Source organism: Amphiura filiformis, unplaced genomic scaffold, assembly GCF_039555335.1.
Source record: "Amphiura filiformis unplaced genomic scaffold, Afil_fr2py scaffold_77, whole genome shotgun sequence".
Classification (NCBI taxonomy): Eukaryota; Metazoa; Echinodermata; class Ophiuroidea; order Amphilepidida; family Amphiuridae; genus Amphiura; species Amphiura filiformis.
The window spans coordinates 244,361-316,449 of NW_027305541.1; the positions used below are offsets into that span (position 1 = coordinate 244,361).

The 72,089-nt window shown below is 36.2% G+C and overlaps 3 protein-coding genes and 1 long non-coding RNA gene across 4 annotated transcripts; all 4 read left to right on the top strand.

Moving 5' to 3' along the window:
• Positions 1 to 9,970: 9,970 nt before the first annotated feature.
• On the top strand, positions 9,971 to 28,544 carry LOC140144754 (polyunsaturated fatty acid lipoxygenase ALOX15B-like). Its single transcript, XM_072166559.1, has 15 exons — positions 9,971 to 10,326; positions 11,317 to 11,343; positions 13,750 to 14,093; positions 14,511 to 14,639; positions 15,085 to 15,132; positions 16,528 to 16,662; positions 18,117 to 18,271; positions 19,008 to 19,161; positions 19,567 to 19,677; positions 20,111 to 20,325; positions 21,070 to 21,347; positions 22,643 to 22,746; positions 23,465 to 23,692; positions 25,640 to 25,827; positions 27,926 to 28,544. The coding sequence occupies exons 1-15, from the start codon at positions 10,308 to 10,310 to the stop codon at positions 28,056 to 28,058; spliced, it is 2,268 nt and encodes a 755-aa protein (XP_072022660.1). The 5' UTR covers positions 9,971 to 10,307; the 3' UTR covers positions 28,059 to 28,544.
• A 1,742-nt stretch (positions 28,545 to 30,286) lies between these two features.
• LOC140144748 (thrombospondin-1-like) lies at positions 30,287 to 38,054 on the top strand. Its single transcript, XM_072166555.1, has 4 exons — positions 30,287 to 30,466; positions 36,316 to 36,585; positions 36,721 to 36,843; positions 38,029 to 38,054. The coding sequence occupies exons 1-4, from the start codon at positions 30,424 to 30,426 to the stop codon at positions 38,052 to 38,054; spliced, it is 462 nt and encodes a 153-aa protein (XP_072022656.1). The 5' UTR covers positions 30,287 to 30,423.
• Positions 38,055 to 40,261: 2,207 nt separating this feature from the next.
• On the top strand, positions 40,262 to 42,256 carry LOC140144744 (lactadherin-like). Its single transcript, XM_072166550.1, has 3 exons — positions 40,262 to 40,423; positions 41,231 to 41,376; positions 42,049 to 42,256. The coding sequence occupies exons 1-3, from the start codon at positions 40,276 to 40,278 to the stop codon at positions 42,199 to 42,201; spliced, it is 447 nt and encodes a 148-aa protein (XP_072022651.1). The 5' UTR covers positions 40,262 to 40,275; the 3' UTR covers positions 42,202 to 42,256.
• Positions 42,257 to 49,154: 6,898 nt separating this feature from the next.
• LOC140144739 (uncharacterized) lies at positions 49,155 to 53,185 on the top strand. Its single transcript, XR_011857926.1, has 4 exons — positions 49,155 to 49,262; positions 49,741 to 49,813; positions 51,274 to 51,442; positions 52,320 to 53,185. It is a non-coding gene; the product is annotated as an uncharacterized lncRNA (long non-coding RNA).
• The last annotated feature ends 18,904 nt before the right edge of the window (positions 53,186 to 72,089 follow it).

The following is a 72,089-nucleotide window of genomic DNA, read 5'->3' on the forward strand; positions in this document are numbered from 1 at the left end:
CTCCATAGTCCACTTGCCCATTGTCATGAATGTGCATACTTTGGATATTGCATTTAAGCTTAAAACTCCGATTTAAATAATTTGTGCACAATTGATAGATTTTCACAACTGATCATCTTTTCAGTCACCGTACTCCCTCTGTATGTTAGCTTCCCAAGTGCCTTTAAATCGTAATAAACTGGCAGATTCTAAAATTAGAATTGTTCAGTATTGGAGTGCCATTACAGTTATGTCATTATGATATGTTGCATTCAATAATATAAGCCTACGTATACTTTACTTTTACTGTCACAAATATAATTATATAAACTTTTTCATAACCATTTTATACTAGTATTTTGATGTAATAAATATCAGTATAAATTCGAGTTCAACTGAATGCGTTCATCATGATTAATAACGTATTTTTATTTATCAAAAATCGACTATGGCATAGTCTACCTACAGGTCAGTGAACTGAGGGTAAAACCGAGTATTATAATAGCATTAACACATATGCAACTGAAGAGGACTAATAATCAATTTTGTTACGCAATACTGGTGTCAATCCAAGCTAGAAGCTAGTGTTCTGGTAGCAGGTAGGCAAGCCACACCTACTGACAGCCATTGATGATATTCAGTCGATCGGATTGGCTGAATATCATTAGTAGCTGTCAGTAGGCGTGGTTAATCAGTTTGACATTTCCCCCGACTTTCCGGGAAGGATTTGTCGAATGTAGAAGGACCCACGCCTGACGGCGTGGACTATCGTACTAAATGGAGCGTGGTCCTCCTCGAAGGACTATCTTGATAGACTGGTTTTTTTTTATAATACCCGAACTGTTCGATATTGCAATTGACTTGAATTGGGGGCGGGGACATTGGTCTGGTAGTACAGAGGAGATAGTGATACTTGGGATCCGGAGATGTGCTGTAAACTTATTGTATGGTTTTGTGTGTCATAATTATGCCCATTACGTTAGAAGGTTTATATGTCAAATTTGGTTCAAAATAATTGCATGAGTTTTTTTTCTTCTATGCAACGATATATTCATCTTTTTTTGTCGCTTGCTGTATGCTAGAGTTATGTACGTTTAAATTGGTATCGAGACTCTTGGGACACCCTGTGCCTCTCTACCTACATAGAGCTTCATAGGCGTAGATCCCGGGGGGGGGGGGGATTTATCCCCCCCAATATTTTGCCAGGGGGGGGGGGTCCATACAATCATCCCCCCCAATGTTGACGCCTGATAATGGGTTTCTGATCAAATTAACCTCATATTTGCCCATTTTAGCCCCAAAAGCATTTAATCTACTTTATTCTGTCGCCAGAGGGTGCTGGATTGACTATACTTCAAGATTTTTTTCAAACTTCATCCCCCCAATGTCAAAAAGAAATCTACGCCACTGTAGAGCTTTATATTTTTATGAAATAAAAAGTCGGTTTCGAATTTGATGAGATTATAAAAAATAATGTCTTGTTAGGATTTTCTGTAATAATATTGTTGAATACGGTATGTTGGGTTATGTGCATTTATAATATTATTGGTTTAGTAAACCTATATTAATTTCAAACAATTATGGTGAAATCGTATCTCTTAGGATTATATAATAATTTTATTGTATTCTTTTTAATAGAATGAGAAGTATGATAAAAAATGCAGAATTAAAACTGAAGGGTCCGTATGCGTAGTATAGAACAAGTTAGACAAGTTAAACCTGGTCAAACCATGGAGGTTAGAATTAGGGAGGGATTCTTTTACTCTTTTCTTTTCCTCCGTTACTTCTAGCAAAGTCAAAATGTTTAAACTGCCGCCATCTAATAATGTATTTGCCCTTAACAGGATCTACAATAATATAGAATAAGGTATGTAAATACCAAAAATGTTTTTTTCTCCATAACACTAATCTACATAGCTAGACCAGGAATAAAGTTGGACCTGGTCTAACTTGTTTTGTTCATATGGATCAAGGTATATTATGGTTGATTTATAATTAACAAAATGAACTTTTTTATTTTAATTTTTATCTGTAGAATGATAGTTTGTTTGAACTGATTGGTTGAGGTGGGAAATAAAAAAAGAAAAACGTAGAAATAATGTGTTCTTGCTGTATTAATTCACAAATTGTGCGTTTCTCCACCCTAAAATGTCTCTACTAAATTCCAATAAAAATGTATTTTGCTTGTTAAAAGATTGTCACGTCCTAACATTTTTTGCTATAGTCGACAAATAAATTTAATATTTCTTATTGATAAGGTCAATATTCAATTTATATGTCATTCATAGATAAAGTTATCTGAGGTAGGTAACACTCATTGAATAAGTCTTCTTAGGTAGAAAGCACATGATTGAATACACTGTAGTAGGTAGGCTAGATAGCATTCACCGATGAAGTCATGCTAAGATAGCAGCACAGTCAGCACTGAAGAAGTCATCTTATGTTGCTAGAATTCTTTGATTTAGTTATCTTAGAGCAGTCATTGATAAAGTCATCATAAGTAGATAGCACTCATTGATGAAGTCATATTAAGTAGATATCACTCATTAAGAAGTAGATAGCACCTATTGATGAAGTATCAACTTCACATTAAAATCAGTTTAGGTAGATAGGACCATTGATAAAACCACCTTAAGTAGATATCATACTTATAATCTATTTGCCTGATATGAAGGCACGTGCTTATTCATTATTTTAACATAATAATTGTAAGTTCGCGTTTTCCTAACCTTGCAGGTTGAAGAATTTATATATATTTGATCGTGTTTTCCATCATTTTAGTGAAAATTTTGTATTAAGAATTTTAGCGGAAAAAACCCAAACATTTTGTTATAATAAAATAGGTTTCAACTGTGCATTATTTGTTGCTCGAGAAACTGTACAAAATAATGCACTTGATGCATCTATGCACTCTTCCCTGCGGGGCTCGTACATTAGATGTATCAACATCTCAATACACGTGTATTATTTTGTACAATTTCACAGGTAACATGCAGTCATTAATCAATACATTTTTGAAAATTTGTAGGCTAACTAAATGAATTATCACAAACGACAAAGATAGATTGCGACTAGAGAGTTTAAATTGCTATTGGGGTTAAGTTAAAGTTGTGAATGTGGGAATCAACATGATCAATAGAGTAGTTATCATCTCATCTCAGGCATCTCAAAGCCAAATACTTTACACTTATATTGGTATATTAAATTAAGGAGATGGTTTGTTAATTTTACTCTCTCGTGCGTACAAAAATTTCGTTTTTGTATAAATTGGTTTCACTTTTGGATTATGGGCCAAGGTCATGAATAGCATTTAGAATAAGTACCAGTTGCAGGAAACAAAGTGTGTTAATTGAATCAAAAGGAAGCATTTGTGGTATAAAACCAGGATTTCAAACCCACATTGCATTCCTGGTTGGTTACCGTATTGTAGTGGATGATTTCCTCTCTGACCTGTTTAAGGTTGGTCTGAACCCTGGAATTATGGAAACTTTCGGGCCTTATAACTTCTAAATTGTTGGTCTAAAGTATATAAAAGTATACCTATTTAGAACGGCAGAGACTTGATAAGTTCATCTGTGAGGTCAAATTTGGGCCAAAATGCCATTTTTTTAAAATCTAAAAATAACGTTTTTGGCCCACTTCTTTTCGTGCATCGTAACCAAAAAATTCTTGGGCCAAAATTTTTTTAAATTAATTTTTAAAAACTAGATCAAAATATCTAGGACCCCTTTTTTTTTTTTTTTAAATTTCGACCAACTTTGAGAAATTTGCACCAAAAATCATAAAAAAACCCGATTTTGGCCCAAATTTCAAACATTTTTGGTGAAATTGGTCAATTCAAAAATATGTATACTTTTATATACTTTAGACCAACAATTTAGAAGTTATGAGGCCCGAAAGTTTCCATAATTCCAGGGTTCAGACCAACCTTAAAGCCATCATGTACGATTTCTATTAAATTTTAAATTTGTTATCATTTAATTATCAAAACGATGATGAATCATATTGGTAAATAAGTGTCAACAATGTTTTCTGTCCATTTTAAGGACTGGGGTATGAGCGACCTTGAAGTACCGGTATCTGGAGAGGGGAAGCAATGAGTTACCCCAAATCACAGCGGCAGGTAGTGACTGGGCCGCCGAGTGCTAATATATATTTATTTTGGAAGGTTCGTGTTTGTTTTAAATTTTGGGGCGTTTTTCCAAAATTTGATATTTTTGGTGATATTTCAAAAAAGCGACATGCCAAAGACAACTCTTTGGGCACATAGTTTGTTATTGTTATTGCAGTTCTTTTCCACATACCTACGTTAGCATTCGATTGGGTGATTTACTAATATTATATATTTTATGACTGCAATTTGGCGTTTTCAATGCGTTTTACACGTATCATGAAATTAACGCAAATATCTAGTCACGCTGCTTTTAGAATTTTTACCTGATCGTCGGCTTTTGCAGGCAACAGAATGCAGATCGGCTCACGATAGATGTCGTATTCCTCTATGTGGTTCACTTATTGATAAAATGAGTTTGTATTCCTTGTAACAACACACACATTGCCGTCTGGTAACCGGGTCTGGTACTGATTTTGGGACAGCCATAGACTTCAGCGCCGTATCAAATCTCATAAAAACCACACGACTGACGACTATGTGTTTATGCTTCCCGCACGAAAGCTTGTGTCTACATCTATTACTATACTTCTTTGGAAACGTTGACCTTTGACCATTCTTTGTATAACGCCCTGATATGACCTTGATATGTTCGCTTGATTGGGTACGTTATAGCATGGATCCATTTCATTGAGTTGTTAGGACTTGGTCAGTAGATAATACTATACAGGGATACAATAGTTTAACATGGTGTGTGAGCATGGTGAAAGACTCATTATTGATTGGGCGCGGACTTATTAAAGGCACAGGTCCTCTGCATGTATAGCAGAAAATTATAATAGAATGTGTGAATAGAATGTTTGGAATTTTGCAACTAAAATACTAACTGCATTCTGCATTATGTATTTATTTATTTATTTAGGCCTATGCCTATTTATTTATTTACTGACTTATTTATTTATTTTATTTATTTGGTATATTAGTTAGTAGGCTTAGTTTAATAGTAATATTCCATGATAGGCCTACGTCGGTTTATTATTGATTGTCGATAACTTGACAACTTGATTAATTGATCGATTGATAGTCATTTCACATTATATTCCTAGTTTATAGGCCAATTTGAATAGCATCGTACATTAGATAAATAGACCTATCAGTATTGATTTATTCTATTCAGCAATATTAAGGATTACTATCAAACTTCTCATAGCTAATTGTCAGTTGGCTCATTGGTAACGCAGTAGGTTTTACAACACGGAGGTCCCGGGTTCGATTCCCACCTCTGCCTATTTTTTTGCAAGGCTGAGAAAAAAATGAAATTTCTGGACTGCAAACTTATTTGGCGCGCGATCTGAGCTGGTCCTTTTCTGGTGGCTGTGTCTGTTACATGCACACTCCCTCTGCATCCAAACCAGGTTCACGCTCATTACACCTCCCTTAAGCCGAAACAGTGATGTCGGTAAAATCCAAGTACTCTTATTCACTTTGGTTAAATTAATGAAAGCCCAACTGAGCAATAGCGTAGATTTCTTTTTGACATGGGTGGGGTTGAGTTGCGAAATGTTTCTTGATTATATGTGATGCGATCAAGCAAAATCAGTCGAAACTCAAAAATATAAAATTTTCAGTTTTTTACAAGATAGTTAAAAGCATTTACAAAGCTGGGTTTTGCAGAAAACCCGATTGCAATTGAACGACAAGTTCCAAAGATATGAGCAATTACAGACTTTCCAAAACAACAGGAAACAAAAGGAAATATTTCCTTTCTATGGCTATATCTCAAAATCAATATTTCCGAGTTTCGACTGATTTTGCTTGATCGCATCACATATTTTTATATATAATGAATTCAGCGCCTTTTGGCGACAGGGTTATTTATGACACATAATACCCAGTGGCGTACCGTGGTGGCCGCTCCAACCCCGGGGGGCTGAAGAAAATTAAATTTTGCCGCCCCTTCCTCAACAGCCCGAAAAGGTTGACCCAATTTTTTTCGGTAGTTTGAAAAAGTGAAGAGCAAAAAAAAAAAGATATTGGGCGCAAGCGCCCTAAAGGGAATGCATAGTTCCATTTTTTTCACACACTTTTTCAAATTTTTTTCTTTATTCTTTTTTTGGCCCTTCTTCTTTCGCCGCCCTTCTTTTTGCCGTTCCTTCTTCTTCCGCCGCCCCTTCGTTTTGGCCGTCCTACTTTGACCCCGCCCCCCCCCCCCCAAATACTCGCATGATACCATATTGCCATATTGAAGCGAAACTGGGGAACTATGGTTCAAAAGTGGAGCGAATTCGTGCGAAGCGGGCAAAAAAACAACTATGCTAAAAGGGAGGTTAATTTTGTCAAAAACCCACATACAGGCGTCAAAATGGGGGAGGGGGTGATCATTTATTGATCCCCCTCACCCCGGATTTACGGCTATGCCAATTGATATCGCGGCCATTTAACGTGGAGCTCTGTGGGGAATTTAATGTCGTAGTTAAGACATTAATTCAAAATTTATCTGCAAAACATTACAAATAATACCAAAATATCAGGTTTGAATAAAATTAACCAACGCTATTATTACAGGTATTGATCATCGTTCATTATGGCTTTTATGTAATTTATAATTATTATTGAAATCAGGATCATATCATAATTTCATAAAATAGATCTCAGTTTTATATATTTTCTAGGGGCTTATGGCTATTTTTGTTTCCTATGGTGTGCCGAAAAGAAAGATGCAACACGCACTTTTATTTTTAATTGTGCACAATTAGTGACTCACAAAGCGTTCACAAAGCGTGTGTATTCGCAAAACATTCAATACCCTGGGATTTCTGCATCACAAAACACCTGCCTGCTGCCTCCGTCCATGTCACATCATAAGCACAATGTTTTTTTTCTTCACAATTTGTGATGCTAATAATGTAAAATATTATCTGAGAATTTCAGACCTGACTATAACTGGCATCTTGTATTTTTCAGCCATTTTCAAGGTCATTCCTACTCTTAAAGGCCCATTCAGTGATTTGCTCATCCGGACGATCATAAAAATCATCAATCATCATAAATTTTGGTACCTTTATCATTGTCATGGATGTGCTAACATAGCCTGCGAGTGGTTCAGTCGAAAGCCGTTTATTTAAGACAAAATAGACATTTTACACGAATCTGTAATTTAGATACTGACAGTATCTAAATTAGCTACATGTATTTGAATGGGGCTTCAACTTAGTCAGTACTGCTGTTTTTTTCGTTTTTTGCCAAATTTGTCATTTCAAAAATACCAGGTGACAATTTGAATGACTTGTCCTTTACTTTTAAGCAATTTATAAACAATTTTGATTTTTTTACACTTGCGCTGGGATCACTGAATGGGTCTTTAACATTGCCTCATTTCAAATATTGAGTTTTAGTTTTGGTTTTGGTTTTGGTCACGTGGTTTTCTATTGTCCTGCCTAACCACTTGAATCACAAGATATCGAACTCATTGTTTCTACCTTTTGTTTAAAACTAAACATTTGTGACAGGTAGTTTCGGTTTTGGTTTCAGTTTCTTATAAGTGGTGTGACGAATAAAATTACAGGATTTTCGAGTTACCTGATCTAAGTATACAAAAGAAATGTTTAAATTTCGCAGTGCAATATTCACGAGCAGAGAAGTCGAACAAAGCAGTCTACATTTGAAAGCATTGATTTAGTTTGAAAGCATTGACTTGAGACTACGAAATAGCCTAAGCTGATTTCACTGTGAAAATATATAGACCATCGAAATATTTGCATTCGACATTACAAAAGGGGCCACTATTGTAATTGTATAGGTGCTATAAACAAAATCGATTCATGTCCTTAATCCCATGTACCAGAATCGATGGAAGGCCATTATATGACCTCTAATAACCTAATGACTTTTACTGAAGCAATTTTACTGCAGAAAGTAGAAGATAGAGGGGAGAAGAGATTGTGTGTGTGTGTGTGTGTGTGGGGGGGGGGGGGGGCGCATGTATATGATTTCTAGGCCTAGAACTCGTGAGTGTAATATGCCACCTACCGTCGACAGAGAGCATCAACTGTCGTCCGCGGGATAGATTTCCGATATCAATCATGATAATAATTATGTTAGCACAATAGGCTATTGTATACTTCTGGTTATATACCCTATACTGTGTCCTCCCAGCATAATAGTGTTATGATTGCAGACCAGATCAGCTCTACTTTTTAATCCCTTGATTTTTGGTTTCTGAACAAAAGAGAAACCAAAACTATATATTTGAAATGAGGGATTGTCAATAATATTTTGAAAGGCCGATATCTCAATTTCCAATTTTATAATACCATAACTTACGAACTCCAATGTCTTCGCTTTATAGGAATGTCTGATTTCATTGGGGGAAAACCGCATTGTGGAACAAACTATCTGTATATTTAAGATGTAAAAGCCTCAAAATTGATAACCTGCCCAAAAGTGTCTGTTTTTGACATGACACGTCACATAATAGTTAAGGTTCATGAGTTTGACAATTTCAGGGGATTTTCAGTTTCTGGAATTTTTGGTTTGGTTTTTATTTTTATTTTTCATTCTTTGCGTGGAATGGAGTGGGTTAAAATTGACATTCAGTTGTGGGTAAAACAGATGTTTTCATAATAATATTCTTAATATTATTATTTTTCATATTTTATTATTATTATTCATAATAATATTCTTTTCTTACTTGTTTTTAGCAGTATCTTTATAATCTATTCAGGTACTGTTAGGGGTGGTGCAATAATTAGGAGTACTCTCGGGGTGGTGAATTCTCAAAATGGTCTGCCAAAATCGCTTGCCCCTCCCCTGGCCGTGCCAAAAGTCTCCCCTTTTTTTGTTGACGTGCACAAAAAAACCTTTCCCCCTTTTTGATGTGCCAAAAAATCTTTGCCCTCCCCCGTACAAATGCAAGATTTTTGAAAACTTGAATTTAAAACCATAAATTGCCTTATCATACAATGCGAGTGTAGCGAGCAGGAACTTGCATATTTGAACGTGTTCCTAACATTTACCTATACATTGTACCATTTTAGGGCGTAATATATAACCGGGGCCAAAAATATCTGTGCCAAAATTGCTTCACCCCTTTCGACCTGCCAAAAATCGCTTGACCCTCCCCCTTCGACCTGCCAAAATGCTTGCCCCCCCCTTTGGCCTGCCAAAACTCTTTGCCTCTCCCCTCCTATAATTCACCACCCCGGGGGTACACATAATTATTGCACCACCCCCTTAAGTCCTTTTTTTTTGCTGGCTACAAATTTTATTTTTTTATTCTTGATCAAACCGGAACACAAGATTGTGATAGTTTATAGCCAAGCAGAAAACGTGGGAAAATGTTGATAGGTGTGAAATGCTCCAAATGTTTGAGGGTTAACTAGTTTGTCATAGTAATAAAATATTATTATAATTATGCATTATTTACATTAATATTGATTATTAATGGGCTGGATGATTCCCGGGCAGATTTCAATAGTCGATGCCTATGTCCATTGTATGTTGTATTATTATTATGATGAATGAATTCTATTTAAAATGTGCAGTGATCGTCACAATCAAGTTCATGCTACACAGCTGATGCCCTTAATTTCCTGTGATGCTACATTACATTTTTCGTTTAATATGTAGGCCTACCTATGGGGTATCAGTATTCGTAGTTATAATGATAATTGTACAGGTATGATCACAGTTTAGGAGGATTTTTCATACCCAAATACAAGAGGTATTATAGATAAAAAATACAATATTTTGACCAAAAACGGGATAAGCATTTTATTGCACACAATTGTTTGATAAAACTGTAAACTGGGCCATGAAACGTAAAAAAACAGTCTATAATTCTAAGGATAATAACATAGACTTGAAAGTGTTGATATTGTTGCACATTGGATATGAAAGAGTGTTTCATGAGGTGGGGGCTGCAGATCTGTCCACAGGATTATGATGGCTGTATGAAGGTTTGTATTTCGCAAGAAACCCGGCCTAATATTGTTTAATAAAGTGGGACAAAAAGTGCTGTTTGTTTCTATAAATGGGGACAGCCTAAATGTACGAGGGTACCCGTTAAGTATTATGTGATCTCAATGGTACACAGGCCTCCCATCCTGGGTAGGATTCTGTATGTGTACATTTATGTACTCGCATAGTGCTTCACACAGTTGCATGTTCATTAATCTCCTGCCAATTGGTTGAGTACGTCGGGTGCTTGGGATTTACGATGGGAAACAGAATTTCAAGTAAGTATTTTATACTCTTTTTTTCTCAATATATCATTATTTTATTTTTGTTTTAAAAGAATCATTCAAATGCCAAAATAATATATTGTTCCTCGCGATTTTGCTGCCTTAAAAGCAAGTTCTGTCAGGCTGGTATGATGTAGAGTATGAATAGCCGCCACACCCCTGGAGAAGTATTAATTGATTGATTAAAATGGTATAAGTGCAGGTTTTTTATGCTAATCGAGGCATTAAGAGTATAGCCATAGCATATCTGATAGAATATTGTTTAGCGTTCTTTTGTTATTGACCCAGCTAGACCAGGATATTTTTTGTTTGATTTATAATTATACTGCAGAATTTTTTTTTTTTTTTTTTGATATTTGGGCAATAATTGTTGGAAATAAGGGCTAAAGATATACATGTGGTTTTTTGTATGCCCTGACACTCAAGCCTAAAGACTTGTACAAAGTGGGTTGATCCTTCATGTAATTATTTTGTGTAAGCTAACCCTAACCCTAATTCTAACCCTAACCCCAACCCTAACCATAATCCTAACCATAATCATAACCCTAAACTAACCCTAACCTTAACCCTAACCCTAATTTCGTGTATAATTACATGAAGGAGTAACCACAAAGGATGATATCAGCCTAATGCACTCAAATTTGACAAACACGTTTTCTCTTACCGTTTCAAACCAATTATTATTTAAAAAAAACATACAATGTAAGATTACAGGCAATATAATTGACCAATAGCCTACTCAAGATTCTGTATGCTTATACTTGTGTCAAGTCTCTGAATTTGGTAACTACATTAATTGCATAAAAACAAAAACTTTCTCTAATTCTTTTTATTACCAGTGGGCTATGATTCATTCGGCATAACATGATACTATTTTTAATCCCTGATTAATTTCTTCATGCCATTTGTTTGCCAGTATCTTCATTACAGTTATGTGATATAAAGTAAACCAAACCTTATGTTATTAATTATTTCCTTATTCAGGGTTGCGACAGTGGGCTACCCTTAGTGGTAAGTCAATACACAGTTTCTCTGAACCAATTGAATTTGAAATTCAATGATCCGTATAATTTTCATGCGTATGTATCTGAACCAATTCTAATTAAGCGTATTTAATTAACTTAAATGGTGTTTTTATTTAACATTTTACAAAGTATCTATAAATGAGAAATATGTTGCTAAATATGAGACGACCCAACAAGTTTTCAACTGCCACTTACCGATTTTGATGATAAATATTCAATTCTTTACGAATTTTCCAAAAACAAAAACTGTAAAACGTCGGGTGCCGTAAACTTTTCTGTTGCACTCTGGATCGACCCATTTAGTGCAATGGGTACGATTGTTCCATTTCATATTGTTCGGCCAACCATATCGGGATATAATAATAATTTGGATGCCAATTATTTATTTAACAGTATTTTTTCAGGTAGACTAACTTTGCAATAAAGAGTGCTCAATCCCATTTCAGGAAAGAGTAAAAACAAATTTCAAAGTATAGACCGCTGGAAAGGCAACCGTTGAGTTTTACGGCATACCCTTACTTTCGATAATTGGGTACTCGATCATCAGACGATCAAATGGTTGGATAAAATGTTGTTAAGCTGAAAAAAATTATTAAAATAAATAAGTCCCATACTTGTACAGGGTGTCCCAGAATAATTCATACCGAGAAAGATGGAATTTTAGGTCTGAACGGCATTTCTATTGGTCATATTGTTTTGCATTAAAAGTTCTACATATATTTAGCTTTCTCAGATTTTTTAGATTTTAAAAATTGGACGTTTCTAGTAAACTATTCTTTCTTTGGCGGCAGTTTTGAAGACAATTATTGAGGTGTGTGAGTTTCATCATTTGAAATGCGGGCAGAGATGGATTTTTCATAAAAGTATAGAGAAGGTTCGTCCTTAGTGTCACAGCATGCATTTATGTCCACAGTATATGGGCAAACCCACAGCTACGTAACAAAGAAGATTAAAATTTACTGCGGAGGATCCTTGATGAAGTTATATCTTCTGTAATAATGACATTTTTGGGTAAAAATCACATAAAAAGTATGTTTTGCAACCTAAATATCTGATGTCGTATTGAAATGTTTCACTTAATCCCATATCAAGAAATATTTAGCACTGTGAGCTCTACATCTGTGCCAAATTTGGTGTATTTCCTATCAAAGAATGTAGGATTTCTTCAATACATGTATATTGCACAGTGCGGCTGGACGATGGTGATAAAGGATCCATGTGTTATGATGACTTTGCACTGTAAATTACACACATGCAGTTTTCGTCCATTTTCAGTAATAGCAATGTCACGCCAAAACGAATCAAGCTATTTCCATGAAAGTCACAGAATAAGTAGGAGACATGTGTGGCATTGCATTGCAGTTATTAAAATTAGATTCGTTCAAACACGGTATAAATCATTCTGGGACACCCTGTACATTAAGGGCCGTTATGCTTGATCGATAAAAATTCGTTAGCAATTAAATATTACTGGAAATAGAATGGGGATTGATTATAAATACCTAAGACTAAAATTCTACGTCGAATACTTGGAGTCTGTAGCGGACTTAAGGTTTTTTTCATGGTTCCACAGTGGGACTATGTTAAAAAATACGTCACTGTGGATTCTAGGAACGATTCTTGTGAATCGAAATAACGTCACGCCCATTGTAATCCTCTATTATTTATAGAGTGACGCTACTTGTGAGTCTGCCATCAAAACCTTTCAAAAAATATTTCGCCAAAAGACCCTTAGTTTGGAAATGTCCGAGCCAATCAAGTGTCCCCTAGGGGACACACACCGACATCGCCTGGTTAATAATTACATTGTACAGCAGAGACACTAAAATCAATACACGGGATCGGTACACGTCAATGTGCTATGCACGATTTGATATTCAGACGATAAATCTGTGGATACCGGGGTAGAAATATGATGAATATCTCCCGTATTTTTTTTATCCTAAAGAAGCCATATTTTTTGAAAGGATATGATAGTCGTTAGCTTGCGTATTGAGAAAGAACCGTGCGTATTGAGCTTAAAAACTGACAAAAATTCTGATTTTATATGTGCCGAACTATAGCGCAGCGCAGTCCATTCGTGGAGACAGTCTAAAAGCGATGACCTCATGGCGTATACCATGCTCACTCACACACACAGAGGTCAGTCACAAGGCTATTGTCAATAACCTTAGTCGGATGTCCCTCGGCCCATTATGCGTCTCAAAACTATTAAACAGGTCGAAACAAAATGGCCATGCGTGGCCGTGGATTCAACCTACCATGGCGATTTCTGTCATGAAGATATCAGGGCGAAGACACTGTGGGACACTGCCAGCTAGAGATTAAAATTTTGCAGTCTTTGAACCCCTTCATTTTACATAAAACATTTTGATATCACCCTTGTCTGCAGATGGAGACCACCAGTTCCAGATTGAAATTGCAACCGGTGAATATGGAGGTCAAAATATAGTCGGCAAGGGCAATGTTTGCATCAGACTATGGAATGTAGATGGCAGCACCAACCATGTGTCTAACATATTCACATATAGTGGCCGATATTTCTTCAAAGGTTCCAAGAATATTCTGTATGTCTCTGCACCCTTTGAAAGAATCGACCAGATTGAGATATGGATCTATCGTGCTGGTAACAATCCAAACCTCAATTGGTTTGTGGACACGATTACATGCACAGAGGCGCAGTCCAAAAAGAAGACGCTTTTTCCAATGGGACGATGGGTTACCATGCGACACCAGGTAAGTGGTGGAAGCTTTGGAAGCACCCACCCCACCCCAGTGCAGAAGACCTTCCAGCGATTTTCTCATTCGAAAAATCGTAGAAGTCATCACAGTTTTTTGCACCTTTGATGGCAGCATAGATGTGCTAAAAAGGATATTTTACATGAAACTGTTTACATGTATTTTGAATTGAGCCGGATTCAACTTTTTGTCAATACTCATGTTTTCATGGTTTTATTTGTTTGCCAAATTTTCCATTTCAAAGATATCTTTAATGATAATTTTAATGACTTATCATTCACTTTTAAGCAACTTATATACACAATTTAAATGACTTAATACTTTCGCTGGGATCATTGAATGGGCCTGTAAGAGGCATAATGTTTATACGCCTATGAAATATGTTTTCTTATGTTTCCATCTGATCAATTTCAGCTCATTACTGCTGTAGATTCAACGCTTCCACTGGATGATAGGAATGCAGAGAGACGCCATGAAGAGATTTTCATGAACAGGGCCTTTTTCCACTTTTCTCAGCCCTTTGCAGGAGGCATTCCAACAATGGTAAGATAAATAATTATGAGACATAATCTGATCCGGCCAGATGTGATCTGATGTTGCATATAGTTTGATCAGCTCGTAATTGGCGGTCTACGCTATAGATGAGCTTTGTGAATACCAATTTTATTAAAGTATTTTATTAAGTCGTACACATAGGTCAGTGGCTGACTCACGTGGAAGCAAATGCAATGCATGTCCCCCCCTAAAATTGACCAAAAAAGGTAAAAATATCTATAAATATAAGCAAATGATCAAATGATGAGACAGAGCAAAAAGAAACACTTTCCACCTCTCTTTGAATCCAGGATATGATATGGGAAACACCTTTTGGAATATTTGTCAATTGGGAAGTGAACATAATTGTGAAAATGCAAAGTGTACAGAGCAAATGTGGTTTACAACAACAAATCTTATGGTTGTTAATTTGTATTTATTTCCTTTCTTCCAGACCAATGTGTTACAAACCTCGGAAACGTTCAGCAAGAGTTACTTCTTTGTAAGTTTCTGTTTATTTGTGTGTTCTTTTCCGTTTCAAAAAACGAGGTTTGTATTTTATACTGGCCATCCGAGCCGGTGAGAATGTATACTGATGGCTCAATAATAAATTTACTGGCCCAGCTTATAATCATCCGGTTGGAGCTGGTTTCTATTGTTCTAAACAATGGAAAGCGGTTCAAACGCCGGTAACCACCGGTCAACCGCCGGTCGAGTTTTGTTTTCATCCCTAACACTTTTGGGACATTGGTGTCCTGTTTGGGGGAATTGCGGTCTTCTTACTTATGTTTCTACCCTATTTGGCTTCCGTTGGGTGATTGAATGGTATAATTATTCAATTCAATTTAATTCAGTTTTATTCATCAATCATCAATCAATATAATAAAATCAATAATACAGAAACATGTTGCACAATATAAATATAAATACAGTAATATTACAATTAAATCGATCAAATAATATGTTACAGAGAAAATATTTACATTTTGCAGTCAAGTTAGCTCAATCGTTAAGGCGTTCGACTATGGTGCACGTGCGAGACTCAGAGGTTGCGGGTTCGAACCCTGGCGGTGCCTATAGTATGCTCTCGTGGAAAATTGAGTTAGCTTGAAATTCCCCTGGACAAGGAACTTACTGCTAATTGTCTCGTTGTAACCCGTACGAAACTCGGGGAGCTGATCCTGGTTGCGATGGTTATTTGTGGAATGCCTAGGGTGTGCGCTCTTGAAGCAGCAAAGTCCCTGATTTGTTGTTAAATGGTTTATGGAATGATGTGGGGCCGTAGTGGTCAGCGACAACCTGTAAAGTGTGCTGAGGCTTGTGGATCAACGTCTAGGCGTTGTTCCTGTGCGTGGCGCACTATAAAATCACTGCGCTTTTTTTTTTTTGTTTTTTTGATACAAAATGAGCACAACAGTAATCAATTAATATTTTATGGAGAAAAATAATAGTTACATTTTGATACAAAATGAATAAAAAAGTAATATTACAAAAAATGCAAATTTAATAATGCATACAAGTCTTATAAGACACTGCCTGTAATAATACAAGAATACATAACGCATATAATTACCTAAAGGTAGTGTATAAATTAATCACCACAGTAATGGCCTAGTCCGATTGGGTGTATACTATTTGATCACGGAAATAAATGAATAAATTAGATAAGTAAATTTGGAATAATAGACCTACCTATATAGTAAAACACATGAAATGATGCAACATTAAAAGGTATAATAAATAAATAAATTCTAATAATACTAAACTGGACAGATGATTGACTAGCCTGCTAAACGCAAAGCGTGGGGTGCCGAGACCTCATTAAAGGTTATAGAAAAATGTATGCTATACAAAAAGGGCAACACAATTATATTAACATATCTTCCAATTTTTGTAGAATGTGTTTTTGATGCAAGGATTTGTGAACAAGATCAAGCAATACCTGCTGCCTTTATTTACACGTAAATGGAGACATTTGACGGACATTGACAATATCTACGGCAGGTGCTGCCTTTCCTTTGAAAAACCACCGGTAAGTATATAGACGAATCCAATTTCACGCATTCCTGCTCCTCAATGGCAGCCATTAGCCGCGACGGGTACCCAACTATCCCACCTAAAATGTGAAGGGTATTATAAACTCCATTCTATCACCCGTGTAACACGTAGACAAAAGAATGATGACAGTTTACAACACAAAAGAATCTAACATCGAATTTTAAGCGGGTTTAATCCACCCAATTGGGTACTCACAACACCTGTTTGGTGCATGCGGGTACCCAAATATGGCCGACCAAATCCTGACCATGACTTGGCTCGTTGGATTCGTCTATACGCCACATGAAAAAAAAAGAACATTTTGGTCCGTATGCACAAAACATGTTTAGATCTGGTCTAACTAAGGAGATTAGTTCTACGGAGAAGGAACTTTTTTGGTATTTACATACCTGATTCTATATTATAATTGATCCAGTTAAGGGCAAAAACATGTAGCTTGATATAAGAAGGCTACAGTGTTACTTTTGGACTGGGCTAGGAGTGAAGAAGGAAAAGAAAAGATTAAAGGAATCCCTCCCTAAGTCCAACCTCTATAGTTAAATCTGATCTAACGTTAGACCTGGTTTAACTTGTTTTGTGCATACACATGATACATGGGCCTGTGTACCTCATATCTAGACGTTTTGCTCGTTACAGGAGTATATGAGTCCCGCTTTTCTTCTAGAATAGAGTCACATTTGCATACTTAAAACCACATACACTGGGCTGGACTAGATGAAAATGAGTCATCCAAAGGAGTTCTCCATGTATATCGCTACCAAAGATATTGGAATAGTATCCTCTAGATGCGAAAAACTGTGCATGTTCACCTAACGTCCTTCAACTCATTTATATAATTTTGGACACTAGGATCGTATATTTTGGATACCAGGATCGTATGATTTTGCCCTTTTCCCACTCAAGTTTTGGGGCGGACGGTTTTCTCCCATTGGCACCACCACTGGGTGCCACAAGTACAAGATTTTGCTACCAGTTGTTATGGTACCTACCATCTGAACGCAGCTAGCACATCTCGTCATCAGGTAATCTAATTTTAACGAGGTTATAAGAAACAAAAATTGTCTACTTTGGTTGTGTAAAGTAAGGGTGTACGGGAATACTCAAGTTTGATTTCATAGGTAGGTATAGGTGCACTCCAGAAGGGGACCAATGGCTCTATATTGATTTTACAAGAAGGTTGGACCTAGCGGTATACCTAAAGCTTAATTTTTACCTCAAATTGAAAAGTTGAAAAGATTTGACCATATTTCCAGAATGTTAGACAAATTTGTTCAACAATTTTGAAAACATCTGGCCAAATTACTCATTCACACGTAAGTTGTCATGAAAATGCAACCCACGTTTCCGACACGTCGCCGTTTAATCATTTGTATTTGCTGTAATTTGGGTCACCAAACTAAAACTGTATTTTTAATGTTTTCCTGACAGAGTGTTGATACATACATGAAGGTTTTGAAAACGGAAAACAATGAAGGCCAATTTGACCAAACTGAGTTGGACAAGATATTTGCTACCCAGCGTCTCACTGGTACTAACCCTACTGTCATAACACGTGTTGAGTCAGCAAAAGATATTGAAGACGCGTAAGTAGGCTTTATCATAGGATAGGGTTAACTCTGTTTATAGAAATATCCCGGGAGAATTATGTATTGTAAGGTTGACCGATGAGCCGTTGGATTATATCCAGATGATATTTCTGGAAGAAAACCTGGACACAGAGTCAAAGATAACCTTAACAGATCGTACCCCTTCCCAGGTCTTACCCCATTTGGAACCCTTTTTTTTGTGCTTGGTTTAGTAAAGGTGTATAAACTTTCTATTCTCTAAAAGCAGTCAAGTTAACAAGAGGGTGCAGGTTCGAACCCCGGCGGTGGTTTAGTACGCTCTAGTGGAAAAAATTAAATTCCCCTAGAGAAGGAACTTTCTGCTAATTGTCTCGTTGTAACCCGTACAAAACTCGGGGAGCTGATGGATGGGAAAGTCAATTGTGCAATGTCTAGGGTGTGCGCATCTTGTCAGCAAAGTTCCAGAATCGTTGTTAAATGTGGGCCGCAGTGGTCAGCGACAACCTGTTAAGTGAGCTACGGCTTATGGATCAACGTCTAGGCGTTGTGCCTGTGCGTAGCGCACTATAAATCATTACGCCAACTATGGTTTCCTTTAAAAATCGAAATGAAACTGTCAAAAGGAAGGAAGCTTGTACCTGCACAAATTAAAGCTAACATGGGTGGGTGAATTTGTGGGTGAATATTGCCTATATTATATTTACTACTTTTTACCGAATCTGAAGAACACTTATTTCTTCTCTATAAAAATCAGAATGAGACGACCTGACGGAGTAGAGGGAAGTTTAGATGATCTACTCAAACCTCACATGGAAGAGAATACATTGGAAGAGGCTGTGGAGAAAGAGCTGTTGTACAAGGTGGACTACACAAACACCTTGGCAGATGTCCCTTGCAAGACTGGATTTGTAAGTTGAATGCACCTATTAATCAGCATTAAATGAAGCGTCAATGTGGACTTATAAAGACCGGTACCCTATATCTTTAAAGAGATCTACACCCCCTCAAAAAAAACAACCACCAACAACATTAAAACGTAACTTTTTGCATTTTTGAAAGACGTATAAATGTCCTAGCACATACTTCAGGTGATGCTGATTTAGCAGCGAATAAAAGTAGCCTATTTTGTAATTTAACATTCTATAATTGAAGTAAGGTTTTTGAATGTCAAATGAATATTTGGGTAACGCCATTTTAAATTCACACTCCCTGTGTTGAAGATAAAGGTCAAAGCTTCCAAATAGGGTGTATGGATTTCAACTGAAATAGCTTGAAATAGCCCAATATTAATGATTTATTCGATGCCATTTCAGATTGCTGCACCCATAGCTCTTTTCTATGTGAATAAAGACCAGGATCTGATACCTGTTGCCATTCAGCTCTTCAAGAAGGATCACCCACATTCTGCTGGACGAGACAATCCAGTAAGATGACAAATGTTTTTGACCAAATAGCACGTCTCAAAGACTACAAAGATTTTAACTTCAATCCCGAAAAGCACTTTTTTTCTATGAAATAAATTGAAGATAAAAATTAAATTGGCCAATTTATTCGCTGGATAAATAAAAAGTGGCTATAGAAATTAGAGAGGTTTTCAGGTGTACCACCATGAATAGAGATGAAGGACAGTATCAATTATCTCACACTCAAGTTCGATGAGTTTATAAAACTGGGATCAAGAAATCCCCAGTAGCAATCAATAATCATCAAGTGCTGAAGTGTTGAAAAAGGCAACAGTGTTTGCTGAAACGTACAAAAGTAAGTGCATTTTCTAGATCAGATACAACGAACTTTGTTTACTGACAGACAGAGATGCCTTAGAGTCACTTATATTTATCATCTTATTCTTTGTATTAGATCTTTACTCCAGATGATGACTCCTACACTTGGCTTCTCGCCAAGATGTGGTTCAACAATGCCGATGCCTCATACCACGAGTCCGCATCTCATCTGGGCTTCACCCATCTCATTATGGAGACCATATACATCGCCTTACAGCAAACCGTGTCGATTTCCCACCCACTCTATCGACTCATGGCGCCACACTTCCGATATCTGATGAATGTAAACAGGCAAGTTATGGTTGGGTAGAGATGGTCATATAGAGTTACCGTCATCACAGAGTGCTCTTGGTGCACTAACCCTAACATTAACACATGCCCTGACTCTCACCAGCAACAATGTTATAGGGCTCCTGGAGCACTGTGTGTTGGCAATAACTCAATTAGTTTCTACAATACACACAAAGTGTCCAGGTGTAAAGCACCGAACTCTTCGTGATATAATAGATAAAACGTCTCAATAATTAAATTAAATTAAATTCTTAAAGTACCCGGTTTTTCGGTTTTTAAATAAGGGCAAAAAAGTGTATGTTTGGCCTCACTTGGTTTGAAAAAAGGTACAGTAAAGTAAATATCAGTATTGTACACACAAACTGTGTTTTAACAACGTCTTTTAATGTTTTAATGTACCACAAAACATATGTGCTGACACAAAATCTCAATATATTTAATACATGATTTTGATTTAAACTTTGAATGTACCACAAAACATATGTGCTGACATAAAATCTCAATATATTTAATACATGATTTTGATTTAAACTTTTGATCCAAACACAAGGAATTAATTCATACCTCACAATTTTAAGATGATACTCCATCTTTCATCAGCGAGTGAGTGACTGTATCAGGTCGTGATCTTTTTGACCTCTGACCTAATAACAGACTCGTAGACTTTTGGGCCAGCGTCCCTATTTTTCTATTTCATGTCAGACTCTGTGGCTAAAGGATGACCTAATTTATTATTCATTTCAGTATTGCGTGGGACTTGCTGCTGAACAAAGGGGGTTGGGTGGACACTGAAATGAACATCGGAGTTGAAGGAATGTTAGAGATCATCCGTCGAAAATTTGAAGGATTTCAAGGATCTGTCGAACCTTGGCGTCTCCACGTGGAAGGCAATATTGAGAACGACATCAAGAACAGGAAGGTGGAAAACTTGCCCAAGTACACATTTCGTGAGGATGCTAAAGCTGTGCATAAGATCATCAAGCACTATGTAACAAAGACAGTTGAAGAGTCGTATAATAGAGGCAAGATATAAAGAGTTCACATGTAATTAATTTATTTCAAAATACTGTCCGGTGTATTATTCATCATTCTTAAACACTTGAGAATGTTCTTGCAATCTTATTGGTTCTTACCCGTGTGATATGACACGATATCACACACTAAAAGCGCGTATGTGTCGAGGCGATACTCGTACGCGATATTTGAACCAATCGGAGATGCATAGCAACAACGGGACTGATCGATTCTAAGCCGTAGGTAATTCTTTGTAAAATGTAGGCTTTAATTTGATTAAAATTTGGTTTACTTATGATTAATATACTTATTTGAATTGAAATGTTTAAGAATGAGAATAAAGGTATTGTTGTTGGCCGCTGTCGTGCATCTATCGTCTCATATAACACGCGACATCATTATTTTTGTCGCCCGTGTTATATGAGACGATAGATGCACGACAGCGGCTAAAAACAATACCTTTATTCTCTCGGGCCACTCGATATATTTGTGTTTGTTTGTGTGAAAGAACATGGAACTCGCGTTCCGCGTTTAGAGTCTTCAACATCGATTTTCAAGAAAAAGGGCGTTTTTAAACTAGTTAAGGGTAGACTAGCTATTGTTGGTCGAAGCAGCCAAAGAAATCGATTTTCATATCTAAATCAATATATTATTGAAAACATTACTCTTTGATGTTTTGCAAAAGCTCATACTACAAATCTTATACTTGGAAAACTTGCTTGATTTATTGTTGTTATGAGTTATGTACGTTTTACAAAAGTGATTGTTGTTTCGGCCCTCTTTGCAACATAACTCAAGAACCACAGGACCTACAAAAGTATATCTGTGATATTTGAATTCTTCTTAATGTATCACATGTCGCACCTGAACTCATAGCATATAGAGGTTATCCACTTCACTCATGTGTGACTTCTAACAAAAGGCACTGGTTCCCGTAGTATTCCTCATTCAAACTAATTCAATGCACGACCTCGGAGTTACCTGCATGACTTTGGCGGGCTATTTTGAAACAGTCATGGTTGCACATGCAGGTACTTCTTTAGAATGTCCTAAACAAAGTATAGCAGTCGTTGATAGGACATGCAGCTTATAGAACATGGATAACCTCTATTGGGGGGGGGGGGCATGGGAGGCAATTGAGGGTTTGTCCCCACCACCACCCACCCACCCCCCCAAATACAACATGTATTTTTAAAGATGTGACTGGACATACCTGTCACTTTAATTTTTAAGTGCCTCCCCGGGAGAGAGCTGCATGACATTTGTATATTTATTACTTGCCTTTTTTCCTTCATTTTCTCAGATCCTGCCAATGTTAGAGATGACTACGAAATTCAAGCATGGGGTAAGATGTTGTACGATCCTTCCAACCCAGCTGATCCTGCACACAGTGGATGCGGGATAAAGGTAAAGTGTATTTTTCTTGTTTGCTTGGCTTTTTTTTTACAAAAATAACTCAATTGAGATAATAGTGATCAAAAAAAGGGACAGCGGTACCACATCCGGTTGATATGATTTGGGTTGTGAACACCGCACATAACGCGCAATCACCAAGTTTAGTCGGACTTGGATTGGATTTGAATGGTAATATGAGACTATATTTTTATTTTCCAATCTATTTAACAAGTTGACCTTAAATAACATTTGACCTCAGTGTGTTGACATTGAACTCCACCATTGCATGAAATTTCACATAGTGCAGCTATGACCCAAGTTGGCAGGTTGCAATTAGATTTGAACTGTTCTTGTGAGACCAAATCTTTATTTATTTTATTATTATCTTATAAATAGACATGGAGGGTCCCATGGTGCAGCTATGACCCTAGTTTGGTTGCAATAAATTTTGAGCTGTTCATGAGACCAGTTTAACCAGAATTCTTACATAGTGGTTGACGGACTCACACACCGTACCCCATTCCCCCCCCAAAAAAAAAACGGGAGTGACACAACTCATGCTTCCGGAAGCTCAAATCTTCGGACGACCTAAACAGCATTCACTGGGATTTTGTTTATTACCTAAGGTTTGTGCCATCATGTTGTTTGTCTAAAATATTTACATATTGAAATGTGTATGGGTTAACTGATTTGATAGTAATTTTTTTTCCAACTTAACTTTTGTGTCTAGGGTTTAGCGTTTGAGCACCCCAAGGAGATTGATGGGCAGATGGTTTACTTCCAGACGCTAGAACATTTGATAGACACCATTACAAGCACCATCTACACATGCAGCGCCGCACATGCTGCTGTTAACTTCCTTCAGTACGATAATTATGGGTTCCCACTCAACTACCCAGCACTGCTCCTTGGAGATCCACCACGTAGCAAGGCTGGATTGGGCCCAGACAACCAGAAGGTATGGAAATTAATCATGAGTGAACGTGAGGGTGGTCGGTTTAGCAGACTGGCCTCGCTTTTGTTTAGATTTTCTCCAAAAATGAGCATGTTTGCCAAATTTTGACCTCACATATATGAATTCATCAAGTCTTTGCCATTCTAAAAAGGTATACTTCTATATTCTTTAGACCAACAGCTACCAACAATTTAGCAGTTATGAGGCCCAAAAGTTTCCATAATTCTAGTGTTAAGACCATCCTTAAAAGGTTATATTTATTGACAAATAATAAAAACCCAGCAAACACATAACGTTTTCGACATCATTCGCCAAAGGTTATAAAAGGTTGTCAGAAAACGTTAAAATGTCGGGTTGTATAAAGGGTATATTAAGAGTATAAAACGGTTGCATAACCTTAAAAACATTTTGATAATCTACTGCTCAGCAAACAAAAATGTTTTACAAAAAATGTTTAAATATCATATATAAAAAAAATACAAACGTTTTTATAACATTCCAAAAACATTCTTGAAAACTTCATACAAAACATTCTAAACAGAATGTTATTTTGGGGTTGAAAAAATGTTTTGCGAAAAACGTTTTCATGACCTTTATATAACCCGACATTTAAATGTTATTAACAGGTTTTGAAAAAAACATTTTAAGAACATTTCTGTGTTTGCTGGGTTCAAATATTTTAACATAATGTTATCTAAGTATTGACACAATATTTGGCAAAAATGTTTGCAAAAATAGTTTACAATAACATTTTTGAAAACATTTGAGAATATTGTTTTCATACAAAACGTTTTAAGACGTTATCATGACCTTTATATAACCCGACATTTTAATGTTATTAAAACGTTTTTACCTAAACCAAAAGCCAAAATATAACTTATTTAAAACGTTTTTAAAACGTCCTAATAGTGGGCCTAAATGGAGTCCTGCATTGATACATGCTAAATGGGGTCCTGTTGTGACATGTCGTATATAAAAGATGTGTTTTTTTCAGTCAACATTGTTACAAGGATAGCCGAAATTAACAAAAACGAGGTCTTAAATGAACTTTTTTGGTCAAAATATGGCAGTTTTTAATGAAAAATTACCAAAAAAAAAAATGTTCTGCTGCAAATTGTTTATTAAAATATTTTTTTTGTATAATTCCCTATCACAAATCACACATGTGAATACCCCTTGCTTCACCAGATTGATTTTACATGACGTTATTGGGAGTTATTATTGAGTAAAATACGTTAAAGCAAGATGATGGACAACCCAATCTCTCTACTAAAGTGATAATATGAAGCACTGTACAACAGTCTTAGAGTGCTAATATTGAGCACATTAGTGCAGTGATAGTTAAGGTTACCCATTCATCTTGCTTTCTTGCCCTGCGGGGCCATTTTATATAATGTTTTGTGGTATTATTAAGTAAAATACGTTTTAAATCAAGGTCATGGTAAGAAGAATTGTCCATGACTGTAAGTACAATGTTATTCGACATTTCGGTGTTTATAACCAATAATATCTTCCAAATTAGTTAATCTCATGGGCCTTTAACACTATGTCAGAAGAAACATATTCCATATTCCACACTATCAATTTTGTGGGAGCACGTGTGGCCGAGTGGATAAGTCGCCCGACTCATAATCCATAGGTTGCGAGTTCGAGCCCCGCTCGTGCCAACGTGTTGTGTCCTTGGGCAAGGCACTTTATCCTCATTGCCCACTGGGGATGGGGTTGGGTTGGATTGGATGTTTGTATAGTTGTTTGTTTCAATGTTGCAATATTGGCGCTGATTAAGCTGCTGCCATGCCTGCAAATTGCATTGTGTCTGTTTAGGTGTGTTTAATGTTCAATTCTAGCAATTTGACCTGCGGGTCACCATTAGAGTTTGAAATAAAACCTTCCTTTTTTTTACCTCTCAGACAACTTCTACATCATACATGTATATAATTATATTTTTAGGTTCAGAGGACAGCAGATGACATTCTTCAGGCTTTACCTACTAAACAGCAGACACTTGGTACTATGAATATCACTAAGATATTGAGCAACAAGGCCACCGTGGACAAGGATGACAAAAACAATCTGGGAAATTTTCCTATCCAGTATCAATTCACTCATGACGGAGGAGTACCTGAGAATGTCAAAACGTATGTACTATGGTAGCACTCAACCGGGGGCGTATTTCACTAAACATTTAACCATGCGTAACTCAAGTAAACCATTCAAAAGTTACGAATACCTTTTTACTAGACGTAACTTTACGAAAGGGTCCCTGTCGTAAATCCTTATTCCTTACGAAGGGTACCGGTCGTAAGTCATGTTAGTGAAATGGAACTAACGATACGTCGTAAATTACGACTGATTTTGAGACATACGAAGCTTCGTAAAATTGAGTGAAATGGACCCCAGGGTTTTTTTAGGGGGGGGGGGGTCGCAGGTACAGACCATTTTCCAGAAAAGTAGTTAGGTTACATTCTAAAACTGAGCTTTACCACCAAAGTGATCAGTCCTACCCAGATAATGAGGAAAGTCAGCCTATCCTGCGAGAAGAGGTAGAAGCCGCTGTGAAAGCATTGAAAAAGGGCAAGTCGCCAGGCATAGATAACATTCCAGGTGAGCTTGTTCAAGCAGCAGGTGATGCAGCTATTGATGTGCTTACAAAGATATGTAACAACATTTGGAAGACAGGCAAATGGCCTACACCTTGGACACAGTCACTTGTGATTACACTCCCCAAGAAAGGAAATCTCCAGCTTTGTCAGAACTACCGCACAATCAGCCTCATCAGCCACCCGAGCAAAATAATGCTCAGACTCATCTTGAACAGATTGAAACCTCTGGCGGAGAACATCATTGCTGAAGAGCAGGCGGGCTTCAGATCAGGAAGGAGTACCACAGAACAGATATTTAACCTTAGAATACTATGTGAAAAACATCTCCAACATCAGCAGGACCTATACCATGTCTTCATCGACTTTAAGAAGGCATTCGACAGGGTGTGGCATGCTGCACTTTGGGCCACCATGAGAACGTATAACATCAACCCAACACTAGTGCGTACTATTGAACAGCTATACAGTAATGCCATGAGTGCTGTGCTGGCAAATGGAAACATAGGCGATTGGTTTCAAACATCAGTCGGTGTGAGACAAGGTTGCCTGCTATCACCAACACTTTTCAACATATTTCTGGAAAGAATTATGGCTGATGCACTTAGCTGGCAGTGAGAAAGAACTCAAGTCCCTGATTAACAACCTCCATCAAACATCAATGAGGTATGGAATGGAAATAAGTGCAGAAAAGACCAAGCTGATGACAAACAACCCAACAGGAATCAGTGAAACAGTGGAAATAAGTGATCAAAGGTTAGGCACAGTAACCAGCTTCAAATATCTTGGTGCGATTATATCAGATGAAGGGTCAAAACCTGAAGTGCTTTCCAGGATTGCACAAACAACTAGTGCCATGGCAAAATTAAAGCCATTATGGAATGACAAAATATCTCACTGGGTTCCAAAATCAAGCTAATGCGCACCCTCGCCATATCGATCTTCCTGTATGCCTGTGAAACGTGGACACTGACAGCTGACTTGGAAAGGAGAATACAAGCACTGGAGTTGAGATGCTTCCGGAAGATCCTTAACATCTCATATAAAGACCATGTGACCAACGAGGAGGTGCGGACCAGAGTGAAGCAAGCTATTGGTCCCTATGATGACCTACTAACAACAGTCCGGCAACGTAAACTACGTTGGTACGGCCACATCTCTCGCTCCTCTGGGTTAGCAAAAACAGTCCTACAGGGTACAGTGAACGGTTCAAGAAGAAGAGGAAGACAGAAAAAGAGATGGGAAGACAACATAAGAGAATGGACTGGCCTGAAATTTACCACCTCACAGAGGGCAGTGGAAGACAGGAACAGATGGAGAGAGATTGTCAAGATGTCATCAGTGGTGCCCCGACGACCAAGCCGGTTAAGGGAGCAGTAAGCAGTAAGATCAGTTTACATGGTTTAGGCATTTGTTTCTTTTCCAAACTTATGTAGGCCCTATATTGCCACTATATGGCCTATATGTTGTACGTTTTTGCAAACCAGTTAACTAACCGTGAACCAATGAAAACATATTTTGGAGAAACAACTTTGATAATTTTTCTGAATGAAAGTAATCTCAAGGTTTAATTGCTCTACCCTTACTTGCCCAATTGACCCTGCTAGTTTCTTTTGTATCTTATATTCTTGTCTAGGTTCAAGGAGAGTCTCTATGAACTGTCGCTCGAGATTGATAAACGTAACAAGGAGCTTGAGCATGACAAAAAGTATGATGAGGTCTACGATGTCTTGGATCCAGCACACATTCCAAACTCCATCAGCATTTGAGATGGAAAACCACTACTATCTGATTTAACAATAAAGACTTCACCCTTAAGGCTTCCAACAAATTTTGCAATTATGCAATATAATGTGGCACCTATCACATCGAAACGCAGCCGTTGTCTTGTCGGAAACCCACATTTAAAGATAATGAAGAAAATGCGTATGAAAACTGAAATAAAGAAAATTATAATATCTATATATAATGATAAAATTAATATTCAACATATGACATCAATGTGTGAGATGTAAACTTTTAAAGACGTTCTTTTGTTACATTTTGTAAGACAACTGCAAATTGTTTTGACATGATGAGTGGCATAGCATATTTCTAGTAGAAGTAGGTAGACTCAAGAACGAACCAAGATATAAGACGCTTTGTATGGTTTATGGCACAGGTGTACTTAAATCTTTATTAGTGCATATATCAATGAGATGTTGGTTTTTAATATTCTATTCTTAACTTCATGAATAAACATGATGATCCAATCATAATTTGTGACGTGTCATGTCAAAAGGAGACACTTTTGGGCAGGATCGTAAACGGAGATATAGCCACAAATCGGCCCGGGGATAATTTTTTCACAATTTGGGTTTGTTGCGAATTTGTGATGTTATTAATGTTTAAAATATTGTCCGATAGTTTCAGACCGGAATATAACTGGCATCTTGTATTTTTTAAGACATTTTCCAAGGTAATTCCCACTCTCAACATTGTCAATAATATTTTTAAAGGCCGATATCTCAATTTCCAATTTTATAATATCATAACTTACAAACTCAATATCTTTGCTTAGGAATGTCCGATTTCATTGGGGAAAACGGCATTGTGGAGCAAAATATCTCTATATTTAAGATATGTAAAAACCTCAAAATTGATAACCTGCCCAAAAGTGTCTCCTTTTGACATGACACGTCACATTTATTATTTGTAAACACGTAGACTACTCCATATAGTCCACTTGCCCATTGTGCATACTCTGGATATTGCATTTAAGCTTAAAACTCCGATTTAAATAATTTGTGCACAATTGATAGATTTTCACAACTGATCATCTTTTTAGTCACCGTACTCCCTCTGTTTGTTAGCTTCCCAAGTGGACTACTGACTTTGGATTGCGGTTTACATGCTTAACACGGCTGTCTATGAGCTTCTATGGATGAGACTGTCGGATTCCTGGCCTACTAAAATTGGCCATGATGTAATGCATCTTTAAATGATCTGGCTTGTGATTGGTCGCACAGATCTCATTATGGTTTAAATACTGCCATTACCATTAATAACTACATGGTACACAACTATGCGGCCTTTGTGTGGCGCGAACATGAGCGCGTCTTGTACCATCCAGGCTTTGTGCGCGCGGTTAAATTGGATGATAAACAAGTATGATTGACAGTGTTTGTGTTAGGGATCAAAGTTCCGTTTAAAATTGAAAGTCCATAGTCGATTTTTAACTGGGACTTATGCGATTAATAAACTGGTAGATTCTAAAATAAGAATTGTTCAGTATTGAAGTGCTTTATATATAAAGACATTATGATGTTGCATTCAATAATATAAGCCTACGTATACTTTACTTTTACTGTCACTAATATAATTATATAAACTTTTTCATAACAATTTTATACTAGTATTTTGATGTCATAATGTGCAGGATTAGATAGTGCATCTATTAAAAAAAACAAGTGTAAGGATACTTTATTGGCGCAGTATATATGTGTATATCAGTACGATAGCTGTTTAGAATTAAAAAAGATATGTTTTGTTAGAAAAATTAATAAACGATCACACCAAACAACCCTGGATAATTAAATTATACCTCGGTTGAGTAGGCCTACCACGAATCGTTTTATATTTATATTTATTATGGTTAATGGGTTATTCCAATTAAAATCCACATTCCACACTATCTCTGTGGAAAATTTTGGAAATATGTGTCACATGGGTAGTATGAATTTCAAATGTAATGATCACAATTTGCAGATCTATTTGAATATCATACACCATCTGAGAAAGAGTCACCCTGAATATTCCACAGAGGGCGGGTGAATTTCTAATGTGTTAATTCAATTTGAAATTAACACTCCCTCTGTAACTCCCTGTGACATTTATTTCCAAAATTTTCCACAGGGGTAGTGTGTATTTTAAATGGAATGGCCATGAGTGATCACGCAGAAACGTGCGTAGCAATGGTTCAATTTGTCGTCATGGTTGTCACATTTAGGCACATGGATTACAGTTGCAGATATCACTGATGTCTTCGTGTCTAAAACGGAATGACTACTAGGAATATCGAGTTTGATCAATCCAATTTTCTAGTTATTTAATATTTAAGATTTGTGTAAACGGATAAACTGCAAAATTATTAGAATGGATTTGGATATTTCTTTTATTTTGGCCATTATCGTTACAGGTAAGTTTACATATTTTGTTCACTTATCATTCTCAAACAGATGTAGAAATCCAATTGTTATAGTTGATGATGAATAGAATGTCACCCAATATTATTTGATACCATCCAAGTCCACGAAATGTCCAGGAGATTCGATGTGAATGTGGTTTGATACCTCAGATGCTGTACTACTAGGTCTCCTATGTTCATAAAACCGCGTTTTCAAAGAGCGTTCGGTTTCACCAATACAAGCTTCTTTGCATTTTTGACCATTTTTGGTGCAAATTTAAAGGGAGGAGTCTGGTACATCAATGTACATAAGCTGTAATGTTCTATGTACTAATATCATTTCGTTATAAAAGTAACACGCCTGTTGATTGGCATTAACAAAAGGAGTAATAATATATAATAATAAAAAAGCATTTACTATATCGCCCAATACCCGAATACAAGTATATACAGCCATTGCCATGGTAAACAACAAGATTAAAAGTTAAAAACACATTCATTCGAAAACAATGTCATTATAAAAAGTCACAGAATTGCATTAGTCACTAGTATTATTAAAAAAAGAGCAAAGAGATAGTGAATGTTAAGGTTGGTCTGAACCCTGGAATTATGTAAACTTTCGGGCCTCATAACTGCTAAATTGTTGGTCTAAAGTATATAAAAATAAAATGGGAAAGACTTGATAAATTCACCTGTGAGGTCAAATTTGGGCCCAAATGCTCATTTTTTTTGCCCAAAATCCCAAAAAAACGTGGTTTTTTTTGGCCCACTTCTTTTTCGTTAAACGGGATTTTCAACCAAAAATGAGCATTTTTGGCCCAAATTTGACCTCACAGATTAATTTATCAAGTCTTTGCCATTTTAAATATGTATACTTTTATATACTTTAGACCAACAATTTAGCAGTTGTAGGGGTGTAGGAGCAAAAAATGACGCTGTGTGAGATTTTACTCATTTTCCAGCTTTTTGCGTGAGATTTATTACCTAGGCGTGAGATTATACTACCTTGGCGTGAGACCGTGAGAAAGTGACCAAATGCGTGGGACTCACCCAATGCGTGAGAGTTGACAGCCCTGTGCGCGCCTGGCAATGCATTTATTTCTTTGTCAAAATTCACATCATTCATAATATCAGCCAGTAAATTTATGATGATTATTATGTTTCATGGAAAATGCTTTAAGCATGTTTTAAAGAGACTAATTGAGTAGTGTTATTAGTACTCGCATCAATATGGTTTAATATGTTTAGCCAGGAACCTGGTTTAGCTGATCAATCATCTGGGTTAATATAATTATCTAGTTTTAATTTTAATTTTGCTTACAGGATGATCACTAGAATTCATGAACTAAACCAATTTTTGTCAAAATCCTCTCAATTTGTTTTCTTTGTTATGTACTCTACAGGGTAAGTCAAAAAAAGTGCAATAGAGAAAATAATCCATTTGTAATTAAGAACCGAGTTGAACCTTTTAGGTTTTTAAACATTTTATAATTAACATATCCAATAGTGATTTTGTGTGAAAAAATCAAGGAATTAGCATTTACCGTTTTGTTTTTATGACACATTTTATAGCGATACCCAATTTTAATGTTTGTCCAAGACACATCTAAAATTTGAATGTCAGCCCACTCTGTATAAGATAGATTTGGAACCACTGCCATTTTCTTAACCTCATTGGCATTAAAATAAAATGAAGCACCCAAAGTGTTATTGACCTTGGTCTTGTTTAAGGAGAAGAAACATTATTTGTTGTTATTTTCATTTCCCTTTATTTTAAAGATGTTTATTTATTTATTTATTTATTTATTTATTTATTTAAACTTTCTTTACCCAGGGTAGCTCCTTCAATGTCAAGCACTGATTTCCAAGGAGGCCCTGCATTTACAATGTGAACAAGAAACATATATATACAGTAATAAATCAGAAAATACATAATTATAAATGGCACATGAAATTGTGAACAATTGGGAAAACATGTAAATTCAGATAAAAGACATATTACACTGGTTTTATCAAAAACAACTGCTTAAATTGAGCAATACTCATTTCTTTAAAATTACATCTACTATCATTTGGAATGCTATTCCACAATTTAGTAGCACGTGAATGAAAAGTTCTTTTACCTGCATTAATATTATATGGTGGTTCAAAAAGAGCAAAGTTGGTTTGACTCCTGGTTCCTTTAGAGTGCATATCATGCATAAAAGTGAACTGAGAGGAAAGGTAACCAGGAGCCATTCCTTTCAAGCATTTGAAGGTGAGTGTTGCCATATAGTTGAACCACCTATCATTTAATTTATTCCAATGAAGAGTACTCATCATGTCATCAATTGGTGTTCTGATATCAGCGGAAAGAATAATACGAGCAAGCCTATTGTGAAGAATTTGGAGGGAGTTGGAGAGCTCAACAGAACAGTTAGACCAAACAGTATTACAATAATCAAAATTAGGCATAACAATTGCATTAGCAAGCATGATGAGGGTATCTTTTGGAATATAAGGTTTGACACGTTTAATTACACCACATCGCTTAGAAATACAGGAAGACATTGCATTAATATGATCAGACCAAGCCATGGTAGGATCAAATGTAACACCAAGATACTTAAATACATCTACACGCTCAATAGTATCATTATTGTAATATAAACTAACATCTGTAAAGTTTTTTAACACCCTGCTAGTGCCAAACACCATGAACTTAGTTTTCTGAATGTTTAATGTAAGATTATTATTCTTGAACTCGTTAATTTAGAAAGTTTGTTTGAAAAGAAAAAAACATAAAAATAACACAAAAATCAACCTTATTTAAGTTAAAGTCAGTTTCAGAGCTGGTGCATTTATCGTGCATTGGGTGCTCCCATTCAAAATACATGGTACTTCGTGGACAAATAATGAAATTGGGTATCGCAGCAAAAGTTCTTATAAAAATTAAACGGTAGAAGCGAGTCACTTCATTTTTTCACAGAAGGTGACTATTGAGTGTGGCATTTACAGAAACTGTCAATAATGGGAAAGTTCAACTTGGTTCTTACATGAATATCGATTCTTTGCTCTATTGCACTTTTTTTGACTCACCCTGTATTATATGAAAACAGGGAAAATCTGTTCCAACTGACCAGCGGGGAACCAAAGGATGGATCCACAAGGATACAACAGTGTCACACTAGCAATGGATAAAATTAAAAACAGGGAAAATATGACACAACATCCAATGGGGGAGTAACACAAAACATAAAAACAAAGTTAAAAACCCGACGTTTCGAAAAGACAAAACTTTTCTTTCTCAAGGGATAAAATAAGAGACCTGCTCTCAATATAGTGGAGACCAGCTCTGATCAAAAAAAGAAGATAAATAGCTGCATTGACTATTCTACCGGTTTGGTAGAATAGTCAATGCAGTCTATACCGGTTTGGTTTTAGACATGTTAGACTAGTCTTCTGGTGTGGTTTTAGACATGTTAGAAATGAACACACAATGAATATGGCGGACAGAACCATACTGAAAATTTATGTTTAAACGCAGTGTGCCCTTTTATTTTTCGTACAAAGTGCTTTACATTTTGTTGATAAAACTTCTAAACACAATTTCACAATAAGACGTGTTGCATTTAATGGGCTATTACATTTTACCTAAAGTCTTCCACAGAGGGAGTATGAGTTTCGAATAGAATAGACAATTGGGCAACTTCCATTTGGAATACTCACTCCCGTTTTGAAAGATATAGTTAAAACCATAGTACAGAGGGAGTATGAGTTTCAAAATGATTAACCCCCTGTGGAAGTTATTTCCAAAATCATCCACAGGGGTAGTGTGGACTTCAACTGGAATAGCCCAATATACGATAATGCAATTGAACTTTCGGTTTTGAATTAAAATTTTATTTTATTTGGAGCTCATCTGCCAAATCAAACAAGTTATAAACCTTTGCACATTATTTCTGGGACCCACGAACACAGCAGACACACAGAATTGCATTCTGAATACGAGGAATGTCCTTCCGATATCATAATTTTGATATTCTTAAAGCTCGAGATATAATACAAATTTTATGGCAAATTATTGAAACATTTTGATATTATAGCAGCCAGTATATGCATATCAAAAAAGGTCAATTTCGCGAAAGAAACAACGTCTACATGTAGAGTATGCACAGCCGCATGCCCGCATTTACCTCAACCTGTATCCAGCTCAAAGCCAAGCAGTTTCTATACAAAATATTGGTAAATTTGTTTCTAAAGTGAATCGCTTTCATAATACGGCCGTTGGCAATAACAACCAGAAGAACAAAGAGAGTTATTGCATATAGTTGAACACATTTAATTACTCAGAGAAGATATTTGACACTTCCCATAATGCATTTCTTCCATTTCAATTTTCTGTACTGATTTGCCATGTAGTGCAATATGGGTTGATTGTGACAAAATATTCCCCAGTGAACAAAGAACATCCTGATCTTGAAAAATATGTTTATTTCTTGACTTGCGACTCATGTTCAGCCTATATAAAAAACAAATAAAATCTGTATAAAGTAATGGGAGCGTCATTTGATGAAATGAAGGGATGTATCATATTGAAAAGGATTCTGGGATGGGTAGGATATCTTCCCTGTTTAATGCTATAGCAACTGAGTATCTAGTGATATGGTGCATATCTTACAGTGTAGTTATTTCTTTGTCACATTTCATATTTTATTCATAGCAAAGCGTAGTTGAAGCCTTAATGTACGATTCCTTCCAATTTTGTTATTCTGTACTCAAAATGCTGAAATAATACTAGCAATAAATGTTGGGAAGGGTTTCTGTCCATTTTGAGCTGAAATAACATTTGTTACGTCTGCGAATGTCGTGACGTGGAATAGTTTGGATATTGACACCATGGAATGTAAATTCTTCCATCCAAGGAGATGGTTGTCCATCCAAGGAGATGGTTGTCCAACCAAAATTTCTCTATCGTGTCGTCTGACGATCGCTTTTAGGCGTGAAACTCAAGAGTAAAGACTTCTATTCCTGAAGTTCTAAACTTTGAATTTTCATAAGCTCTCCCTTTTTTGGGATTGAGCATCATTGTTGCCGGATGTTAGTATAATATAATGTCATAATCAAGTTGTCTCGACGTATAAAGCACGTGCTTAAAACGTGGTTTAAGAGTCATGAACTGACCCAGATACAATGTCATCTACGGACGTCGTTAGTACGCAAATTTATGACGTTGTTTCGACGTATAAAGCACGTAATTACAACGCCGTATAAATTTCATGGTCTGACCCCGATACAACGTAATCTACGGACGTCGAAATTACGTTAATTTGTGAACTCGTATTCGTATTGTGATAACGTTATTATCGGACGTAGATGTAACGTCGTAGTGACGTTGTTTCGACGTTCACAACCTGACGTCGAATACGAGTTCACAGATTTACGTACTTACAACGTCCATATGTTACGTTTATTCCACTTTATATAACTTTTAGACGACGTTTTAACAACGTAAAATTGTTAGCTGGGTTGTGCCGACTGTACTTTGAAGGCATTTCCATAGTGATTGAGAGAGAAAGGGGAAGAAAGACGGAAAGACTAGAAAAAGAAGAACACGAAAGGAGAGAGAAGGGGCCGGGGAGAGAGAGGGGAGACTGATTCGGAGGGGGGGGGGGAGGAAGCGGAACAGTGAGAGATATATTGATATGAAAAAGGTCAGGAAGGAAAAGATAATTCACAAGTTTTCTCTTGTACTCCGTTTTTGTAACACATGCAGTTGTTTCGAGTTGTGTATGTTTCCGTACAATTATATAAGTTTACACGTTTGCAAGCTTTTGCATGATGTAGTAACAAATTGTAATGGAAATTTCCTTCATTTACAGCTCATCTGACTGTGGTGCAGAGCCACCTTTGCGTTCTGGAAAAAAGACCAGATCCTTTAAGAGGCGGTGTGTTAAGATGGTCTCTACCTTTTGCAGAAATATGTCTTTGTCAAGGCGTGGTAGCACCTATAGGTCAAACTTGCTCAAGAAGGGATAACGGGAATGAAGCTGGTGATCTGTGGTTTGTGGATGACCCACGGCCACTCGCCATGCGACATAACTGGGAAAAAGATATACTTGATCACCTCTTAGACCGTACTACATATTGTGGTAAGAAGCTTCATTTCAAAAGTAAAATCCCAATAAAGCAACAGAAATAATAGATAAAATGTAAGATATAAAACATAATATCATCGAATTTCTACATGTCTACACATGCTATATGACTTATACATTTTTATACAGATATTGATGAATGTGCTTTGAGTACTGATAACTGTGATGCAAATGCTGCTTGCACCAATACAGTTGGCTCCTTCACATGTGCATGTGATGCCGGTTACAGCGGAGATGGAATTATATGCACAGGTTAGTCTATTTTGTACCATATCAAATTATATTTATTTCTAATAATTGTCATCTTACCACAACTCGAACTACTTTTTGGGAAATGGTAGCTTTCTATCGAAATTTTCTGCTATGATTGCTTAATGTTTTCAAAGAAAAAAATCACTACCAATATTTGTGATGTGATCAATCAGATAAGATACATAATGCAAACCAAAACCAACATGATGCAGTCATGTCTACAGTAGAATTCATCTCGACCTTTGCAGGACTTAAACCCCATTAAAAGCTATTAAACCAAGATAACACTCATTGAAGCAGCTCAACTGATTAAATCAGATCTTCTCTGGTTGTGTACAAGTGTCTGTTTTCAATGTGCGACATCGCAATAAAGCTGGTATTACAGCTTCAGTTGGGTAACCGATTATAAAGGAAACGAAAGGAAACAATGGTATGTGTACCATTGTTCACGAAATGAGACAATGGCGTGCTTTTTGTAAACCAGCATTCTTCAAAATGAGCAACATAATGATTGTTGACTTAACACGGTTTGGAAATAATTTCTTGATATTTTTGGTGTTATCTGTCGTTTACATATCCTTCCTAAAACACAAAAGTGCGACCCTCTCCAAACATCTAAATTAGCTAAAAATTTAGGACATGTTACAAAACTTTATTTTCTAGAACCTATTTAGAATAATTTAAATGTAGCTTTTACCGTTTTTTTGTGGCATCCTTCAGAAGTGAGCGGTCCGATACCAATATTTTCGGTCAAATCTCCATTCAATTAACACGGGGAGTTGGCTAGCTATGCCTTGCCCTCACTCATATTTTACAAAAGTGCGACCATTTCTGAACATCTAACCTAGCTGTAATTTTAGGTCATGTTAGAGAAATATATTTGCTAGAAGTTTTGGAGAATAAATAAAATATTGGCTGGTTATTTTTCACACAGTGATGTTAACTAGGCAAGTGTCCATTCTCCCAACATACATCATTTGTTGAGGTCACACGTCAATGGTGAGAGCACTGTGTATTGTGTATAGGAAAACGGACGGTAACTGCAGTATGATTTATTCAAGCGTTATTGAGTTTAATTGTATAATCATGTTTAAGAATACAAGAAACATTTTAACTTTTCTTTTGATCATACCTCTAAATCTGTGTTTTCCTTAATATTAACTTATTTCATACATTTTTGTACAGATATTGACGAAGATATGCACAGGTGAATCTATTTTGTACCACATCACCGTTCTATTTATTTCAAACAATTATCACCGAAACGCGAGTCAAACTACCTTTTGATATTTTCTGCTACGATTGGTTTAAGTTTTCACTTCTAATACCATTTCTAATAATAACATTATACGCGAGTCAAACTACATTTTGAAAATGGTGCATTCCTATCAAAATTTGCTATATATGATTGCTTAAAATTTTTATTGAATCGTGTCAGTACCAATATTTATGATGTGATTAATCAAATATTATAAGATACATTATGTTTCCAAGCAAAGCCAATTTAGTCTCAATTGTGTTTTTTAACTGGTTTTATGTTTCAGAGTATTATCATACCTCAAAATCTATGTCTTACCTAATAATATATGACTTATACATTTTTATACAGATATTGATGAATGTGCTTTGAGTACTGATAACTGTGATGCAAATGCTGCTTGCACCAATACCGTTGGCTCATTCACATGTGCATGTAATGCCGGTTACAGCGGAGATGGAATTATATGCACAGGTTAGTCTATTTCATACCATATCAAATTTTGTTTTGATCATACTTCAAAATCTGTGTTTTCCTTAATAATAACTTATTTTATATATTTATGTACAGATATTGATGAATGTAATTTGAGTACTGATAACTGTGACGCAAATGCTGCTTGCAACAATACCGTTGGTTCGTTCACATGTGCATGTAATGCTGGCAACAGTGGAGACGGAGTAACATGCACAGGTGAATCTATTTTGTACCACATCACCGTTCTATTTATTTCAAACAATTGTCACCTAAACGCGAGTCAAACTACCTTTTGGAAATGGTGCATTCCTATCAAAATTCTCTACTACGACTGCTTTAAGTTTTCAAAACAAATTTGTTTCAGCACCAATATTTGTGACGTGATCTGTCAAAAATAATACATAATATATATAATAACACCATTTTACTCATAGTTAGACTATCTTTTGAATAGAGTGCTCAATCCCAAAAGGGAGAGCGTATATATAGTAGATACACGGCTTGGTCTCAAAACGATACCTCTGTTCTCTAAATATAAAACACTCTTTACACGGGTGGTGGCTGTTAGATTTGATTATGATTGTTTTATTGGTTTGTGAATGCGATGCTTGTGTGAAAGTGCGGGAATAGAAGTACAGGGTGAACACCTAAAGCTTCTCATCGAAATGACACAAGGAAAGTATTCAGATTGTTTTATTCCGACAAAAAAATCCTTTATATGTGAAACTTCTGATAACGCTCCATTAAATGTGATCTATATATTTCCATACAACCATGTACAGTCAATTTCAATGCCACCTTCAGATTCTGTAAAGGATTTGTAAAGGTTTGCGTCTTACGTTACTTCTACCTGAAACAATGTTTGCATTCTTACCCGAGTTTTCCCTGATTTTTCTATCTGTAAATGAGGTGACCAAAGAAAAAGGCTGGCATTTTAATAACAGGTGGCAATACATATCCAGATGGGTCAATGAGTCTGAAAGTCAGCAACGGTATTTGGATGAGTGTCGAAATGTTCTTTAACTTTATAATAGCTTATAATTATATCAATCCATGCTTTGATACAATTATATAAATCGGTTCTTGAATTAAGAAATAAAGGGTAATGCATTATCCTTTACACGAAAATAATGTGTCCGAGGCAGTAAAACGTAAATAATGGGTGAGGCGCAGCCGAACCCATTATTTAAACGTTTTACTGCCGAGGACACATTATTTGTGTAAATGATAATGCTGCACACTTTATTTCTATTCTATTACCACAAAATAGTGCGATTTAAAGAGAAAATATCACATTTTTTGCCCAAATATTACAAGTTGTTTACCTCAAGGTGGCGCGCCTACGCGTAGCCAAAGCGTAAGTGATAGCGATATTGCAGAACGCGTAACAAAGCGTAATGCTTTGCGTAGAATGCGTAACGACGTTAATATACTGCATCGCGCTTTGCTGTGCGCTGTGATGCGAGAAGAACATGAAGTTCGTTGCCCTGGCCACTTTATTGCTAATTAATGGTCTTTCACGTGACGCGTTTCCACAAATCACAGTGCGCGATTTTGAATAATGGGTCGTGGGAGTAATAGAATACAATATATCAATCGATTCTTATTAGGCTTATATCAATCGATCCTTACTAATATAATCTCCGTATAATATTCGTTTCTTGTTCAATATTCTAGTTTGCAATGATTATCTGGGAATGGAAAATGGTGACATTCCAGATGAAAATATTAATGCATCGTCCTCTACTATTCGGGGAGCCAGACATGGAAGGTTGAATGGTCCCTATCCATGGTCAACAGCACCGCTACATCCAGCAGGATCTGAATGGATTGAAGCTGATATAGGTATCTCTCTGGACTATTTAATTGTGCCAGGCATTTAAAGTCATTATCAGCGATATTCTGATAGTGATTTTGAGTAATAAGTCCATAATGTTTTTTAGACATCTCCTCCATTCCATTTATTTAAAAAGCATTTGATTTTTGTTATCTCTGGGTTTTTTTTGCCTGTTTTTCATTTCCATTGCGTCCATTTTCTTTTTTCTTTGCATTTTAAAGACCACGTTTTAAGTAGTGCGTATGCACTATTGATATAAAATTGGATCGGTTGAGCCTATATTTATTGGTCGAGCTATGAGTTTTAAAATATTGGACGAGACGTAGTCGAGTCGAATATTTTACAACTCATAGCGAGACCAATTAATATTGGGCGTAAAGCATCCAATTTTATCATTATTATGTTTTGGATCCAATATTATCACAACTTGGATCCATCAAAACATAATAATGATATTATTCGCCCGGAATCATGGTAATAAATAAATAAATAAATAAATAAATAAATCAATCAATAAATCAATAAATCAATAAATCAATAAATCAATAAATCAATAAATCAATCAATCAATCAATCAATCAATCAATCAATCAATCAATCAATCAATCAATAAATAAATAAATAAATAAATAAATAAATAAATAAATAAATAAATAAATAAATAAATAAATTGGTTGGTTAATTATTCAGAAAAGTATAATGCAAATTGAGTAGGTGTACTGTTCTTGAGCTTTAAGCAAACAGGTGAATGGTCAACTTTAAGGGTCCGCAGAAGTCAATATCTGAAAAAATATGTCATTTTGTATTGCCATTAGGTTATCCGACGTATGTATCCGGTGTTATAACGCAGGGGGATGGTGGCAATGTCGAACCTGACTGGGTGACGTCATTCAATGTGTCAACCTTCTTCACTACAGGTGGCACCGAGGCGTTTGTGAAAGATCAAGATGGAGACGTGGTTGTAAGTAAAGTAGATAGTAAACATTGTGTAGTGTACGCTCAGGTCATGTTCTACGGGCGGACGGACCTTTCATTTAGAGTCGGGAGTTCGGGTGTTTTTTGTTTTGTTTTGTTGTTTTTGTCTTTTTTGGATCCTAAAATTAACCTAAAATTTCACAAAAATCTGAGAAATTTGAAAAAAAAAATGGATTTTTTTTTTAAATGTTCAGTCAAAATAAATAAATAGAGGGATTGCGATTTCCAAACGTAGCATCGAACGTACGTGAAATCTATTCAAAATCCCGTCACAGGAATTTGAATAGATTCCACGTACGTTCGATACGAACGTTTGGAAATCGCAATCTCTCTAATTTTGGCCCACAAACGGGTGATTTTACATGAATTTTGCAAAAATTAAAAAGAATTTAGAACAGTGTTTTTTTCATCGCTTCGTGGACTTGTATAACAGCAAACCATCCGATCAATGTGAAAATATAATTGAAGACCGAATTAAAAAAGACTAGTTTGCGTCTGACGTCAGGGCAAAGGCGCGGCGTGATTGGTTGCTGACCTGCGCAGTACGGCATTTTTTGGTCTGGTTGTCAGGATGTCATACGCAAACTAGTCTTTTTAATTCGGTCTTTAATTATAGGTACTTTTGTTGCTCAATCATACTATATTCTCATTCCTATAGACATTTGCTGGCAATGTTGACGTGCACACCGCAGTGATCGCAACTTTTCCTGAACCCGTAAACGCCCGTATTGTACGCATCACCTGTCTGTCCATGCACAGAGAGGGCGGTTTTTACACATTGAGGTTTGAAATATTAGGATGTAAAAAATAGTAAACTTCTCAAAACTAAATATGTGACTCAACGCAACAGAATGAGGCGGATGCAGTTGGGGACAAATTGTGCGTGATGGGTTAATATATCGAATTGTTTGGCTAGAGCTGAAAATTTCCTATTTCTATATACCTCGCAAAGATCTTTTAAATAAAACGACGAAAAGTGCTTCAACATTTTGATATCATTCACTATTTCAATATTCAAGTTAACAAAGAACTTCTGTTGTACATTATATTGGTAGCCTTGATATTTTAAATTGATGTGTGGCAGAAATAATAATAAATATGTGTGTAGTATTGAGTTTTCCCAGCTCGTTTCTCCCTATATACACTAAGCCAAAGGTGATGTGCCCTGAGTAATTTGATTTAATTGGCTTTGTTTACAAGCTGAAAGTATTTCATGAGATGGGAAACCCCCTTAGACTTGCAAGAGTTGGTGTGTAAAGTCATTTTTGGATCCCCCAATTATTGTAAACAAAGTCAGATCTATGTTTGGAATTTGGAAATCCCCAGTTCAGTGTATTGTACCATAGGAAATCCCCAGGAAGTGATGCAATGTGAAAGGTTAATGTGTATAATTAATCCTGGGAAATCCTAAGCTTGCATCATCTATTGTGCAGATGTGATTGAAGTAATGGTTTATTAATAGATGATGTTTTTATTGCATGAGTACTAGTATAAAAGCTGGAGGCCTGTAAAGTGTACTGAGGTTTATGGATCAACGTCTAGGCGTTGTGCATGTGCGTAGCGCACTATAAATCACTGCGCTTTTTTTCTCTCTCTTTTTTTTTGGAGTTTGTAGTTTGGACTTTACAGAATGTCATGGGAAATTGTAAAACTCCACATGTGTGTGTTGGTCTTCGTGCTTCAAAACAGAAGCGCATTTTAACAAGTTTACATAGCCAATAATTGAGCTATTTTAATACAGCAACAAAGGAGATTTATGAGTACGCCAATGTGCTCCTCCTCATCAAAGGATTAAAGTTCTTCTGTCGACTGGCTGGAGTATGGTATTTTAAAACAACACATCTGTCAAATACAGCGGGACAGTGTTAAAGAAGCCTGTTTCCCGGAGAAAGAGTAATTGGTGAAAGAAACCAATTTTCGTGAAAGCAGCGCAAGGAGATATATTTTAGGAGAAAGCAGCGTAAGAAGATAAGTGATTGGAGAAAGCAGCATCATTTTCGTGTGAGGATTTTATTCGTATGGATATTTATATGCAAATGTACAATAGACTTTACTGATTTTTGCAGGACAAGTGAATGAGGATATTAACATGTACATCAGCCGTCCAGAACATTGCAAGAACTCGGTTATCTTCAAGAAGAAGAATGCTGGCTAAGTACTAATTAGTTAAAGGAGTAATTGTTATTATTTGATTATTTTTGTATGTGCATTTGTTGTCATATATTGTACCAATCATAATTATATTGCTTTCAATTAAAGACTTAGATTTTTTAGCTGAATCAAACAGTGTATTTGTGTTGTGCATTCGTGTGAGTTCAGGTAAAAGGTGATTTTGGCCTTGAGCCCAGTACGACTCGTAACACAAAAAAGAACCTTATAACTTTTCATAAGGTCATATCTTAAAATCCTCAAAATTAACCAAAATTACACACAGGATTGCCTCAATACTCTACTGTAAACAAATCGCAATAACCAAGCAGTTATCCAACTGACATAACAGCAAAATGCACTAATAAGAGACATATAATTGAGCTCTAGTTTTGCTCAATTGGATAACATGCCATTTCTAGTATTGATCAGACTTAATGAGCTTGATAACATGCCTTTGCTAGCATTGATCTTAATGAACTTGAGAATGATCTATAGACTGTAGTATATATTAAGTAATCATTGTAAATAAATAGTTGAGGGTATTGTTATATTTGTTTTAAACCACAGCAAGGTTTCCCTGTGTTATCATTTTAAACAGAATTTTAAGTTATCTTCAAGGGTTTTTGACTAACATCGGATTAAATAAATAAAATAAATAAATGTAGACATTTATATAGCGCTTTATGCCGTAAACAGCCTCTAAGCGCTTTACATTTATTCCGCCGTCATTAGAATATGTCGGAACCACGTTTGCAGCCTACAAGTGGCGCAGGGTCCATCAGTACAACGACTGTGACTACCCCTAACAGCTTCCCAATGCACCTGGGTGGGGTGAGGCAAGCGAGGCAAAGCGCCTTGCCCAAGGGCGCAACACGGTGGTGGGACGGGGAATCGAACCCACGCACGTCGTGCAAGCTCTCAGATTATGAGTCCAAGGCCGTAACCACTGAGCCACCGCGCCCTCACATTTGGTTTTGGTTTATTTTCTTTACTACTACTAAAGCAGTATACAGACTTTTTATTGTACGTACAATATTGTATGTACAATATGTACGTTATTTAATCTATTGCCATTCTATTTCCAGTAATGTTTAAGTTCTAACGAATGTTTGATGACGTAAAATCGATAATATATTTCTGCTAGATATTGTATGTAACATATTATCGATTTTTTTTTTTTTTTTATTCGTTAGAACTTAAACATTACTGGAAATAGAATGGCAATAGATTAAATAACGTACATATTGTACATACAATATTGTACGTACAATACTCGGAGTCTGAAGCGCGCTTAATGCTACTGTAATTGTTTTCTCACGGCCTATATTGTTGAATGGAACAATTAAATCCAGTATTTTATTACAGTTGTACCTATTTGAAATGTTGTATAAGCCCGGAGGGGTTCTCCCTGGTTGAAGGTATACGGGGATGTGCCACGGTGTTGGGGTACCTTTTCACGAATTTTGGTATATCGATGGGTGGGTTTTCAGTGGAGACAAGTGCGCCCAATTGGGCGAATTTGGGCAAAAGTGCCCCTTAAAGCACCCAATTATGGCAACTTTGGGTGCTTTTTGGGTGTTTTTTGTGTGAAAAATTGGTATACTGATGGGTGGCAAAAACAGCAAAAAGTAGGTATAGAGAAAGTCAGCATCCGAAAGTCTGCGTGGCACATCCCCGTAAATTTTTTTTCGAAGAACCCCCCCCCCCCCCTCCGGGTGTATAAGCATAGGGGAATCCCTAACGGAAGTTCAAAGATTACAGAGATCATGTTTATCATGTTTATTTACATACAATTTTTGCTAAAGCACACTACCAATCGCAAGATGCTGTGAACAACTTTTTTTGTTTTGCTACTTCGACCAACAATACATCGTATACCCTTAAATCCAGTATTTTATTACAGTAGTACCTATTTGAAATTTTGTTATTGATTCTTGAAAATAGCTTTGGTGTGTACATAAGCACAGGGAATCCCTAACGAAAGATCAAAGATTACAGAGATCATGTTTATCATGTTTATTTACATACAATTTTTGCTAAAGCTCACTACCATTCGCAAGATGCTGTGAACTACTTTTTTTGTTTTGCTACTTCGACCAACAATACATCGTATACCCTTAAATCCAGTATTTTATTACAGTTGTACCTATTTGAAATTTTGTTATTGATTCTTGAAAATAGCTTTGGTGTGTACATAAGCACAGGGGAATCCCTAACGAAAGATCAAAGATTACAGAGATCATGTTTATCATGCTTATTTACATACAATTTTTGCTAAAGCTCACTACCATTCGCAAGATGCTGTGAACTACTTTTTTTTGTTTTGCTACTTCGACCAACAATACATCGTATACCCTTAAATCCAGTATTTTATTACAGTAGTACCTATTTGAAATTTTGTTATTGATTCTTGAAAATAGCTTTGGTGTGTACATAAGCACAGGGAATCCCTAACGAAAGATCAAAGATTACAGAGATCATGTTTATCATGTTTATTTACATACAATTTTTTTTTTTTTTTACTACCATTCGCAAGATGCTGTGAACTACTTTTTTTTGTTTTGCTGCTTCGACCAACAATACATCGTATACCCTTAAATCCAGTATTTTATTACAGCAGTACCTATCTGAAATTTTGTTATTGATTGTTGAAAATTGCTTTGGTGTGTACATCAGCACAGGGAATCCCTAACGGAAGTTCAAAGATTACAGAGATCATGTTTATCATGTTTATTTACAAACTTTGTTTATTCAATCTTAAAAGTCATATGATATCTCACGCGCCGTTTGTCATTTGCGAAATATTTGAACAGCATAATATTATTATATAAACGTCGGACTAAATTTTGCTAACTGCTCAAGTTGCATTTTTGGTAACAGACTCGAGTTTTACGTCCGGTAATAACTTTACATGAGTAAATCGACTTGAGGCAAATCTTCATCGGAATTACTCCAAATTACAGCTAGTCAATCCACCCTATAATACATCGAGCACTTTGGGTTGATTGAAGTTTCAGGATCCTGTTTCTGAATTTAAGCCAGAGGAATCGGTAGGAATTGCCTGAGCGTGAGAACATCGTAATTAAACGAGAAGCGTAAGGGCAAAAATAAGTCCGGGACAAAAATGTCTTATCACTACGCTGTCGTGTCCTTGTTCGTCCTCGGAAGTGCAGGGCTGTCACTGGCTCTTATACCGCTTCTGCTATCCAGTAATGAATATGTCATGGCGAAGAAGGTCAACGAAATACTAAAAGCTTTAATGTCTCTACACTGTTAAAAATGAACGTTAATTTACAGGGAAAAAATACAATTTTTACCGTTTTAAAACAATTTATATACAAAAATACGGTGAAAAATTAGGAATTTTACATTTTCCTGTATATGTAATGTTTTTATCAAATATCCCATTTTTTACGATACAATATACAAAAGTAAAAAATAACTGTAATTTTAATGCAATTTACTGTTTATTTACAAATAAAAACATAATTTTGAACGTTTTCTTACAGTTTCTTTTAAAAGTACATTACCGACACTGTTAAAATCGTCAGAATGTTAATTTGCAGGTAAAAATACGGTTTTTACCATATTTAAACAAAGTTTACACAACATTATGGTCAATAACCGTAAATTTACAATTTCCCGTACCACAATTGAAGTGACAGTTAATTTACATGCAAATTAAACAGTTTGTCCCGTTTTAAAACAATATATACAAAAAAGACGTTAAAAATCAGCAATTTTACGTTTTCCTGTAAATGTAATGTTTAGTTTATTTTTAACGATAACAATATACAAAACTAAACAAATTACTGTAATTTTAATATAATTTTCTGTTTATTTACAAATAAAAACATACGTTTGAACATTTTCTTACAGTTTCTTATAAAAGTACATTACGACACTGTTAAAATCGTTAGAATGTTAATTCACAGGTAAAAAAACGGTTTTTTACCATATTTAAACAAAGTTTACACAACATATTATGGTCAATAACCGTATATTTACAATTTCCCGTATCACAAATAAGTGAAAGTTAATTTACATGAAAATTAAACAGTTTGTCCTGTTTTTAAAACAATTTACACAAAAAAGACGCTAAAATCAGCAATTTTACGTTTTCCTGTAAATGTAATGCTTAGTTTATTTTTAACGATAACAATATACAAAACTAAACAAATGACTGTATATTTAATGTAATTTACTGTTTATTTACAAATAAAAACATGCGTTTGAATGTTTTCTTACAGTTTCTTTTAAAATTACATTACAGACACTGTTAAAATCGTTAGAATGTTAATTTACAGGTAAAAATACGGCTTATACCATATTTTAACCAATTTTACACAACATCATGGTCAACAACCGTAAATTTACAATTTCCCGTACCACAATTGAAGTTCAACGTTAATTTACATGAAAAATTAAAAGTTTTTCCCGTTTTCAAAACAATTTATATACAAAAAGACGCTAAAAAATCAGTATAATTATACGTTTTCCTGTCAATGTAATGTTTCGGTTTTTTTACGATGTAATGTGCAAAATTAAACAAATGACTGTATATTTAATGTAATTTACTGTTTATTTAAATATAAAAACATGCGTTTGAACGTTTTCTTACAGTTTCTTTTAAAAGTGCATTACTAACACTGTTAAAAATTGTTAGAATGTTAATTTACAGGTAAAAATACGGCTTATACTATATTTGAACAAATTTTACACAACATTATGGTAAACAACCGTAAATTTACAATTTCCCGTACCACAATTGAAGTTCAACGTTAATTTACATGAAAAATTAACAGTTTTTACCGTTTTCAAGACGCTAAAGTCATCAATTTAACGTTTTCCTGTCAATCTAAAGTTTAGTTTGTTTTTAACGATACAATCTGCAAATTTTTTATAATTTAATTTTAATGTAATTTATTGTTTATTTACAAATAAAACATACGTTTAAAACGTTAAAATATTAGTATGAAGTTAATTTACAGGTAAAATATGACTTTCACCATTTTTTTTTTTTTTAATTAACACCATCACTGTTAAAAATATCAAATTAAATCATAATATAAATGTGAATTGATCCTACCGCAGGTAAAAACACATAGGACCCTAATTGTTTTTCAACATTATACTTCACTTTTTAAGTGTTTTGAGATATATTTTCATAGTTTTTATAGAAGCAAACTATTCCGTTATTTTACGGAACATTCCGGCAGCAGGGTTACGGAACATCCGTAAATTGTAATTTATTCATTCCGTAAAACTTATTCATTAAAAATACAGAATAAAACGAGGTTTCTTACGGAAAATATTCCTTAAAAATACAGAATATTCGTAATATTCCGTAGAGTTTTAACGGTAAACATTCCAAACAACTCGGAATCATTCCGTATTTTTACGGAATTAATGTTATTTTACAGAAAAAATATGGATGTTCTGGTAAATCCGTAAATTTTCAGAAACAAACAAATAAAAATGTATTTTCTTTTTTGAAAACCCGTAAGTTCACAGGTCTCCTGTAATAATACTTTATAGACCGTTTTCCCTGGGTAATTATGCATAATTGATTGAACTGAGGATGCGCTGTTAGTATCAGAATACGAGAATGAGACGTATATCGGCCGATAGGACTTGAAGAAGACGACCGTGGCGTCGAAGTGTTTTACTTTGATAAGTTTGCTAGATCGCTTCTTTGCTGGTCAACTTTAACAGAGACAGGCAAGTAAACGCTAGTTGTTTTAGTTCACATGGTTTAAGTGCATGGTACGATCTAAATGCCCATGTACCGGTACCATAGATCAATGCTTATCTTTCTGTGGGTCATTTGGGTCAGTTTCTCAAACTTCAATTTCGGGTCAGTTTTTTCAGTTGCACAACTTGCAGGAGAATGTGGACCAGACAGTAGGCCTACTAGTGCTAGTAGGCCTAGTGGCAGTACAATAAACATGCCAATTGTTCGACCTACTTGTAGCATTTGTGGTAAACAGTCAAGCACTATTAAAAAGTATGTAAATCATTGTAGAAGTCACATCCATGACAGAAATTCAAGATTTCCTTGTTGTATTCCCACATGTATAAGGACATTTCAGGGGAGAGATTATTTAAATGTTCGATATCAGATCATGTACACATTGATACCATTGCTACTTTGTAATTATGTTTTACTGAACTTGATTTTCTTTTATATTTCAAATAGACCTTGACAAGTACTTCAGCTTCTACCATTGAAACACTGGAGTTACCGGCAACACCTTGTCTTGTTGCCCATGGTAAATTCTATTCATTGTGGCTTTATTGGCTATCGATTATCACTTACACTCTCAGAAAAAGGGGGTGCCAACTGAAACCTTTTTTGTCCAGTATATGGAACCCTGGCTATTGTACCCTCATAAAAGGTTACAGAAAATTCAGGAACCCTTTAAGGTTCTATAGCTTGTTACATTAAGAACCAATAAAGGTTCCCTAGAGTGTCTTAGTGGTTCCTTTTAGAACCTTAAAGGGTGCCATATAGAGGACAAGTGAAGAACCCTTTTAGAACCCTTATTTCTGAGAGTAGTCTAAAAAATAAGCTCTAAAATCAATTTGCTTTCTACCTTTAAAATTTGTAAAGACAATTGACTTAGCTCATTGAGAGGTTAAATTGACATTTTAATAATCTTTGAATTACATTTTTTCTGGAAAGTACCTAAATTTTTGCACATTTGATTTTTATCCAGCAAAGAGCAAAAACCTGGTCATGAAACTTTGGGAATAAATGAATAAGCATAGAAATTCTCTTGTGGATTTTTGCAACAAACACTCATAATCCAGTCAGGAAACACTTAGGCCTAACTGACAAAAGCCAAGAAAGATCATTTTCTGAACTAAATATATAGCCTGACATGTCAGTATTGCTTTAGCTTAAAACATAGGCCTAGTAGCTAAAAGGAGGTTTAGAAGTTAAGTTTTATTCATTATCACCCAATATAAAGTTGGAGCCAATCTTGGTTGCTAATTGTGTCAGTTCATAAATTAATTCAATGTAATTTTGAGAGAGTAATCAAACTGCACAGATGCCAGTTCATCAGTTAAGGACATACTAGCCCTTCAAATGAGACAAACTTGTAATGTAAACATAATGTTGTCCAACCAAGTTACAGGTAGATCCAAAATATGTAATTTTGTCATAGTTTTAAATCAGTTTGTTTTAAATTTCTTCTACACTTGAAGGAAAATAGTCACAGATTTGAATTCCTCATCAAATTTTCTTTCAGAAAAAGTAGTACTTTTACTTGGAAACAATAATCGCTTTGGAATTTATTATTGTTTTCAATATGAAATCATGTGCGAATGCTTAAAGGGACAGTCAGAGATCTGCGGGTCAAGGTCAAACTTTTTTCACACATACCTTTTTTTTTTTGCTTGTTGGGGAAGGTTAGCCTGAAAAGGAATCTTGCACAAACTATACAGTTTGTGAACGAGAGTCAAATCTTTATTTTCTGATGCGCGGGCATCAGAAATTCGCCATAGAAGCCTATGGAACAATGCAATGCACACAATATTGCATAACTTCTAAACGGAAGGTCAGACTTGGCTAAAAGTTTGGAATTAAAGTGATCTTTGGTATATCTACCTATACATAACATTAAAAGGGATGTTGAATCTCTGTACAATCACTGACTGTCCCTTTAACTGGCATTCCTTTCATTGTGTGTATGCAATGCATTTTATCTTTCTTTACTTTAAATAGGAGATTCACCATTTGACACTAACAAGTTCTCACTGACAATAAATGGGAAGGTAGTCATTGATCTCATCACCAACCAGCTGTCAGCATTGGCCCTGTGGTTCTCTACATTCTACGTCTTTAACTTCGAGTACCCTGAGAATATCGGAGCAACATTGGAATTTATTCAGAGGTAAGATTATATATAAGGATGTTTATTTCTCTGCTTCATTTGCTTTGAGGTGTTGTGTGATGTGTTTTTCATTATTAACATTTTGTACCGCCCAACACATTATGGATTGGATGAACTGAGGGTGCAAGAAGCTATTTCACAATTTATTTGAAACTTTTGCAATAATTTTGAAACTTTTATAATAGATTTGAGGAGTTTTATGTAAAATGATCATAGGAATTCAAATAATGTGTCATTCATTACTGGTTTCATTGTACATGTACTATTGTAGCCCTTGTAGCTTTTTAATTATAATAACAATGATGAAAACTAAATAATGTGCTTATTTTGATTGCTTCCAATGTCTGATGATATTTTTTTTAATAGTATTTAGTAATGCTGGAAACAAGTTAAAATATTCATTTTATTATTGGCAAATCTGCTGTATAGATTTCAACAACAGTTCAAATGGACAAATTGCTGTACCTGAATCCAACCTTAACATTAAACAGAAACACCTGAATCATGTGATCATCAATCAGTGTCAGTTGATGTGTATGGGCCTGTAACTAGTGGGAAAATCATAATTTGTAGAGTGGTTAGTCCACAGTAGGTCAAAAATGTTAAAATTATACAGTCCTTCAAAATAAACTAATATGAAAAATCCATGTAGTGCATAAGTTTCAACTTAAATACCTTTCGTTGTAATAATTTAGTGCAAAACCCTTTTGATATATGAATGAACCATATTCTTAGATGTTTGTGACTTATGTTAACAGCATTCAATGTCTATGAAAATCTTTTACATAGAATATTATTCAATAATAAAAACTACAAATTACAATGTATTGTCACTGATATTGAATGAACTGATATGAATGTATGAATTTGATTTCAGGTGCTTCCTTGGCATCAACCCTAGTCAAGGGTCCAAGAGAAGTAAAAAGAAAGGCAAGAAGACAGCCGTTCATCCACAAGTCCTCCAACTATGTAACAAACTGAAAGACTTTGAAAGTGATTGGCTATAGACTTTGAAATTGAACGGATAAAGGAAGCTATATCTTATCATCTAAATCATCAGATGTCGAATTGATGTTTACTGTTCTGAATTATGTATTCTGTTCAGAGTAGGTTGTTGCATATATCTATATCAACAATTGAGAAATGTGACTGGTTACTAGAGCTATGATTGGGTTCAAACTTCGGCAATCGTGAAACAAAAGTGCTGGTTCAATATTGCGCCACTGTTTATTGTGTAATACACGAACAATACGTGGTCGAACCAGTTGCAACACACCAGTTGCCCAAGTAGCCAATCATAGTGAGACTCACAAATAAGGGAGCTAAAAGTATTACAAATGAACTGATAGTTCACCAGTGAGAGACATGGGCTACTCTATGGCAAAACTCAAGACAGATTGATAATTCCACTCAAAACTAATTGAAAAGTGATCAATGCTTTTTGTCTAGCATTACTGTGATTAGTTCTACAGTACCGTACCATTAATCATGTTAATTGTACAGACTAGTGACCAGGAGATTCTGGGTTCAAATCATACCACCAGCACATTGCTTACTTATGGAGTGAGTTTGGGTTGGGACTTGGCCTCTGTCATCAAGTATTTATTCTAGTCTTTGTAATCTGTTTAAGTCATGGAGTATTATGAAGATACCAAGGAGTATTCAATGAACAAATTCCAAGAGTGGAATTCACAGTGCAGGCCTATACACGATTTTCTATGTTTGAGTTTATATTTTTGGCCTCACAAAAGTTTGTGAAAGTTTTAAGGGGAGCTGACCCTTCGTGCACCTAGCGGTACTACTCTAGGCTGTATTGTGAAGAATTGGGAAAGGCTAGAAAATGAAAGTTGCTATGAATATAGCTAAGGTTTGTGCCATCCTTCCTATGTAGTTTGATTTTGTTTAGCTTTTATTGATTTTCGCATATAGTGTCAAATGTTCAAAACTTTTGTTTTTCGAACATTTTACACTCTCGAAGAAAAATTGTAAAAGCTAAACAAAATCAAACTTCATAGACATGATGATGGTAATCTTGGCTATAGTCATGGTAACTTTGGTTTTGTAGCCCTTCCCAATTCTTCAGAATATAGTCAGGAATACTGTTAGTAATTAGGTGCATGAAAAAAAACCGCGAAGGGTCAGCTCCTCCTTAAGTTGATGAAAATATAAAAGATATCATTAAAAAGATACCAAGGAGTATTCAATGTACAAATTCCAAGAGGGGAATTCACAGTGCAGGCCTATACATGATTTTCTATGTTTGAGTTTATATTTTTGGCCTCACAAATTATATGAATTTAGTGCAAAGTTGATAAAAATATCAAAAATAGCATTAAGAAGATACCAAGAAGTATTCAATGAACAAATTCCAAGAGGGAATTCACCGTGCAGGCTTATATACATGATTCTCTATGTTTGAGTTTATATTTTGGCCTCACAAATTTTGTGAAAGTGTAAAGTTGATAAAAATATCAAAAATAACATTAAGAGGATATCAAGAAGTATTCAATGAACAAATTCCAAGAAGGAATTCACAGTGCAGGCCTAGGCCTATACATGATTTTCTATGTTTGAGTTTATATTTTTGGCCTCACAAATTATGTGAAAGTGTAAAGTTGATAAAAATATCAAATATAACATTAAGAAGATATCAAGAAGTATTCAATGAACAAATTCCAAGAAGGAATTCACAGTGCAGGCCTAGGCCTATACATGATTTTCTCTGTTTGAGTTTATATTTATGGCCTCACAAATTTTGTGAAAGTGTAAAGTTGATAAAAATATCAAAAATAACATTAAGAAGATATCAAGAAGTATTCAATGAACAAATTCCAAGAAGGAATTCACAGTGCAGGCCTAGGCCTATACATGATTTTCTATGTTTGAGTTTATATTTTGGCCTCACAAATTATGTGAAAGTGTAAAGTTGATAAAAATATCAAAAATAACATTAAGAAGATATCAAGAAGTATTCAATGAACAAATTCCAAGAAGGGAATTCACAGTGCAGGCCTAGGCCTATACATGATTTTCTATGTTTGAGTTTATATTTTTGGCCTCACAAATTATGTGAAAGTGTAAAGTTGATAAAAATATCAAAAATAACATTAAGAAGATATCAAGAAGTATTCAATGAACAAATTCCAAGAAGGGAATTCACAGTGCAGGCCTATACATGATTTTCTATGTTTGAGTTTATATTTTTGGCCTCAAATTATGTGAAAGTGAAGTTGTTGAAAATATAAAAAATAGCACGTTATTTATATTGCTATTGCTATTTGTGTCAATTCATATCAAAACGATGGACTTGGTCTGAGAATAAGAAATCAGAATCATCAAGGCCTACTTTTACTTATATTTCACTTCCTAAAAATGCTACCAAATTTGTAATAATTAAATGCTTATTTACTTAGTTACACAGGAAATAAGTCAACTTAAGCTGCGTTCTCACATGTATTTAAATCCAGGTTTATCTTTATCACCTATAAATCCGCTGCAATTAAAATAAATCCGATAGAATCTCTGCACGTCCAGACAGTCAGGTTTAGTGCCTAAATCCAATAAGCTTAAACCCGGGTTTAGACTATGTGCTATTTGAGCATATTTCCTTAGAACTTTCGATTATACGAAATGTACAAGTGTGCACATGACAATTTTCGATGTTTTATCTTCAAGTTCAAAGCAATACTTTGGCACGAAAATACCCGTTGTTGAAATTCGAATGATATAGGCCTACAGCATGATGAAAATTTGCCCTTTCCTCTGCTGCCCCGAATAGCTAAAAACGTTGACCGTGACTTTTATATAAGTAGGGGCCTAACGCGATCAAAATATGAAACATGAAATTCTAAAATTTATAACTCAACTCGTAATACCTGCTTCCATCATGAAATCGGCACCCTATAGGCATAATACATGTAATAGAGTTCGCTTCTATCTAAACTGCGTAGTTCAATGGGCATTATGTTAGTTTTTACCCCTTAAACCCGACAGCTCTACGAACACCGTTCATACACAGCGGATTTAAGCTTAAACCCGCTACTAACCCTGGTCAAAAGCAGGGTTAAATTGGCGGATTTAGGGCTCGATAAATCCGATGATCGTTCAGACAGCAATTTAAACCCGCCGCTAAATCCATCTGAATTTAAACCTGGGTTTAAATGTCTTAAACCTTACTGTGTGGACACGACTAATCTTTTTAATTTCATTTTTCATACTCTGTATTATTGTACCAAAAGTCGTTTTGATATAGACTGACAGATTTACATGTATATTGATACATTGTATTTTTTGCATGTGTAAGTTTCGAGGGTTTAGTTCAACAAAGGGCTCTCTGCATTTTGAGGAAACCAATGTTTATAAGATTTTACTGATCTTGTTCATCTGTTTGTTGTTGTTTATCTCAGCTGTGCTGATTAATAAACAGATTGTGAAAACACCTTCGTGTGATTTGTTGTTTATTCCTTTTCAAATTAGTTTGCTGAGTACTCACAGCATGAATGTGTTACGAAGGCATGATTTATAACAATTAATGATCAGTCAACAACTTTAATTTTCAGATGTTTATTTACGTTACCTGTAGCAACGTCTGCAATTAAACGTAAATAAACTAGTTTGTATTGTAAATTTTGCAGTACAAACCTGTGTTTACGTTACTACCTGGAATATACAAATTGAATGCGAAATAACGGCCTCACGTGGAATATACAAATTGACTGAAATAACCGCCTTCAACGCTATTTTACAGTACAATAGTTTATTTACGTTACTCCCTGAAATAACGTCTTCAATGCTATTTTTTACAGAACAAAAGTTTATTTACGTTGCTACCTAGAATATACAAATTGACTGTGAAATAACGACCTGACGTGGAATATACAAAGTGACTGTAAAATAACCGCCTTCAACGCTATTTTACAGGACAATAGTTTGTTTACGTTACTCCCTGAAATATACAATTTTACTATGGAATAACATTCTGCCACGTTTATTTACAGTAGAACTGAAATTATACACGATCTCAGTAAAATAACATCTATCATGTATGTTCACGCCAACTGTTAAATAACATTAAAACATCGTTTGTTGACATTGTCAAGCGTCATTTTACCTAAAATGTTGTTAATTAAGAGATAGTATAGTGTTATATTACGGCTGAAGATGGCATTTATACTGCCCAGATACTCCAAATAACGGGTCATTTATGTAGAAAGTACCATAAAATAACACTGTTATCGTTAATTAACGTTGTTATTAGAATTTAAGGACCTCTTAAAAACGTTAAAAGTCGTATTATTGCATTATTCCACTGTTAATTTACCAGTAACGGGCACGAAGGAAAAAAACCCGTTTTTTTAGGAGAAAACGTACAACCGTTAAAAAATCTAACGAATTGTTCAATTAACGGTCAATTCTTGTTTATGGTTGCTGTATGTTACCGGTAAAATACCGGCGTCCCAGCTGCCAGTATTTTACCGGTAAAATACAGCATCCGTTAAAAAATCAAACGAATTGTTCAATTAACGGTCAATTCTTGTTTACGGTTGCTGTATTTTACCGGTAAAATACTGGCAGCTGGGACGCCGGTATTTTACCGGTAAAATACAGGTTTTTTTCTAACAGTGTAGTACTTATAATACTCTGTGGTAATTTGTTGATTCATAAGAAATCTGGAAGAAGGCGAGACCAAATGATGCCTCTGTTGTTTATGCTCCTTATCTTTGGTACCGGAAGTATTATCTGGTGTGAGCTTGAAATGATTGCGTCGATTCTGAAGAATTCTGAAATTGGTGAAAAAGAAGATGATCTCTTCTTCAACAGATGGCAGTTTGGAAGTATTCTTAACATAGTATCAATTCTACTTCAGGTCTGGGTATTTTATGATTGCATCAATGGTAAACTACCTAATTTAAATAGGTCCCATTCTACGATAGCAATCTTTATAGGCATCAAAATCTACTCTTGGTTTGCCACCATTTTGGAACCGCTTTGGGACACGGAAAATTTGAATCGAGTCACGGAAGGACTCGACTCCGCTTTTGAGTTTTTTCAAAATTTCTTCGAACCATTTTATGTGGAATTTACTACCATTGCAGTGACAGTATTACTTACAGTCTGGATAGGCAATACTACGAGCGATGACGGAATTCTGCCCGTTAACCCTATTGTAGATGACGGAATTCTGCCCGTTGACGCTAATGTAGATGACGGAATTCTGCCCGTTAACGCTAATATAGATGACGGAATTCAGCCCGTTAACGCTAATGCAGATGACGGAATTATGCCAGTTAACGCTAATGTAGACGCGAACGTTTCACGCGCACGCCATTTGCTCCGCGCCTTCTTCAAAGTACTTCCCGCCACAATCACGTCAGTAGTATTCATATGTGTCTCCTCATTAGCTGCTATTGATGATATTTACCAAGATATTACCATAAGTGTTTACGTTTATCGGGCTACTGCCGTTCTGTTTTTTACATTCCTGTTAACACTGGATAATTATTTGTATTATTTTGAACCACCGAGGTCGGGACAGGCGGAGGAGGAAGAGGAGGAGGACGACGATGAAGACGCGGACGAGGACGAGGAGGACGAGTCTCCAGTTGATCCTTATAGCACAAGTGAATGCTTATTGCTCTCTACCGCGTTTGCAGAACTGATATATTATTTCCTCCGATTATATGCATCAATCGGCTACTTCTTTCCGGATTATGTTACACCATCAACTGCTACACCAACAACAGAATCGGTTCTATTGTCAACCGCAGTACAGATAGACCACGTTCAAACGACAAATGGAATGGCGGTTTTGTTTCTATTGGACGCCGTTGTTAAAATTGTCGAAGTGTGGTGCCAGTGTAGACTACTACTTGTTACCGGTCGTAAACACGCACTATCTGATGATACACAATTCTGGTTAACCTTCTTTATAGGGATTAATTTAGGAGACTGGATCACGAGCGGTATTTTACTCGGATTAGGCAAACAACGGATGACTACTTTTAATCCGATGATGAGTAAATTCTATGGTCCGGAGAGTACGCTTATTATAATCCTGCTACTTCTACCGATGATGATGTTGTTTCGATTCCATGCAGCCATGGTTACGATTGAAATAATACACGAACATTCTCACAGTCATTCTGTTACTCCTGCCGATGATGATGATGTTTAGATTTCATACTGTCATGGTTACGATTGAAATAATATAAGAACATTGAGACGATGCTACTCTCGCATAATAAGAGTCCAATACAATAATCAACTGCAGAAATTTATACTTTTTAAATAATCTAAATTTATCTTCATGTATAACCGGTTATTTGGGATAATGACCCTTCCGTTATCTTGTTATTTGATGACAAAGTCATACCGCGAATTTTTACTACCTATGCCAAAATATCATCAGGGTTCCCCGTGTTCGTTCCTTGCTCGCTAGCGCGTATTGGCCGTTGGCGGCGGGGTGTTAGCGTCGAGGGAATCAGATATACGTAAAACAAAGTGTTTACATAAATGTAACATTTATAGGTGTGTGTGTACGACTCATACATCTGAAAGTATCGTATTTATAATTATGCTATTCGTCGTAGGTATGCCAAATGTGTACTTAGATGTTTGTACTATGAACATGGACTATAAGGACATAATTATTACGAAACACTTTTTTGACATTTTAATTATAGCCGAGTTACAAATAATTTTTGCCATTTGGTCAAATACAAAACTGTATAAATGAAAGGTTTCTCATCAGGGTTCCCCGTGTTCGTTCCTTGCTCGCTAGGGCGTAGGGGGGGGGGGGGGCGACCTTAAAACCCAAAATAATGATAATAATAATCTCGTCAATCTCAAATACCTTAAGCTGAGTACGAATGACATAGTAATGTTGCCCAATGATATATTTTTCGAGCTGCACCAAATTGTCTCTTTACATCTGAATCATAATAAATACTTTGATGATCAGATGTTTAGCAATATACGGCAATTGTTCGATCTTCAGAGCAAACACAATTACAACACAATCAACATTTTGGTTAATGGAACATTTAACACGAATTCGAAGCTGATCCAATTCCGCATGAGCTACAACAGGCTAGTTTCTTTGGAGAAAATTATATTTTCGTCTTTACAAATGTTGAAACATTTACATTTGCAACACAATCTTTTGACTTCGTTACCCAAAGACGTCTTTGATGACCTTGGAAATGTGCAATAAATTGGTGATGTTATCTGAATTCATTTTTCGTCTCTTTTAAATTCAACCTACTTGTCCGTACTTGATAACAACATGGTGTCTCTTTCAGATGTTTCATCTTTATTTCATATGGATTCTTTATTGAGCCCTCGAGTCTCGAGTCGAGTCGAGTCATGAAACCCTTCGAGTTCGAGTCGAGTCGAGTAATTTGAAGTTGTCAGTCGAGTCGAGTCGAGTCAGGCCATTCTGTCGAGTCGAGTCGAGTCGAGTCGGATATATTTTGTCGAGTTATTTCGAGTCACTAAAAAGTGTACGTGCGTGTGGGGGGGGGGTCATTGGGTAACAAAATGAAAAATGGGGTCATTGGGTAAACATTTGAAATAAATCAAACTTTTTGAATTATTTCACAATATATGATATCTTTGGTGATCATTTCCCCCATGGCCCATTGAATACAACAGAAGTGTCCCCTTCGTGTCTTAGGGCGCAAGATGAAACAGCCGGGTTTTGTGCTAGACACAATGGCTTATTATATTCAGCGAAACGAAACGAAACGAAACGAAACGAAACGAAACGAAACGAAACGAAATGAAGTTCTCACGGCTATTGGACATTATGCAGATTGTCACAGCTCATCTTGTGATACCAGTTGTTCCTCACGGGTGCAATGAGTCCGCATTGTTGATTAAGAAACACATTTCTCACGGCTATTTCTGAATGAATTATGAATTAATTTTGATTGCAAATTATGCAGATAGTCACAGCGGATGTTTTGATACTCATTTCAAAGTTGTCATTCATTCCTAGCAGGTGCAGTGAGCCCGTTTCGTTGATTATCACTTTTTGCCAAAAGTGATAATCAACGAAACGAAGTTCTCACGGCTACTTCTGAATGAATTATGAATTGATTTTGATTGCAAATTATGCAGATAGTCACAGCGGATGTTTTGATACCCATTTCAAAGTTGTCATTCATTCCTAGCAGGTGCAGTGAGCCCGTTTCGTTGATTATCACTTTTTGCCAAAAGTGATAATCAACGAAACGAAGTTCTCATGGCTTTTTTAAGCCATTCTCATGGCTTTTTTAAGCCAATTATGGAATCTATTTAGAGTGGAAATTATGCAGATTGCCACAGCGCATCTTTTGATACCAATTTCAAGGTTGTCACTCACTCCCATCAGGTGCAATGAGCCCGGAATGTTGATTTAGAAACACAGTTCTCACGGCTATTTATGAATGAATTATGAATTTATTTCGATTGCAAATTATGCAGATAGTCACAGCGGATGTTTTGATACTCATTTCAAAGTTGTCATTCATTCCTAGCAGGTGCAGTGAGCCCGTTTCGTTGATTATCACTTTTTGCCAAAAGTGATAATCAACGAAACAATTCTCACAACTACTTCTGAATGAATTATGAATTGATTTTGATTGCAAATTATGCACATAGTCACAGCGGATGTTTTGATACTCATTTCAAAGTTGTCATTCATTCCTAGCAGGTGCAGTGAGCCCGTTTCGTTGATTATCACTTTTTTGCCAAAAGTGATAATCAACGAAACAATTCTCACTACTTCTGAATGAATTATGAATTGATTTTGATTGCAAATTATGCAGATAGTCACAGCGGATGTTTTGATACTCATTTCAAAGTTGTCATTCATTCCTAGCAGGTGCAGTGAGCCCGTTTCGTTGATTATCACTTTTGCCAAAATAATCAACGATAATCAACGAAACGGGCTCACTGCACCTGATAGGAATGAATGACAACTTCAGGTGAAATGGGTATTTAAAACATCCGCTGTGACTATCTGCATAATTTGCAATCAAAATCAATTCATAATTCATTCAGAAGTAGCCCGTTTTTTTCGTTGATTATCACTTTTGGCAAAAAGTGATAATCAACGAAACGGGCTCACTGCACCTGCTAGGAATGAATGACAACTTTGAAATGAGTATCAAAACATCCGCTGTGACTATGTGCATAATTTGCAATCAAAATCAATTCATAATTCATTCAGAAGTAGTTGTGAGAATTCGTTGATTATCACTTTTGGCAAAAAGTGATAATCAACGAAACGGGCTCACTGCACCTGCTAGGAATGAATGACAACTTTGAAATGAGTATCAAAACATCCGCTGTGACTATCTGCATAATTTGCAATCGAAATAAATTCATAATTCATTCATAAATAGCCGTGAGAACTGTGTTTCTAAATCAACATTCCGGGCTCATTGTACCTGATGGGAGTGAGTGACAACCTTGAAATTGGTATCAAAAGATGCGCTGTGGCAATCTGCATAATTTCCACTCTAAATAGATTCCATAATTGGCTTAAAAAGCCATGAGAACTTCGTTTCGTTGATTATCACTTTTGGCAAAAAGTGATAATCAACGAAACGGGCTCACTGCACCTGCTAGGAATGAATGACAACTTTGAATGGGTATCAAAACATCCGCTGTGACTATCTGCATAATTTGCAATCAAAATCAATTCATAATTCATTCAGAAGTAGTTGTGAGAACTTCGTTTCGTTGATTATCACTTTGGCAAAAGTGATAATCAACGAAACGGGCTCACTGCACCTGCTAGGAATGAATGACAACTTTGAAATGAGTATCAAAACATCCGCTGTGACTATCTGCATAATTTGCAATCAAAATTAATTCATAATTCATTCAGAAATAGCCGTGAGAAATGTGTTTCTTAATCAACAATGCGGACTCATTGCACCCGTGAGGAACAACTGGTATCACAAGATGAGCTGTGACAATCTGCATAATGTCCAATAGCCGTGAGAACTTCATTTCGTTTCGTTTCGTTTCGTTTCGTTTCGTTTCGTTTCGTTTCGTTTCGTTTCGTTTCGTTTCGCTGAATATAATAAGCCGACACAATACAATACACCAAGTATGCAGGGATGTGAGAGAGGCTCCCAGCTGGTATCATAAAGATGCTGACAGATAGTAAGCCCACTTTGTAAAATATAAGAATCACAATACACTGAGATGTGTGGAAGAAAACATGCAAGTATTGTTAGAAATATTAAGGTATAATTTATATTTTCCAGTCATTTTTAAAAAGTCGATTCAGCAACAGTGACTCGAGTCACAAGACTCGAGTCATCGAGTCGAGTCATCAAATTTCGAGTCGAGTCGAATCAACGAGTCATCAACCCCCGAGTCGACTCGAGTCGTCGAGTCGCCTTGGCTCGAGTCGAGTCATCGAGTCACCAAAACTCGAGTCGAGTCGATTCTTTTTGAGTCGAGTCACTACAAGTCTGGAAATTGGAGTCAAAATAACATTTCTTAGTATATCACATTATTTATGAACATAAAAAAGTATATAATAAACAAGGACGTATTAGGCCAAAAAAAAAACATGTTTGTTTCCTGTAGCAGGATTTTTTTAATTATCCATGTCTTCAAATAAAAAACAACCCTTTTTGTTGCAAATTGGAATGGAATTTTACAGTGGGTCTCTCCAACACACACAAAAATCATATTTTTTCATATTCAAGAATATTTATGACCCCCTTTCAACCTGCAGTAGTTTTTCACTATGCTCGTTTGTTGTGTAAATGTTTACTCCAGTAGTGTTTTGTATTATTTTTTGTGATTTTTTTCTTCTTTTTTTTCTTTATAAGTGAAAAAATTTTTCAAATGCGCACAATAAGCCGTCAAAAACGAAATGCGTGCGCTACAGGAAACAAACTTGTTTTTTTTTGGCCTTATTATAGTACTAGTAGACTGTCTGTGAGTCGGGGTGTGGGGGTGTTCTCGCGAGGCTATACTTGTGTGTCTTTTTTGAGTACAAAACTATCTTGTGTGTCGATTATTTCTTGTGTGTCTAGGCACAGAAGTAAGATCTTGCAGGGGGTATAGAGGGGATGTAGAGGTCATATTTAAAGGTATTGAAAAAGGCACACAAGCAACAACCAGTGACAACAACAAAAAAGACACACAAGATGGAAAAAAGACACACATGAGGTCCGTCACGTGTCCGTCGGGTCAAAAAGACACACAAGAAAAGTCACAAAAGTCTCACAGACACACAAGTATACCTGCGTGAGTATCTGTCTGTCTGTCCGCCCTTATTCTCGGAACTGACAGGTCGCTTGACCCTCAAACTTGGTAAGATTTGGTCCGAGCCAGAGCAAGTTTGCATTTGTCAGGTCATCCAAGGTCAAAGGTCAGGTCAAATTTACTGAGGTGCTCCGATCGGGCTGTAACTCGGGGAAAACAATCGCCGGCACTTCGGGAGTATGAAACCGATAAATTCATTTGAGGTCAAAGGTCAGGTCAAATTCAAAGTTGCTCCGATTTGGGCTGTACCTCGAGGGACATGATCCCTGACACTAAATTTGGGGTATGAAACCGCAAAGGTCATCCGAGATCAAATGTCAAGTGAAATTTAAAGTTGTTCCGACCGTACCGGGGTATAACTTGCGGGAAATGCTCCCTGATACTTGGGGAGTATGGAAACATGCTACTGAAATGTGTTTGCAAAATTTCTTTTGTAAGAAGTAATGCTGATTGTTCTTTAATTGGCCTCAGTCCGACCGTCAGCAAACGGCTAACGACGACTGGCAACTATTATGTAGGATTACAACCCGGGTGGTAATATATAGTATATTTTTACGGGGTAGCGTTACTTTTTAAACTTTAACTCATCATGCTCATTGATGTGCTTTCTACTTAATGGTAGACTTCTCCGTAGTCCACTTGCCATTGTGCATATTCAGAATTACCTTTGCATTTAAAACTCCGATTGTGTGCACAATTGATAGATTTTCCTGATCTATTCAGTCACCGTACGCCCTCTGTTAGCTTGATACCCAAGTGGACTACTGACATTCGATTGCGGTCAAAATGCTTAACACAGGCCCCTATGGCAAGAATGTCGGATTTTTGGCCTACTAAGAATAGCATGATGTAATGCATTTTCATATAAATTAACCAATTGTGATGCAGCATTTGTGTAGGCGGGGCCTTACCATTTTCCCGATAGTAATCAATTTCATTTGCATAATTGTGACCTCATTTTATGCTGTTGCCGTGGTGTTTGGCTCTCTTGCGGTAAAACTTCAAAGTTTGTTTATATGTGATGAACCAGTGGAAGAAATACGTTCATGCACGTGGGGTGTGTGTACACATATGTACAATGTAGGCCTACGTGTGTGGATAAATCCTGATCGGGCAAATAAAGTGTGTCTCTACCGGCTATAATAAAATATACCTAGATTAATTTATAAACATAATTATTTAGCTCCGCTGTTTAGAGACGGACCATGACATGGCCAATATCACCTGAGACTTCTTCAGGGAATTCTGCTGATGAGGCCGGGTGCGATACAAAAAAAACTGCGATTCATCATGCATTCTCACTAGGATGTGAAAATTGTAAACTGGCTCAGGAAGAAGTCCTTCATCATTCCATGGCTGGTAAAGACGTTTTCACCATTCTACCCAGATTTTTAGCAGGGGGGCTGACAAGATGGAATTTTGTAATGACCCATTCTGGGAGGCGGTTCCCCCTTTAGGTCAGAAAATGTTGCCAAAAATACCTAGTTTCCTGGATTTTAATGACATTTTTCACTTCACCTGAAATTGTTGGGGGGGCCGGGGTGAAGAGTATTCTAGCCCCCCCGGTTCCTAAGCTACCAACTAGATATAATATGGGAAATATATTTTCTACCAAAGCAGCACCGTTTGCTAGGACTTTTTGTCGGGTGGGAAATCCCAGACTAGAAGAAGCACACAATTTGAGTTTACCTTGGGAAGCAAAATATGAACGCATTTACATCGATAGTTCTAGCCAGGGACAATATTGTCTTCAAGGAAAGAAATTATTCGCGACACATGGAGAACGATTGTGCGGATTATTAAATTATTGTGGTAATCATTTTTTAAAGATAAATATTTCATAATAATGGGAAAATTAGTTCATGCCTCTCTTAATCCGTCTACATTTGTAGCTATTTTAGAATTTCGGATGACTATTTACCTGATAGACATTATTTTGATATGGCCTTTGTAGCCAGTGATAGGGACTATACATCTTCTTTGAGCGTTACGTAGCTAGCTAGGTTTGGCTGCATGAAGGCCCGGACAAAACGGCACACAAAACGAGGCTCTTTCCGTCTTTCGGCATGCCATTAAATATCAAAAGCACCTGACGGGGGCCGGCATTTTCTTCCCAATTAACAAAACATTCGCGTCAATAAAATTGCAACCCCCCTATTTCGGCAACAAAATTTTATGCCCCCCCCCCCCACCAATACACCTTAGCCCTTAAACAGACTAAAATTGTATTGAAAACAGTCTTTTTGAATTAAAAATAAACAAACTATCTCATCAAATATTTTATCACCCCCCCTATTTTTCTTTCCAAAAATCTATGACCCCCCTTCCGAAAAAAAAATGCCAGCCCCTAAAATAACAGAAAAGTCAACATTGTGTTGTGATGTGATCTTGCCGGCCTATTTTTAAAAATAATGTCCTGTCTCATGCCAATATTTTGCACTCAGTTGTGTGTTTGTGCACTACACAAGTGAGGTGCGTGATACCTGTAAACAGGCCAAGATAGATGCTATATGCAAATTAGGGGTATTTTCTCCTGCTGATCGATTTTGGCAAATAAATTGCTGCACTTTCCCACGGGATGACAAATAGTTGGCGTTGTATAATTTGACTTTTCCATACAGGTATTTCTTATTTATTGGGTTATTATTCGATATTTATCACAGTAAATACTAAATATAATCTTGATCGATTTGTACCACCGTTGATTTTTCTTTAAATAAATTGTATTATCTTTTGCCAAATACAAGAACCCCTGTACAATTATGGACGAGACGGAAACTATTCGCTGTTTCTGATTGGTCAAGGGGTGGAGCCAATTTTAGTCTCATCGTAGCGTCACTGACTTAACCGCAATCGTTTGTCCATAGTCGTATTTTTCGTGAGTAACGTGAGCTTTTTATGAAAATAAAACAGACTGCTAGAAAATCACTGGTAGGCATGAAGGGAGCCCTCTTTCAAAAAATATTAAAAAAACAAAAGTAAGGCAGGACACAAATGATCACTTAGAATGCCTACATCTAGGGCAACTAGATTTGCTTATAGACTATTTATTACATTATATTATCGAGATTGATAACATAGGCCTATTTCTAAATTTCTCAAAATTCGACTATTTTTCGTGAGTAACGTGAGCTTTTTATGAAAATAAAACAGACTGCTAGAAAATCACTGGTAGGCATGAAGGGAGCCCTCTTTCAAAAAAATATTAAAAAACAAAAGTAAGGCAGGACACAAATGATCACTTAGAATGCCTACATCTAGGGCAACTAGATTTGCTTATAGACTATTTATTACATTATATTATCGAGATTGATAACATAGGCCTATTTCTAAATTTCTCAAAATTCGACTATGGCATAGTCTAACTTAATGGGGGAGGATGATTGCTACAAAATATATTGTATCCTTTTGGGTTTTTTTTCACTTGATTAGACTAGATTAGTAGTGAAATCGACCAACGCAATACAAAAAATATCGGCAATATATTCGACAAGGTCAGCGGTGGGGGTGGGCGGGGTGGTGGTCGTGGGAAATCGGGGCTGCACACTTTACATACAATGCGACTTTTAGCCGCCCCTTTACTGATTATTTGTATGACTGCCACCCCAACAGCGATGAAGGGAGGCGGGCGGCAGTCATTAGCATCGGGTCGACAAATAATCGGTAAGGGGGCGGCAAAAAGTCGCATTGTATGTAAGAAATGATACGGGTCGGCAAATATATTTCCGCCCGCCCTGCCCTCCTCCCGTGGTCTCGCCACTTGAACCAATTGGAGTTGGGACTACGCTAAAATACAAATTGACGACTAGTATGATCGTAAAGTAATACAGACACACAACATTTTAATAGTGTGAGGAAACCAAGTATTTAAAGGGCATTTCGTGATCCACAGCCTCATCCCCCACTTTTCCCCAAAAAGTTGAGATTTTTACACCACTGGATACCTCTGGCTACATAATGTTTATGTACCAAATATTTCTTGCCGATTAATTCGTTTAGCAAAAATATCGCCAAATTTGAATTTCGTTCTGGTGCACTAGAACGAAATTACAACACATTGTCTATGGAGCAGTGTAATACACATAATCATGCATAACTCGCAAACGCAAAATCGGAATCAACTGAAATTTTGGAAATAAGCTTTTTTCGCGGATATCTACTGAAAAATGTCATAAAAAGAGGATGCTAGGATCACGAAATCCTCCTTTAATACATATATCATTTTAGTTTTCAAAGATCGTACATTATGGTTTTAACACAGTTTACATTAATCAAACCCATAACCAATTTATTGTTATACTTTAACCCTTAACTTTAATAGCTGCGGCAAAATTATGTGCTCGGACGTTGAATTCCCAAAATGGTCTGCCAAATACGAATTGCCCCCTTCGGCTTGTAACAATTCTCCCTCCCCCTCGACAAGCGGAAAAGGACGTGTATATTTTGTTATGTCCACAAATTTGTTTATATCAGTCTCACGTCACGGTTGGATTCGTCAATTTTGTATAATTTTTATAAACTTTTGGATTTCTTTTCGAATATCCTACCACTGTAGATTTTTAATGGTTATGAACGACTCATACAGAGTGTATGGTGTATACCTATACACTGAATGTAAAAATGGTAGGTTATTCTAAAAACTTTTGACCATCAATTTAGCAGTTATGATGCCAACAACTTTCCGTAACTCCAAGTTCAACACGTGCCAAATTTGAGATGTGATGCACGTGCAGGGATTAAGACAATGTGCATAGATTTCAATGTTTTTCGAAGTCTGAAAATAAACCGCATTATGTTTTCTTAGAATCTGTGTCCGTCTTTGGCTTGACCATCTTGAGTATTTGCCTCGTGGAAAATGACCTAGTCCAGTTGAAATCCATTCCCCGCAAATGGAAGACATGTTGGCCACAATCTCTAGCTATCTCTCACACAGGGAGTATGAATTTCAAGTGGGATACACCTTAATGGGATACACTATCCATTCCATTATGTTCCACTTCCTGAAGAGAATGGATCAAAAATTGAATTGCCTCATGAGGTTAGTATCTGTCAGACTGTCAATGAATTGACCAGATCACCAGGTTGGCATTATAGCTAGAGGCCGTATAATCATGGGTCAATGAGTTATATAAAAATGACCTTGTGTGGTATTTAGTTCCCATGAAGTGAGTTTTGCCTGAGGCAATTTGTGGTTAAATGTTGATTCCAGACTATAAGAGTTATTACCATCGATTTGATTGAAAAAGGAGGTGAGACATGATCAACTCTCTTGGGCAGTGGAACCTAATGTGAAATCAACCCCTCCTGTGTAAAAGATTTAGGTCATGTCTTCCATACGGGTGAATAGATTGCAACTGGAATGTCCAATACATAATTAGCCTCTTCCGCCACCTCTTATGCTTTCATTATTTTAATTATATCAGCCATGTGTTCTTTTCATTTCTCCAACATCTGTTAGACAGGTGATTAAATTGTAATAAAAAAAGAATTAGAATTGCAGTGTTATGATGACGTAATTTTAACAATTTTTTTGTGATCCATCAAAACAAACTTTTAGGCCTATATCAATTGTACATTTTGGAGAAACTAAAAAAATATCTAGGACCCGTTTTTTTATATCTATGAATTTGACCAACTTTGAGAAATTTGAACAAAAAGTGGTCAAAAGATGCTAAATTTTTCCCCCAATCACCAAAAGCATATTTTTGGCCCAAATTTCGAATATTTTTGGTAAATTTGAATCAAAATTTATTTTAAAAACCGCCATATTTTCTTTACCTGGTCCGAAAAAAATTGGTCCAAAAAAAAACACCCATTTTTTGAGATTTTCTCCGAAAGTGAGCATTTATGCCCAAATTTGACCTCACAGATAAATTCATCAAGTGCTTGCCATTTTATATTATGTATACTTTTATATACTGCACATCAACAAGAAATAATGTCGCCATTTATCTGTACTAAATGAATGCAGTACTGATTAAATTTTAGAAGCCCGTACCGTTTTGGACAACTTTTTCTCAACTTTCTGCCACTCGCTTTCCCATTTCAATTTCATAGTTAGGTCAAAAACCTCAATTTGGTGACCACTCTCTGGCTAGTAAGGTTTGACGATTGATTCGACTTCTATAGACCATTTAGAAAAAAAATAGCCCCCATGTCCCTCGCGAAAATCCCGGCATTTTTCTCTAGAGGCCAAAATCCAAAATGGCCGCCGCCACCATTTTGAAAATTTAAGTTTTGAACCAGAGCACCTATAATCATGCGCAAAGACACTTTTTCGGATATGTCGAGTACAAGGATTCCAATTCTGACATTAGTTTGACATTAAGGCATCATTTTCACCCAAAAATCCAATGTTGAAAAATTTAGTTTTGAACCAGAGGACCTAAAATCGTGTACAAAGACACTGTTTTGGATAAGTCGACCACAAGAATTTCAAATTTGACATTACTTTGACATTACGACCTCATTTTTACCCAAAAATCCAAGATGGTGGCCGCCGGCGCCATCTTGAAAAAAAAAGGTTTTGAACCTAAAATCGTGTACAAAGACACTTTTTCGGGTAAGTCGACCCCGAGAAATCCGAATCTGACATTAATTTGACGTTATAACATAATTTTTGCCCAGAAATCCAAGATTTCCCCCCGGAATTTTGAGGTGGTGGGTGTTTGGGAGCTGACGGCGTACGGCGGTAAAAGGGGGTATTTATGAGCTGCGAACAAGTAAAAGGGTGTCTTTTTGAGCTGCAAAAAGTCCAAATGAAGGAAGGGTCTTTCTTAACTTTCTGGTTGAAAATCGCCTGAAAAAAACCAGAATTGCTCTTATAGTACTGAAATTATCAAAATCAAGGGTCTTCCGGAGCTCTATTTTGGTCAAATGTAGGGGGTCTTTCGGAGCTGCGAAATCCAAAAAGGGTGGGTCTTTCCGGGGGAACATACCCGTATGGTCATTTGTGTTAAGCCCCCCCCCCTCCCCGGGATCACAATATTAAGTTTCTACAACTGAAAGAGGTTACCTACCTGGCAGGAAAGATCACCCCTGCATACACCCCATAAGGATGCTGGACAGAAGGTATTTACACACAATTGAACCCTTGCTCCACTTTCAAATCGCACACGGACAGAACGCTCTGGCCGCTCATTGAAGGATCAATTTTGAGGTTTATGAATATGTCTGATATTCCCGTGCCACAATCAATCGTTTGTGTAAGACTTTCCGCGAGATCCGTTGGTGTAATCTGGCCGCTACATTTCTTTGACCCTGTGTTAACATTCAGCAACAAGCCACCTGAAAGAAGTAAAGTGGCATAGACATATTTAGGTCAGTCAGTGGCGGGGCACCTGGAATTTTTCGGGGGGGGCATGGGGTACATGGGGGTGGGGCAAGTGAATTTCATGGGGGTGCAAAAAATCGCAAAATTGCCGCAAAAAGTGGAAATTTTGGGGAGTTTGCCTCAAAAGTGTAGGGGGCAAGAAAAATATGGGGGTGGCAGATGACCCCTTGATCCCCCCCTCATAGCGCCGCCACTGAGGTCAGTGATGTTTTGACGGAGTAGAGGAGGAAGATGTTCTTTAGATTATGAAAAACGTCAGGATTTGATAACTTAAAAATAAGTCACAGAGTTTGTGGCTTTTCCCCCATTTCTTTAGTAGGTATATGAAAACACGTGTGGACACGAGCATGAAGACTTCAACATGTTTAACAGCAATGGATGAAAATGTATTGTTGCATCAAATTTGAAAAAAAAAACCCGATATTATTGTGTCTGTTATTCATGCTGGCTCTGTAAGACGCATCATAGACACCGTATAAGAAAGGGACAGTTAACTCTATTGAAATTCAAAAACTATTAAATCAGCCCTTTTTTGGTAAAAAATCAAACACAGGTCCCGATTTGAGGAAAAAATCCCTTAAAATCTTCAAAAGGTCAACATTTTCAAATGATCGTCGGCTTTTTCTTCCAGCTTCATACACTTTAAGTACATAATCGTAGATTTATAAATTTTACTTCGAAGCCTGTTAAATATGAAAAATAAATAAATATCCATTTTTAATAATTTGTCATCAAATGTGTTTTATATCGCCAATTTCAAAAAATTACTTATCATTCCCCGCAAAAATACTGTACAAACGGTGCAATCTGATCCAGTGGCGAAGCTGCCGGGGGGGCAGGAGGGCAATTGCCCCCCCCCTGGCAAAATATGCCTATTTGGGCCCCCCTGCCCCTAGTGCAAGGAAAAAGAGGAAAAGGAGGAGAAAGAGGAAAAAGAGAGGAGAGAGAGAGGAGAAGAGGGGCCGAGAGATGGAGAATCCATACGATATGCAATACCATATGATTATTATCAATAAGCCTGGCAAAAATTGTCTATTT

What these genes read in the sequence shown, in the direction of transcription:
- LOC140144754 (XM_072166559.1), top strand. An exon ending in TCCCTTGCAAGACTGGATTT is followed by an intron (nt 19,162 to 19,566) that starts GTAAGTTGAATG and finishes ATGCCATTTCAG; the next exon opens with ATTGCTGCACCCATAGCTCT. An exon ending in GTACCTGAGAATGTCAAAAC is followed by an intron (nt 25,828 to 27,925) that starts GTATGTACTATG and finishes ATTCTTGTCTAG; the next exon opens with GTTCAAGGAGAGTCTCTATG.
- LOC140144748 (XM_072166555.1), top strand. Translation starts at nt 30,424, where the DNA reads ATGGATTTGGATATTTCTTTTATTTTGGCCATTATCGTTACAG. An exon ending in TTTGGCCATTATCGTTACAG is followed by an intron (nt 30,467 to 36,315) that starts GTAAGTTTACAT and finishes CTTCATTTACAG; the next exon opens with CTCATCTGACTGTGGTGCAG. An exon ending in AGACCGTACTACATATTGTG is followed by an intron (nt 36,586 to 36,720) that starts GTAAGAAGCTTC and finishes ATTTTTATACAG; the next exon opens with ATATTGATGAATGTGCTTTG.
- LOC140144744 (XM_072166550.1), top strand. Translation starts at nt 40,276, where the DNA reads ATGGAAAATGGTGACATTCCAGATGAAAATATTAATGCATCGTCCTCT. An exon ending in ATGGATTGAAGCTGATATAG is followed by an intron (nt 40,424 to 41,230) that starts GTATCTCTCTGG and finishes TATTGCCATTAG; the next exon opens with GTTATCCGACGTATGTATCC. An exon ending in ATCAAGATGGAGACGTGGTT is followed by an intron (nt 41,377 to 42,048) that starts GTAAGTAAAGTA and finishes TCATTCCTATAG; the next exon opens with ACATTTGCTGGCAATGTTGA.